This window comes from Oryctolagus cuniculus, chromosome 7, assembly GCF_051225735.1.
Source record: "Oryctolagus cuniculus isolate XC-2025 breed Fujian yellow rabbit chromosome 7, ASM5122573v1, whole genome shotgun sequence".
Lineage (NCBI taxonomy): Eukaryota > Metazoa > Chordata > Mammalia > Lagomorpha > Leporidae > Oryctolagus > Oryctolagus cuniculus.
The window spans coordinates 118,261,673-118,333,489 of NC_142873.1; the positions used below are offsets into that span (position 1 = coordinate 118,261,673).

Genomic DNA, 71,817 nt, shown 5'->3' on the forward strand with positions numbered 1-71,817 from the left:
CACCCAGAGACTTCTCACGTTAATGTACCCTCTGCTTTGAGCAGTTGATACATAAGACAAAGGCATTCATTTTCCAGAGGTGAAACCACACAGGGGAGCCTTTCCTTCCATATTAATTGGAATTCTCTCTGTTGGAAAGGGCAGGGATATTGTTGGACGTGAGATCATCTGTCTTGTGTACCTTCACAGGTGTTAAGCTAGAATGTGATGCAATTTTTTCCCATTTTAATTTATCAGGTTTAAAAGAAAAACCTCTCAAAACATAAACTGTATTTGAATTATAATAACTGAAATCTTTATTGAGGAAAGGTTAGGAAACCTCTAAACAGGTTTAGTGTCCACAGTAAAGTAATGATTTAGGGGAAGGTAATTAAAGTTCATAAAACTTGTCCCTGAACCCATTTAAAATGGTCAAAAGAATCTACAGAATATAGTCAGAAGAATCTAAGAACTTCAACTGAGTGCTAAGGCATAATAAAAATATAGATATATTTGATCTTTCCTCTCTCCCACTCTGGCACAGAGCTGTTAAAAGCCTTGGAATTTTCCAAGAAATGAGTGCCTTTTGACATGCATCACTTCATAAATGGCTCCTTTCTAACATATCTGAGTTATGCTAACAAGGTGACTTAGATAGTGTCAGGGTGGGGGATGCCACACATGATTGGAACTTTCAGCCCCACCCCCAACCTTCCAGAAGGAGAGGAGTGCTGGAGATTGAGTTCAATCACCAGTAGGCAGAGATTTAATCAGCCATGCTACATAATGAAGACTCACTAAGTACTACTCTGGAACAGCAGGGTTTGGGGAACTTCAAGGCTAGTGCACATACATACTGCTCAGTAGGTGATGTGCCTGGGAGGACATGGAAACCTTTTCACCCAATCCCTTACTTTGTTCTGTGCATTCCAATGGGCTGTTCTTCAGTTGTTTCCTAAAATGGTCATTGTTAAACACAGCACTTTTATAGGTTCATAGGTTCAGTGAATTATCAGACCTATATTGGGGGCAGGGCAAGGTAGTCCCTAAATTTGTATCCAATTTGGACAGACGTGCAAGCAGCTTGGGTACTCTGGACATGTGACTGACTTTAGAAGTAAGGGCAGTCTTGTGGGATAGAACCCTTAAACCTTCAGAGTCCGATGCTAGCACTGCGTAGGCAGTATCTGAGTATTATTGAGTTGTAGAGCACCCGATTCATGGGGTATTGAAACCAAAAAGACACAGTACATCATCCACAAATTGAGAAATAAAAGGCTCTGGCAGCCGTTTATCTGTATGCAGCCATTGATGCATCTCCTTTCTTCCTCTCTTTGTGTTTCCTGAGGAGGCTGCCTGCCTTCAGGTCAACATCCAGCCTACTTCTCCATGCGATATCCCATCCCCCCTACTGGAAGGAGTGCTTCATCTCCAGGCCGAGCAGCGACAGCCTCACTTTCATCTGTCCATGTTTCTAGACCAGGTAGAGGGAGGAGCCTTGAGCATTGGAACTAGAATGTGGAAGGACAATTCTTCTAGCCCTGGGCTGTGTAGGCATTTGCACATTTGGTGTATTTCCTTTGCCTATGTGCCATCCAAGGTCCTAGATCTTGGATGTGTATATGGCCTGAGGTCCACGTCCAGCCACACAATGCAATGCTCCCAGCAATGAGGCCAGAGCTTTTACCTTCATGCATCGGTCTCTTGTGTCTGTTTTTCAACTGGTTGAGGACTTGCAGGGTGAGTGAAAAATGATGACTCATCCTTCTTAAATCCAAAACTATGGCCACTGCTTTCAACTATGATCCTGACGCTTCTTTTCTTTCTTTTACTCCACATAGTCTCAGAAAAATAAGGCAGAAAAACTCAAGGAGAAAAGAATGAATAAAAATAATCATTCTGGCCCACGCCCCAGCTCATTAGGCTAATCCTCCGCCTGCGGCGCCGGTACCCAGGGTTCTAGTCCTGGTTGGGGCGCCGGATTCTGTCCCAGTTGCTTCTCTTCCAGTCCAGCTCTCTGCTGTGGCCCAGGAGAGCAGTGGAGGATGGCCCAAGTGCTTGGGCCCTGCACCCCATGGGAGACCAGGAGAGGCCATAGTGGCCATTTGGGGGGTGAACCAACATAAAGGAAGACCTTTCTCTCTGTCTCTCTCTCTCACTCTCTAACTCTGCCTGTCAAAAAAATCAAATAAAATAAATAATCATTCTTTTTTTTTTTCCTATGTGTAGCTCAGAACATTAAAATATTGTGTGAGAAAAGGAAGATGGTTCCCATCTCCTATCCAAACTACCTCACATGGCCTGGACATTTTGTAATACTTCCTGGAAATACTTTTTGTTGTGAGAGAACTCACCACTGGCGATGCCAGCATGTGTTTCCATTTGTTGCTTTATATATTTTATGTTTGCTTCGATTCTGGAACCAGCCCTTTTTAAGCCAGGAAGTATGTGTAAAAAATATGTGTTGAACAGTAATTTTTCCTCAGGTTTACTTCATTTAAAAATAAAGTAAAACCCACCATGGATCAAATGAAATGACCCGATTAAGGACAACCCTTCTCCTCCTGCAGGTCTTTTCATAGCTGCGGGCCTAAAATTTCCGAGGTATTATTTTTGACTGTCTTCCTAACTCAGCATATTGAAAACAGCTGTTAGCTAGGTGTAGGGAGCTCCAGGGAACTTGCCAAAGGCGTCCTTTTCTTTCCCAGCATGTTTACCCATTGACCAGCGGGTCATCTCTGTGCCTTCGTGTTGCCAGAAAGATGCACTGTGCTTGGAATACATTGTTCATAAATCGCCATTATTCCTGCCTCATTGGAGTTCGGATATGGGCGTCCTGGGCCCACGTGTATTTAATCAGACCTGTAAGATTTTCCCACCAAGACCACCAGTCAAATAAGGAGCAGAAGCACTCGCTTGCCACTTCTCTGCCCTGGGTTTCTCTTTGCCTGATCCTGAGGCCAGCCTCCCAAGGCTGCTATTTTCATCCAAATTTTAAAAATAAGGAGCTAAACCTCACAGCTGCCAAAAGACACAGGGCCTTTCTTTCTGTGGTCACTAAGCCTCAAGAACAACTGAAAGCGAACCAAAGCCTAGATCTGCTCGATTCCAGAGCTACGGCTATGAACCGCCTTGCGCTTTGAAAGACTCTAGACCGGGAAGGCCAGGGAGCATGCGCAGAGCCTGGGACCCGGGAAGCTGCCCTGTAGACTTAGCAGCAAATGCACAGGCGTGGAGTCTTGTTTTGTGTTACAGTGAAACCATCTGAAACAGCCTCATTTCCTCCTGTAAAGCAAGTGTTAGTGGGGGAAAAGATGAGAGAGACTGTAAGGCACTGATACGGCTGCTGGACTTCCATGTTCCCAGCCGTGGATTCCAAGAAAAGGGCACCTGCTGCTTGGGAACTGTGGCCCTGCCTTCAGAGAGCTCACACTGCAAGGTGTGAGAGCGAGGGAGGGGCGGAGCTCCGAACCCCCATCTGCCTCTGCTCCTAGGGCGTCTGGAGTTGCCATGGCAATGCATCAGAGTGCTCGATCTTCTGGAAGAAATGGAGGGAGAAAAATGGCCCCATCCTGCCCTGCACCCTCAGATGTGCTCCAGCGGTAGAGTAATTAGACCCAAGAGAGTCTGTCCCAGGAAGCTCTGCCCCCAGATCCATGTCCAGACTTGTTGCAAGACAGCTGCTCTGGTCGTTAAAATGAAACAGGACATGTAACCAGATTATGGGGAAATGATTGCCATTAACAGCCATAATTACCCTCTGTTCAAGGAGCTTCCTGAAATAAAAAACATCAAAGCAGAAACTTTCGATTACTGTACTTAGCACCCTGCGTGAACCCTCTGGGTCCGTGTGTTCGCTAGGCATCAGAGAGAGTCAGGGTGCAGGAGGCGGAAGGAGGAGGCACGAATAGGCTGCTCTTTACTGTAAGTGCACTGCGGGCTGTGTGAGCATCCATTCCATTCAAGCCAAACAGTGCAAGGCTTCCCTGTGCTGTGCCGCGCCTTGTCCGGGGTGCTGAGGACACAAACCCAGATCAGGCAGACCCTGCCCTCAAGAAGCTCCAGTCTGCAGCAGGAAGCAGAGACTCAAGGAGGCAACTTGACCACAGCGTAGTATGTGCTGTGGCGAAGGGGGCATGGTAGCTGTTGGAGCACAGAAGAGCAAGGCTCCTCCGCCTGGCTGGGGGGAGGCAGGCAGACTGCCTGGAGGAAGTGATGCTTGAGCTCCGTCTTGAAGGAAGTGTGGATGTGAGATGGGAAAAGGCAGCTGGGCAAGGCGTCTGAGTCCCGGTGCTTTTTAACACAGGGCTGTAATTAACTCGGCCGCTAAAATTGCGAGCAGGCAAAAAGCAGTCGGAAAATACAGAAATACAAGGAGAACTTTGTGCACAGCAGGGAGAACTCTGGCAGCTGAAAGGGGGGAGACTTAGAAGGCAACTTCAGCAAGGCATGCTGGGAAAGAGGGAACCCTAAATCTACAGACAAGACGGCATGGATATTAGAATTCTTTAGGAATGGAGCATAGATAGGATTTGATGAGTGGAATGCAGAATGGTGAGGGGGACCCTCAAAAGGTGTAACAGCCAGAGCAACACCAGCACTGACCAATCAGAGCGGTCCTCAGCCAGATACAGCCGGCAGGGCCGAATGTGCCCCTGGCTGCGGGCAGGCCCTCCCAGGTGGCGGGTTGTGAACACTGCCCGGTTCTGGTCAGCTTGCTGGTGTGTTGCCCAGCTCGCCTGCATGGCATGTCATTTTCACCGGCATTTCCTCTCTCCTCTGCCATGGTGGACAGTGCCCTCACAACCCCCCTGGGCCTCCTCCTGGCCATTTTGGCCTCAAGGGTTTCTCCCCTGAAGGTATAAAGGGAGAATGCATTCGTTCACCCGGGTACCTCGCTGGAGCCAATGTAGGGAGCTGGGAGTCATGAAGAGCTGGTTCTGAGCCTGGCCACAAGAGGCCTAACATGTTCTCTCTTGCTCACTTGCACCTCTGCCACTGGCCGAAGACCCTCTTCCACCTAGCTTGCTAAGGAGTGAGAAGCACACAGAGCAAGGCAGAGCCATCAGCCTCACTCAGCCAAGAGTGAACCCCCAGATACGTGAGCAAGCCAAGACGAGATCACCACAGCACAAGATCACCACAGCTGATCCCAACTAACCCAGGAAAGATGAATGAGAATTGCCACATGCGTTAAAGATCTGTCATTGCTGTCACACATTCTTACGGCGAATCTACTGGCTACACTCTCCTTTCTTTTTTTTTTTTTATTTTTTGACAGGCAGAGTTAGACAGTGAGAGAGAGAGAGACAGAGAGAAAGGTCTTCCTTTCTGTTGGTTCACCACCCAAATGGCCACCACGGCCAGTGCGCTGTGCTGATCCTAATCCAGGAGCCAGGTGCTTCCTCCTGGTCTCCCATGCGGGTGCAGGGCCCAAGCACTTGGGCCATCCTCCACTGCACTCCCAGGCCACAGCAGAGAGCTGTACATGAAGAGGAACAACCGGGACAGAATCCAGCATCCCAACCGGGACTAGAACCTGGGGTGCCGGCGCCGCAGACGGAGGATTAGCCAATGAGCCATGGCGCCGGCCTATACTCTCCTTTCTAACTTCTTCCTTAAAAACCTGTTTGACAAAAAAGTCATTCAGACATGCAACTATCCAGTCCCCAGAAGAGAAGTGAGGAGTGGCTAGCTCAGCCCAGCCAAGTAATCTTTTTGTAGACTCTGGGTACAGAAAGGTGAAAGCAGAAAAAAGTGACCACTGCCGTCCTGACAGTGGTTTCTTGCCCCAGATTCCAACAGACTTCCCAGGAGCACCGCTGCCTGGGATGTGGCGTCTTCCCTTCTCCCGGCGATCTCGGGATCCCAGCAGCAGGAGGTTTGCTTCAGTCCTATTGGCCATAGCGTACCTTCCTCATGTCATCTATACACATACACACACACACACACACACGTCAATTGTATACAAACACACACACATCCACACATGCACACCTATGTATATACACAGGCACACATGCATACATCCCCATACTCACACACATACACACATCCACAGGCACCCATGCACACACATACACACTCACACATACACTCACACACTCAGAAATACACTTCCACGGATACCCAGAGGGGCACACACAATGCAAAGCAGACAGAGTGGCCTCACTCTTGACAACCTCCAAAACTAAATGTGCATGGCCCAGACCTCCCTGTAAGAGGTACCCTGGCCAGCGCTGAGCACCTCCTGGAGAGATGGCCTGGGAGCCCTGTGCTGCCGAGTTTACACGTGAGCTGGGAGCACGAGGCTGAGTCCCCCTGTGTTACCTCTCAGTCATTTATCCTTAGGGAAATGAATCTCAGTGAACCTCTGTTTCCCCATCTATAAGATGGGTGTGTTGTGGTTTGAATGAAATCAGCCATGTGTCCAGCCATTGGTAGTTAACTCAGTAGTACTCATGGCATTGTATGTCATATCACAACATCTGACTCAGATGTGTCACTGCATCTTATTTAGGGGCACTGAAGGCTCTGGAAGTCCCAATTACTCCTTCCCCTAGCTTCCATGGCCCAGAGGGACCTACTCCCTCGCTTAGCCCTGCACATTCAACTCTTGTCAGCCCACAGTACCCTGTAGACATGTCTTGTTTCTGAAAGTCAGATTAAACCTCTGCCTGTGGTGCCAGCATCACATAGAACACAGGTTTGAGACCCAGCTGCTCCACTTCCGATCCAGCTCCCTGCTAATGTGCCTGAGGAACAGCAATTGATGGTCTAAGTGCTTGGGCCCCTGCACCCACGTGAGGGACCTTGAAGAAGCACCTTGGTCCTGGCTTTGGGTTGGCTGGGCTCCAGCCATTGCGGCCTCTTAGGGAGTGAACCAGCAGATGGAAGATCTCTCCCCACACCCTGCAACTCTACCTTTCAAATAAATAAATAGATCTTAAAAACAAAAGAATAATCCCATGCCTTCCAAATGTTGTTCCCTTTGCCTGTAGTCCTCTGGCCATCCACTCTCCCTCACACAGAGCCCTAGGCTCATTGAATCAGGTTTCACTTAAGCATGAATTGCAGGCATTCATGCAACAAATACTTGTTGAGTGTCTACTTAATAATTGTGCTAGTCTGCTCAGGCTGCCCTGACAAGGTACCAAACACCAGGTGAGCTAAATAGTCACGGTCGCCTTCCCCCAGCCCTGGAGGCTAGAAGCCAGAGATCAGGATGTGGCCCGGCTGTTTCTCCAGGTCTTTTTTGGGCTCTGACTCTGTCTTCTCCCTTGGACTGCGCATGCTCCTTCCTCTGTGCTCCCACACGCCTGTGTCCTCATCTCCTCCTACATGGACACCATTCATGTTGGATTAGGTCCACCCTAAGGTTCTCATCTTCTCTTAATGGCCTTTTTTTCTTTCTTTCTTTCTTTCTTTTTTTTTTTTTTTTTTTTTTGACAAGCAGAGTGGACAGTGAGAGAGAGAGAGAAAGGTCTTCCTTTGCCGTTGTTTCACCCTCCAATGGCCGCCGCGGCCAGCGTGCTGCGGCCGGCTCACCACGCTGATCTGATGGCAGGAGCCAGGTACTTATCCTGGTCTCCCATGGGGTGCAGGGCCCAAGCACTTGGGCCATCCTCCACTGCACTCCCTGGCCACAGCAGAGAACTGGCCTGGAAGAGGGGCAACCAGGACAGAATCCGGCACCCCGACCGGGACTAGAACCGGGTGTGCCAGCGCCGCAAGGCGGAGGATTAGCCTAGCAAGCCACGGCGCCAGCCTTAATGGCCTCTTTAAAGACCTGACCTCCAAATACAGTCACGTTCTCAGATATGGGGGTCAGGACTCCAAGTGTAAATCTGAGGATGACACAGTGCAGCCCATGTCGGCGTCAGAATGCAGAGCATTTCCTACTGCCCAGGTCCGGAAGGGAGGACGTGTCTCTGATCTCCTCTGCGTCTCCTGTTATGTTCAGATATTTCATTATTATGTTCTTCTCCATCACTGCGGAGTGGCCACAGTCAGACTTCAGCCCAGTACAAAAAGACATTGCACTGGTGTTAGTCACCATCTTAGCCTCTTCAGCTGCAATGATCAACAATAGATAATAGATGACAATGGATATTTCTTGAATGAATGGATGCACGTCTTGTCTGCCATCACGGCATGCCAAAACCACATCCTTCATAGAAACCGTGGCCTAGAAGGACACATGATAATAATTCCCCGCATTTAAGGGCCCTTTCCAAATCAAAGACCCTTTATATTCCTTCTTCCCTCTCCGAAGCAGCCCAGTAATGTCTGCGCAACTGTCTTGATTTGGCAGAGGAATAACTGAGGCCAGGGGAAGTCACGGCTCTCGGCCAAGTTCCCTCTGCAAGCAAGTGACTCCAGTGAGCCTCATGGATAACCATAGCTTTCAAAATTATAGTGAACTAAAATTAAATTTGTAGTAAAAAGTCCCATCTCTCTTGAGAAACTCAAAATGGTGACTGGCAGGGAAAAAAAAAATCCCTGGGGTCAAGAAAATGCATCTTGGCTCCCCTGTGTACTACAGTTTCTATCATTCCATCTCCCTAAAGCAAAGGGATTGTACACAACCTACCGAAATGCTAGCCACATCTTTGAAAGTTTTAATTTATGAAAAATAGCCTGGTCTTCAAACAAGCAATTTAAGAGCTTTGCCCTTTCAAGTTTAATATTTCTTTAAGAAGAAAAACCCAATGCTTGTTGCTCTTGGAATTCAGTTCTTATTACTCATGTTTTCTTCCTCCAAAAGAAAATCATTGCACATTTTGGTAATGCCTCTTGGCAGCACTTATTGCGAGCAGTCAACAGGCACCTCCAGGATCCAGCATGGCCTGGCTGCAGAAGGAGGAGCAGGCCATGGGAAACTATGTGTGTGTGTTTCTTTTCTTTTTTTTAAAGCAGTCATTTGAAAACAGGAGAGTCATCAGATAGGCCTAAAACAAAGTACACTGTGATCCCTGGGTACAGGAGGTGGCAGGAAGCCATGCTCAAAAGCATGGGCTTTGGTACGCTGAGACTCACTCCACCATTGCTGGGCAGTCTGGACCAGGTCACTTACCCTCCCAAAATTCCAGTTCCATCATCTATACAATGATGCAGACACACTTCAAAAGACCGTGAGGAGTAAATGAATGAATGAATGAATATGAAACTCTCATCCCAGTGCCTGGCAACATAAATGGTAACATTTATTGAGTATCAGAAATGATCCAAGCCCCAGCAGGGAAGTCCCATCCCAGTCCTTCCTCTATGATCAGGCCACTCCAGACAGTAGCTGTCATGGTCCAAAAGACCACAGTCACCCTTCTCTTCCTGACACCTGCCCTCGGCCCTCTGCCCTCTGCTCCCCCCAAAACTCGCCCTCTGCATCTTGAAAGTTCCTCAGACTTTACCTCTGATGTTCCAGACCCCTCCTTCTTCACTATCCCTGCCCCAAGTGATGGCCTCCCACTCCATTCCGTGCCATCATCCCAAGTCATGGAGTCAAGGCTCTATTGATTGTAAGTACAATAGGTCATATTCAAACTAGTTAAAAGAAAATGAAAACCAGAGTGGTAGCATGTATAGGGATAAGTGGGTATTCTCATATACATATATATGTATATATGACATATATATGACATATATATGGCAATATATATGATATATATATATATGACAGACAGTGACCAGTGCAGCTGTGGGAATCAACTTCTGTGTGATCCTGTTAGAATCTTCCAACCTTCTTCACCTCCATGCTTCTCTGCTTAGTCCCCATATGTAGCTAGCCTGAAATTCGACCACTTACCACTGTTTGACTATATCTTCTGAGTGCCTCTGAAAGACAATGTTGTTTCCCAACTCTCTTTCTATGCACAAATTGCCTTTGAGTGTGGTGTCCACCCAAACTCTACTACATGGGGACTGAAAAGCTGGAACACCTGTTGTAAGCATGGCCGATGCCATTCCTCTATCAAAGCTTCAAAAGAGATTTAACGTCCACAGAATAGGTGTAGGCTGTCGTGATGTTATCTACACTGATGTGCAGTCATCAATTGGTCTCTGGTTTTCACGTCCAGGAAAGAGAAAGAGGGAAAAGATAAAGTCCTAGGTGTGTGTGTGGGGGGGGGGGGGGGGGGGGCGGGTCATGGAAGGCTTCCAGGAGGAAGAAGCATGACATTTTAAACCATCAAACTGAGCTGACTGGCTGGAGAAGGATGAGGAGGGAGGGCAGTCAGGGAGAGAGCATTCCAGACACAGGAACACTGTGCTGAGAGCAGGGGGCTTGGAATGGAGCGTTATGCTTGAAGAAATGCATGATTTTCCAGCTGCATGGCATTTCTTCCCAGAAACCCATAGTCTGAGAGGTGATGTTGGAGAAAAGGGAAGGAACACGACGTTGAGAGGTAAGTGCCCAGGCTACAGCGCTTTGTGAGGCTACCTGTTGATTTTAAGTGGGACAGGGGATTCCGCGTAAGGCCAAGGTCTCGTCCTGTCCCCCTCTGAATGCCATGCTGTGAGACCACGCTTCCACCCACCCAGATCTGCCCTGCGGCTGCTGGAGAAAAACATCCATTCATAGCCCAAAGGAGGCGGAAGGGCTGGAGGACCCGACTGGACCTCGCGAAGCAGCAGCTCGACCCCTGACATGACTTTGCAATCTCCACTTTCCTAAGCACAGCAAAGAAAAATAAATCATCCCTCAAATGGCAGGGGCCGGGGCTTGTGCCTGATTGTCTAATTAGGTGTAAGATTACAGCACAGGTCTGGTTATAGGAGGTTGACAGGCGTCAAAGGCAACAGCATCAGAGCAGACAGCAGTAAGTGAGACCTCACTCAACGAAAACAGGGTGGGGCGTAAGAGCCTGCCACCACTTCCTCCTCTCCCCCAGCTGCCAGTCTGAATAGCCAAATAATGGGGGATTTAGAAAAAGGAAGATAAATGATCTGCTAAGATTTTACGCCCAGTTTCATTTCTGACAAGGAGCTCTGATTACCTACAGATAAGTTGGGAAAGAATCAAGGAAGTGGGAGGTGGCCATAAACAGCTTTTTTTTTTCTTTCTTCGTTTTTTACTTTCTTTTTTTTTTATTAAACAGTACTGAAAAATAATTCCTTGCTCTGCATAAGACACTGCACTATCTACAGGGAACACGGAAGTCATTAGGACAGACTGTGTTTCAGAGGCTCACGGCCTCACAAGGAAAAACAGCTCCAACACTCAGAATAGATGTTTCTGTGTGTGCATGGAGAGCAGTCAGAAAGCTGTCACAGAGATACTGGTTTGAACTGGATCTTAAAAATGTGCAGGTAGGGGCGGCACTATGCTATATTAGGTTAAGCTCCTGCCTGCGGTGCCAGCATCCCATATGGGTGCCAGTTTGGGTCCCGGCTGCTCCACTTCCAATCTAGCTCTCTGCTATGGCCTAGGAAAGCAGTAGAAGATGGCTCAAGTGTTGGGGTCTACAAACCCATGTGGGAGACCCCGAAGAAGTTCCTGGCTCCTGGCTTTGGATCTGTTCAGTTCCGGCCGTTGTGGCCATTTGGGGAGTGAACCAGCAGATGGAAGACCTCTCTCTCTGTCTCTCCCTCTCTCTGTAACTCAACCTCTTAAATAAATAAATAAATGTTTAAACAAATAAGCAGGTAGTGAACAAGAAGAGGATAGTCCTGATTCAGAAGCACAGACATGAGAAATAAGACATTTTAATGATTCAAAGAGTTCACTGATTAGTCAGTCATACCACTAATTACAATTTCTCAGGTGGGAATAAAAAAGAAAGACTTCTTACATTAAACAAACATTTTAAAATTGTCAGGGCCAGCATTCTGGTATAACAGGTAAAGCTACATCTGTATTTCCTTCCTCTAATGGAATTATGCAATGCTAGAGATTAGTTTTTCTCAGTTTCATTATGCTTCCTAGATTTTCATCCATTTTTTTGCATCAAAAAGAATACAAGGGTAGGCGTTTATCCTAGAGGTTGAGACCCCTGCATCCCACCTCGGAGTACCTGGATTCAAGTGCCAACTTGACTCCAACTTCCTGTTCATGCAGATTCTGGAGAGCAGCCAGTGAGGACTCAAGCAGGTGTATACCTGCCACCCACATGGGAGGTCTAGACTGAGTTCCTAGCTCCCAGCTTCACCATGGCCCAACCCAGGCTGTTGCAGGCATTTGGCAAATGAACCACTGAATGGGAATGCTCACTTGCTCATTCTCTCTCTCTCTTTCTCTCTCTGTCCCTCTGCCTTTCAAACAAACAAATAAAATTAAAATTAATAAGTAAATAAATAAGTGAACATAAACATGTTGTCTGACTCATGGCTGGCCCTGAATTTCTGTTAGCCCTTCCTGACTGCTGTTTCTCCAGCACCAGTAGATAAACACAGTCTATTAAATAATTTTCCCTAAGAAACCCACCAATTTCCTGGCAATGAATATCAAAGCCTAACTACTCAACTCAAAAATTAGAAAAAGAATTAAGACGAAACTGACCTTGCTTTACCCATGGATTTAAGGGTGATTTGTGTTGATATATGGATGCCTTGAAATCTTGCATCATCAAGATGTGACCCAGGAAGGTAACTCTTGGCCAAAGGAATTTGCCCTGTTCTGGTAAACACTTGAGACATGTTGTTATACTAAAGTCATGGCTCAATGAATAGTCGGCGTGGCCCCTGAGGGCAGAATTGAAAAAAGATCCTTGTTGTTGATGGAAGTTTTGAAAGCATGATGATTACATAACCCAAAAAATAACAGTCTGATATCTCTAAAACCTGGACATGGCTTAAAAATATATATCCTGAAAATCAAAAATACATGTTAAGGAACAGCAAAGAAGGAATGTTGTTGTTAAAATGAGCTTTGGAGTCAAACAGATCTCAAGCTCCAGCTATGGAGCTCAGTAATCATGCAAACTTGAACAAGTCCTGAAGCTCCATATCTCAGTTTTCTTATCTGAAAAACAGATATCCACAATATTTGGGAAACTCAGCACAGTGCTAGATGCATAATTTAGTAGCAGAGTGCAGTAAGTGGTGGCTATGGACCCACCCGGGGTTCTTCAGCTCACTTACAAATAGAAATTGACAAGAGGCCAATGTGCAGCCCAGACAAGGTGCATTGGGGATTTCCACTCAAACAAAAGGAAGGCATCATGGCGTCTTGGGTAGGAGTAGAACAGGTGCTTTTGTTAGGTTGAAGAGGCGTGGCACTGCCCTTGGGCTTTGCACTGGACTCAGTGTTCTATACAGGTGCTGTTGGAGTTTTTGCACACAACATGCTGAAAATGCCATCCTCAAAATGGGTTGCTCACCACCACCATCCCAGGGAGGGGTGATCCAGGAAGATCACAGGTTGGTCACTTTGGGCTGTTCTGGGCAGCCATGCAGGTTGGGGACATTCTGATCAGAGCAGTAGGATAGAATCCAGTTAGAATGAATGCAGATAGAATCCAGTTGTTCCTTGCTCCTGCTTGGTTTGGAGCTGGAGATGGCACATGTCAGTGAGTCCTGTGGCTATCCTGTCTCAGCTTCAAACTGAAGGGAAATATCAGAAGGAATTAAAGTGTTAGAAACACATTCTCCAAATATACTAATAAAGTGGATACTGTCTGACACCCAGAGGAAGGTCATCTCCCTTGGTGTCTGTGCTGAAAACGTAACCCTTTAAACCACGTTAATTGGAGTTTTGCACCTGCAGGCATCTATTTTTCAGAAAATATCTCAACTAGGATTGAATTCGGGTTCCAGAAAAGAAAGTTTGCAGTTTAACCTACTGCCTAAGCCCCCCATGATTAAGAACACTCAGACATTTTAAACAGAATCAAATAATTTTTCTCTTTTTTAAAAAATGTATTTATTTACTTGAAAGTCAAAGTTATACACAGAGAGAAAGAGAAGCAGAGAGAGAAAGAGGTCTTCCATCCACTGGTTCACTCCCTAAATGGCTCCAATGGCCGGAGCTGAGCTGATTCAAAACCAGGAGCCAGGAGCCTCCTCTGGGTCTTTCCATGGGGGTTCAGGAGCCCAAGGACTTGGGCCATGTTACACTGCTTTCCCAGGCCACAGCAGAGAGCTGGATCAGAAGTGGAGCAGTCGGGACCAAAACCAGTGGCCACATAGGATGCTGGCACTGTAGGCAGTGGCCTTACCCACTACGCCACAGTGTCTGCCCCCAAATAATTTTTCAAAACCTTAAGGACATCATCTTGGAGACCCTTGGAAGCAAAAACAGCTATGCTCCACTTACTAACATACACATTGCTTTTTCACTACATCCTATTTCCCACACTCCAAAGTATGAAGTCAAATAGTATAATTTAGGACTATGACATTTTTCTTCATTTCTTTCTGATTACAGGGAGTTAAAAAACCAGATAACACAAAGTATGTACTTTCATGTTTGTGTTTTCATTCAAGTTCTGACTTCAATCCGAGGGTTCTTCACTCTCTTCTTCCCCAAAGTAAATTTTCATTCATTCCTCAAGACTCAGCTCAAATATTAGCTCTTTTACCATACCTTTCCCAGCTTAGCCCTTACCCACCTGCTGCTGACAGAGTGAAACATTCCTTGCCTCTGCTACTAAAGCGCTTTTAGCCATGCGATTTACACTTGACAGTCATCCATATAAGTTAAAAAATGTTTTTGAGCTTTAAAGACATGTTTCATGAATTCAAGTTAAATTTGCGTGGCAAAAAAAGGTACATGATCACTAGAAAATACATAGGAGCTACTTTTCCTTTGTGTAATGGTCTGGAGTGGGTATTTGGGTCAGTGGGCAGCTCTCCCCCAGGTGGGCTTTCAAGGACTTGGGCTGACCACGGATCTGATATCTTCAATGCCTGCCGTCCGAGGTGGTCTGATCCTTGTCACCCATCACAGGAGGGTGGATGGAGGAAGAGGACATGACAGGGGCTCCACCACTTCAGCACTTCCCTGGGACAACCCACCTCACTTTTATCCACATCTATCAGGAGAACTTATTCTCAAGGCCATGTCTGATTCCACCATGGTGCTGGGAAATGCAGACCCTGGCTTGTGTGTCACATCTGTCCACAGAAGGAGAGAACGCATCTGGCTGGACAAGCCCTAGCTCCTGCCACGCCCCCTTGATGGCAGTGGCTTTGCCCTCTGCATCCACATGTTCAGCAAGGTCAACCTCTCACACCCCAAGTTCATCCCCAGTAACCACAGTGCAGACTCCAACAATTTATACACCCCTGCTACTTGACTGGTTTTCCTTAATTCTTACTACCCCCCAATACACTGTATGTTTATTTATTTGTTTTAATTGCTATCTCCCACATAAAGATATAAGTTCCATGGGGGCAAAAGGTTTCTTGTGTTTTTTTTTTCTCTATTTGTTTCCTATTCTACCTTTAGCACCCAGAAAAATGCCCAGCACATAATAATTGCCCCATAGGCATTTGTCATGTGAAAGACTAAACATAACAAATCTTTGTCTTTGAATCCTGACACAGCCAGTGCGCTGAACACCGTTCTTGTTGTACTAACCGCTCTCCTGGTAGTTGAAAACAAAACAGTAAAAGCCTATATTGCCACCAGTGCTCCAAATGATCTCAATTAATTCCTTACTCTAAATCTGGTGAATTTTCAAGATATTTTCTTACAGGACCAGATCTCTTAACACAGAATCATGTATTCAAATACTGGGTATTGATTTAGCAAACTTGGATAACAAATCTGCTTACAAAAGATGATTAACGATGGGAAAGGACTTTCAAACATATAAAGCTGCACACAAAGCTAGCAGTCGTGATTCTTTTTGCATAGAAATCATACTCAATTCTCAAAGCCTAAAGACAGACTGAGCTGTGAGCAGCAGACTCACAGCTTCAGCCAAGACTGCAACAGAGTGCGGTCTGTCTCAGCAGTCCCGAGATGGCCAGGGAAATGGTCAGGGTGACGTGTCCAGCTGAGCTCATGCAGGGCCTGCATCCATGAGACACTGCAGCTGCTAAGGCTCAAGACACTGGCAAGTAAGGAGCAAGCTCATAGGCACTCTCCCGGCTGCTTCAGGAAAGGCTGTTACTACGGCTGGCGGTTTCTGTCCGCCCAGATGCTTATGCTTCAGCCTGATGGCTGATGGCTCTTGAAGGTGATGAGCTCATGAGCATGAGCCCTCCTAAATGGTATCAGTGCCCATGCAGGAAAAGAGAGGAGCTAGCCCACCCCTTTTCTGTCATGCAAGGACATAGCCAGAAGTCAGCCATCTGCAAATCAGAAAATGGACCTCACCAGGCATTGATCTACTCAGTGTCCAGAACTGTGAGAAATAAGTACGTGTTGTTTATGCCTCCAGCCTATGGTAACTTGTTACTGCAGCTCAAATTAACCAAGACAGACATCCTGGGCACCAGAGAACTGAAGAGCTAAGAAAACACGCTTGTTTGTTGGACCACGAGTTAGAGGAGGGCTATTTAAGCTTTGCCTGTTATTGGCAGCAGCACAGACCCCTGGGAAAAGACAGTGTGTGACAGCAAAGGCCAGCAATTCCATCGTGAGTCTCACCCCAACATGCTGACCTCTGTGTCCCAGAAGGACACGGACACCTGCCAGCCTAGCGGGGACCACTCTGCAGCCATGAAGCTGAAGTGCTATCACAGGTCTCTCTGATGGTGTCCAGAAGACCCGCGGGAAGCCTCAGGGGCTAGCTCTGTGGCATACAGAAAGGAACGTTGCAACAGGAGCTTCTACCCTGTCTCCCTGTTGATTTCCAAATGGATAAAATCTCTTTCCCTCTGTCACCCGTGCAGATGAATCTCTGCTGCAGGATCTGCCCTGGAGGCCTGCCCAGCGCTGTCTGGAGTCCCTCATGTAAGTTACCCTGAGAAACTCCTTCTTCCTACGGAGCTCTCTTCCTCATTCTGCACCTTAGGGTTTCTTCTCAGGTGGAGGCAGGTGCATTACGCACTCTGCCAACAGCTGGGCAGAACAGCAGCCCAATGGGCAGGGAGGAAAGGTATAAACTAATGTTCATTTAGCACCTACTCCATACCAAACGCCATCCTAGGTGATTTACACACTTTGTCACTTTTATTCCTGACAACGCTATATAACAATAATAACAATAATATATAATAATATGCCTACTGTCATCTACTTCAAAACTCTCTATTGAAGACCCACTGAGAGCTCCACACTGTACCAGGGCAATAGAGCATTGTTTATGTTATTAATTCCCACTAGAGGATAGACACATTCTCTCTATTTTATAGATAATAACCCTCCTAAACCCAGAATGGCAAAAAAAAAAAAAATTCACCAAAGATGGGACCAGTATTGTGGTACAATTGATTCAGACAACATTTGCAATCTTAGCATCCCATATCACAGTGCCACTTTGAGTCCTGGATGCCCCATTACCAACCCAGCTTCCTGCTAATGTGCTTGGGAAGGAAGTGGATAATGGCTGCAGCAGTGGTACCCTGCCACCCACATGGGAGGCCTGGATGGAGTTCTTGGCTTCAGCCTGGCCCAACCCTGGCCTTGGCAGCCATTTGTAAAGTGAACCAGCAAAAGGAAGCTCGTTCTCTCTCTCTCTCTCATGCTCTACCTTTCAAATAAATAAATAAAATCTTAAAAAAAGAGAGAAAAAATTCACCAAAGATCTCCAAAGCCAGGAGACAAACATAAGTCTCAAAGCCTAAGCCATGTTTCTTCAACCATGCCAAGTTACTACAGAACATAAGTAGCAGCTTTAGCCCGCACTGCGGCATAGTGGGAAAAGCCACCAGCTGCGATGCCAGCATTCCTTATGGGCTTGCTCTCTCTCACCCTCTCTCTCTAACTCTGACTTTCTGTGGGAAGGCATCAGCACTCTCATGTGTTCAAGGCAGAAAGTAGGGGTGGAGCCCTGAATCTCTTGGAATGAGCTTTGATCCAGTATTTAAATGTCCCCCCCACACACACACACACACACTTTCATCCCCTGCGCATTCCTGAGATACACTCCATTAGGCACCTCTGAGCCTCCAATATAGCCTCTCAATCATGGTCATGCCCACAGCCAGCTAAATGCTCCTAATAAATAATAGCTCCTCTTGCTCTGGCATCTCTCCGTCCCATTTCACTCCTTATTCTCTCATTCCTGCTCCCTCAGGTCACTTCCAAGTTAATCGCCAAGACACAAGTCTTCGTCTCAGGTTCTGCTTAGATCATGAAGGACCCTAACAATAGGACACAAACCAAAGAACTCTGACAGCACTGTCAGACAGTTAGCTCTAGTGCCTCCTACCATGTAGTAAACTCACCTCAAATCTCTGAACCTCAGCCTCCTTATTCATAAAAATGGGTTTTACCAGAGATATGCTGTCTACACCCAACCCAAACAGCATTGTTGAGAAGATGAAAGTTTGCAAAAAAAAAAAAAAATTCTCAAATGTCCTGAAGTACTGAAAAAACACAAGTTATCATTTAATAATGCACCAACACTTAGGAATTTGACCCAAGTACTCCCTTGAACTTCACCTTGACCTTGGATTTTGACGTTCAATGCTGTGTGTGTATGCGTTAGTGTTTCTACGCACGCCTATGTTTGTGAGGCCAATAATTACACAACTGTGTGGGTCAATATCATATCTGATAGCTTTAGTAATTTAAACAATGCAGGTCTTTTGAATTGATTTTCAAAATCTGGTCATCTATTTTCAAAAACAGGTAGCCAATCATGCTTAACTTAGCCTAACATTAAAAAGAAAAAAAAAAAAGAAAACTCTCCTTTTGTGTTTCATGTGCTGCTAATCAATAATTTAACATAATGTATATTTATTATTGCAAGGGTAAATTCTGTAATATTCAACATTTATCATAAAAGTTATTAACATTTTGTCAAATTTTCAAATAGTTAAATAGAGTAGTAGGCTTATGTTTTATATGACTGTTAACAGAAAGCCATGTAGTTAACCTGAGGAGAAGACTTTAAACTTATTGAATCTAAAATTTTTCTAGAAGCTTACGTAACAAGAGGACAGTTAACAGTGATGAGAAAATTACTATTTCTACCCTTTATTATCAAAAATTTAAAGTTTCACTACTAGATATTTTAATAATAATGTGATACTGGCAGGCACCGCGGCTCACTTGGCTAATCCTCTGCCTGCGGCGCCGGCACTCCAGGTTGGGCGCCGGATTCTTGTCCCAGTTGCTCCTCTTCCAGTCCAGCTCTCTGCCTTGGCCCAGGAAGGCAGTGGAGGATGGCCCAAGTGCTTGGTCCCTGCACCCTCATGGGAGACCAGGAGGAAACACCTGGCTCCTGGCTTCGGATCGGTGCAGCGTGCCAGCCGTAGTGGCCATTTTGGGGATGAACCAATGGAAAGAAGACCTTTCTCTCTGTCTCTCTCTCTCTCACTGTCTAATTCTGCCTATCAAAAAAAAATAATGTGATACTAATAATTCACTTTTAGTAGAATTTGAAATTTATTATTGTTTCTCAGAAATTCCCAATTTTATGCAGATCTTTATTTTGACTTTGGGACATTTGGTCTGTGGTCAAAAATGTATTTGGTGAACCTTCACTGTGTTCTTTTCTTAATGTCTCATTCTGCAGCAATATATGGAGATGGTATGAGTCAAAGGGCTACTTATTCATCCATTCAACCTATAATTAATATTCAAATAAAAATATATTTTAAATACCTACTAGATGCTAGGAGGCACTGTTCATCTCTGTATGCCAACAAAATTCATTAGAGTTATTGTAAACATTTTTAGCAATGGAATTTTTTTCAAATAAAACCTTATTTAATGTATGGCAGATAAAGGAATAGATTCATTCATGCATACAAAACTTCGTGTCAAGTATCTACTAGGTGCCAGGTGCTGAGGACATAGCAATGAACATAATAACCGGCAAAGTCTCTGCCTTCGTGTATTCATGCTCTTGTCAGGGAGGAAGGGACAACAACAAAACATGAGTTGAGTTGATATTTATCAGATGATGATAAGTGTGACAGAGAAAAGCCAGACAGCACAGAGGGTCAAGAGTGCTGGAGCCAGAGGAGTGGCTAACCCTACACAGTGAGACCAGAAGATGCCTCACTGACAGAGTGCTCTCTGAGCAGAGGTGTGCCAGCCTGGGTCCAGCAGAGCCACTGTGACTATTCCAGGAAGAAGACATGTGTTATGGGAATAGACTTTGCATGAAGGTGGGAGGTGCTGGGGAAGGGGAAGGTGTGAATGGGTCCTTAGGGGAGAGTTCCTGAAACACCCACTTAGGTGGACAAAACAAAGCCTGCAGGGACCCTTGGGAGGTCCCACTGAAATAGAACCACGAAGAAAGATCATGGAAAGGACTATGGGACTATGGAATACTATTGCTTCTGTGAAGTTACCACCTCTACAGGGCCATAGCCAAGAACTTGGGCGTGAAGGCAAGAACACACACAGTTGGAACCCCCAACACGTGTCTCCATCTGTCCATCACCACATCTGCCCATAGCCACTTTCCTAGAGTAAGGACTGCTGTTCTACTTGAGCCTTCCAAATTTTATACATGTTTCCTTTTGCCCACTATAACCTGGAACAATATAGGAGCAGAGATTCTAAAAAATGCAGTTACCATCTTAACCAAGCCAACATAGCTAAATCCAGAAGAAAAGTGAAACAAGTGAAGAGCAGCCACATGCTGCCTGGGAGAAGAGACCTCCAAGCAAATGGACCAGCAGGTGCAAAGGCCTAGAGGTTGGATGATACTTGGCGTAATAAAAATAATGGTAGACTTTTCAGATAATTCAACTTTTTTTTCATTGTGTGGCAGAAAACAGTTATTGTTTGCAGAATGTTTTAACCTACCTCTAAGTTATACCACATTACCTATAGTCAAAAAACTATAGGTGGGACCGGCACCGTGGTGCAGTGGGTAAAGCTGCTGCCTGCAGTGTTGGTATCCCATATAGGTGCCAGTATGAGTCCCATCTGTTTCACTTCTGATCCAGCTCCCTACCGATGTACCTGTTAAAGCAGCATAGAATGTGGGGCCAGCACTGTGGCATAGTGGGTAAAGCTGCCGCCTGCAGTGCCAGCATCCCAAATGGGTGCTGGTTTGAGTCCCAGCTGCTCCACTTCCCATCCAGCTCTCTGCTCTGGACTGAGAAAGCAGTGGAAGATGGCTCAAGTGCTTGGGCCCCTCCACCCACATGGAAGACTGGAAGAAGCTCCTGTCTCCTGGCTTCAGATAGGCCCAGCTCCCGCTGTTATGGCCATTTGGAGAGTGAACCAGAAGATGGAAGACTTCTCTCTCTCTCTCTCTCTCTGCTTCTGTCTCTCTGTAATTCCACCTTTCAAATAAATAAATATCCTTCGGAAAAAAAAAGTAGCAGAGAATGGTCCAAGTACTTGGGGCCCTGCGCCCACATGAGAGACTCAGATGAAGCTCCTGGCTCCTGTCGTTGGCTGGGCCCAGCCCTGGCTGTTGCAGCCATTTGGGGAGTGAACCAGTGGATGAAAGATCTCCCTCTCTCTCTTCTTTCTGTAACTCTTTCAAATAGATATATAAATCTAAAACAAACAACAACAACAACAAAAACCCTTATAGCCAAGCATTGTGAGTAATCTAGATGAATGTTGTACTGAGATATGTTATAACAGCCCTATTTTTGGTTGGTTTTGTTTTATTCTCTGCCCGACATGCAACCCCTCTGCCTACTTGTGGGTGATTCTCTATTAGTATGGAGTATTAATGCATTCCAGTATCCTGCCTCTACAAAAGCTGAATAGAAATTCTTCCACCCCTCAGACAAGGGCGAATGAAATAGACCCAGTGTTCAGATGTTCATGCCTAACTTTGAATCTCAAACGAATAGCTCAAAAAATACTAGGAAGCTTTGGTAAATTGTTCTCAGTGGGGGTGGCAGGACTGAGTCTACAGCACCACGTGGGGATGGTGGGATGCGTCTGAGGTAACTTCCCAGTCTATGGCACAGCCTCTCCTGTCTGCATTTCCCGCTGCCCTTCTCCTCTTTGTTCTTACCACTCCTCTAGATCCGGTTCTCCAGAATTTCCCATTGATTCTGGGAGTTATCTAAGACTCTTCCAACATACTACTTTTCAGCAGAAGTTAACCAGAGTCACGTTTACTATTTGCTAATAAGGTGTCCAGGAAAGAGTTTCAGGCCAAGAAGCCTCTCTCTATTGTAGAAGAACTAAAGGCATGGAAATTCTTACTCATTTCCAGTGATGGGGATTAGAAATTCATGACCTGCAGTAACAAATAATAAAAATAATAACAGTGGTTCAACTACTACCTGGGGACACATTGAGGTGCTTGGCTTGAGGGAACACTTTTGTAGGACCCCAGTACTAATGCCATAAAACATTAGTGGAGTTCAAGGTCCCAACTGGCCTTAATGAAGCACTAAATCCTCAGACTCAGATCCTGCTAATCCAGCAGGTTGACTGACAGAGCCTGGAGAGGTCAAATAATAAATGGAACTTGTAAGATCAGTGGAAACTTCAAATTCATCCTACAGTTTCTGAGCATGGTGCTGGAAACATTCTCAGGAACTCAGACTCACACACTGGCTTCCTAATCCCCAAAGAAGGAGCCACGTAGGAAAGGCCACAGGGGAGGTCCTGCAGATCCACCTTCCTAGTACAATAGTCTACCAGAAGCACTTTCAGGTCCCTGGACGCAGGAATCACTGAGATGAACACCTTCACTGAAGAAATGAAAGAGGCAAACATAGTGACTCCCACCACAACCTCAGCACGTGCCAGCTTGCACAAACCTAGGGCATTTTATATATATATATATATATATATATATATATATATACACAGAATACAATAGTATTGGCTCTCCCAGAAGTACTCAGTGCAGTAAGCCCAGAGAGAGAGACAGAGAGAGAGAGAATATCTATTATGAAAATTTGCTTACACAGTTATGGAAGTCAAAAAGTCTGATGTTCTGCCATCTGAATTCTGGAGAACCAGAAAAGACAGGGGTACAATTCAGTCCAGGTTCAGAGACATGAAAGCCAGAGGAGCTGGTGGGGTAACTACTAGTATGAGGCCAAAGGCCTGAGAACCAAGAGGGAAGGGTAGGCATTGCTGGTATAACTCCTGGAGGCAGAAAAAAGAGGGCACTCAAAAAAGAAAACATCAAGTTCATTCCTCTTCCAGCCCTTTGTTCCGTGTGGGCTCTCAATGGATTGAATTATGCCAACCTACATCATGAGGTTGGACCTTCCTTACTAACACATGGATTCGGGTGCCGGTCTCTTCATGACATCCTCATTGACACACTCAGAGATCCTTTACCAGCTACAGCTCTCTGAATATCCTTTAGCCCAGTAAACTGACACATAAGAGTGTCCATCGCATCTAGTGACAGAAGATACAGAAGATTTGGAGCCATGCCACATGGCTAAAATTGCCAATGACCCCTAGACTCAGAGATAGTGCATTGTAGCAGATCAGCATCACTGGTCCTCTGGACAGAAGTGCAGTATTCTATCCATCATCATGCAGAGAATCCATGAATTTCTGCCTCCACTCTACACATGGGAAAAATCAAGGCAGAGAGGAAAGTGACCCATCTCAGTTCACATGGTCATCAAGAAGCAGAGCTACATGTAAAGCTATTGCCCTGCAGAGAAAGCAACTAGAGTTCAATGAGTTCATGGTGAGCTGGCAGATGTAGGTTTTGTGGCATTTGAGCATGGCTAGGAATGAATGTTTCCTAGGAAGGACCAAAAAAATCACAAATTGACTGCTGGCCATGACTGATGCTCAGGATGCAACTTCTTCCCAACTCTGACATCATTTGGGAGCTTATTTTCAATTGAATGTTGTGTTTGGAGTCAGTGGGGGCCAGTCCCAAGGGAACACAACCTACAGATGCTTTTTCCTCTTGAGTTTCCAAGAAAGCAGGTGGCTGCAGCCAACTCCCCAGGTGCCTTCGTTTTCAGTCTTACGTTCTCAGGGTCTGGGAATAGCCACAGTCCCATAGCCTCATCATCTGGGTAGGAAGATGATTCAATCCAATGACACTGGCCATAACCGCTAAAGAGTCCTTTATGATGTGGTCCAACTGTACATCAGGGACTTGGCCAAGATGTAAAGGGATTTTTTTTTAGTATTAGCTCTAGTTCCCCAGCCCCCCTCCCTGCCACTTCCAAATAAGCAGAACATTTGAAACATTCTCTAAACCACCCGGGGCCCTGGGATTGAATTTTATGATGTACTTTATAAAATACAAGTCTAAGAACCAACAAACCACATTAGCAAATAAGGATGTATTCAGATCCCAGGGAAAATGAAATCTGAGGGTAGAGAGAAGTGTTAATGAAAAGGGAGAGTTTGTAGAAGGCTCTCAGAAATTATACCTGAATAGAAAGAGAAACTTTGGCAGGGTTTCTACGAGCATGTTCTAATGCCAGTGGGCTCTAGCTGTTGCTTGCCATGGCTCTTGGTGCAAGGGGCAAGAGGGGGAACCAATATTAGCATCAACGGCCACAGTCATGCCAGAGAGATGATTGCTGACTCGGCAACAAGTTCCCTTTTTGGGGGAGCCTGCATTAGGTTGTGTGGAATCCCAGGGGAACAAAGAAAAGTCCCCCAATAGAAAGTGCTGTCATCTCCCCGGCCTCAACTGCTGCTTTATTTGCAACTTGTCTTCTGCCAAGCTCACATCCCACCTTCTGTTACAAAGCCGTGTGTCCCTGTGTAGCCCAGGTTAAGCCAGAAGACCTCATGCCCCTGGATCTATAAGACATGATATCAAAGAAATACTGATCCCTCTGAAAGCTTCAGATCATAATGGACAGTTTTGCTGTCGATTTTGTCAAAGCAGGTGATTTTGACAACACCCATCCAGAAATTCTTCTGAAACATCGTTTTTGGACATTTTCCCCATTCTTCAAAGTTTCCTCCTCACAGGAAATGTTGAAAGCCCATCTCCTCCTTCATTCTCCCTTTCCCCTTCACTCAAACCCTTCTATGGGTCACTGTGGCTCAGCCCTGTGCCACTCACACCCCCTTAGCTTGTCATCTTGCCACCACAAGAAGCCCCCATGGGACATGTGATCTGGATCCCTCCTCAGCTTTTTCTCCTCTGGGAACTGGCCTTTTGTATCCTCGCCTGTCCCTCTGTCTGCTCATAAGTGCCAGGAGGTGAGTGTTGTGTTAAACTGTTCTCTGGGTACTCTACCACAGCCTGCACAGCACTCCACATGTTACAGAAGCCCCGTGTTTGTTTTTCAGCAAATTCATGAGGGAACAGGGGACAGGGTTTTTCCTGTTTGCCTGTCTTGAAATTCTGTCAGCACCCGCCCGACTTACCCAAGGTTACCAGTCACTAGGTGTATCCACCTCCTAGGCGTGCCTCATCCAGCACCTCATGGCCCCAGGCATTCCGTGGCTTATGGATGGCTGCATACCTCCATCCTCATGTTCATGTACTTGCTGTTGATTGTACCGGTACAGGTTTGCGCCTTGTGAGTACCTGAATGTTCATAAATTCTATTTTGTGCAATTCACATCAGGGTACTTGTAATTGTGACTGCTGCTTTATTGAGTATTTCCTTATAGGAGAAAAATTCCATTTAGACAAAGTGCCTCAGAGAACTGACTCCACTACTCACAATTCTAGACATCTGCTCAGTGTGAGAATTTCCCAGATTGTCTTCTGGTCCCTTCTTGTTTCTCCTCCATTAGCTGAGACTTTACGCTGCTGCAAAGTAGCAGACATGTTCATTCCAGCCTTCTGCCTGTGGCCCTGCCAGAGCACAGTGGGCACTAGAAGTGGTGCTGGAAGACTTCTCTACCCCAGGATGCTATCACAACTTAACTACACATGGATCAGTGACTCACATCAGCAAATCTCCTAAACTCAGACTAAATGCAACCCCAACCCAGCTTCCCCTCACCAAATCTGAGCAAAGCCTATAGCCCTCCTATACTAGCCAACGTGAAGTGGGGTGGGGTGTGACACACTGGGAGTCTCAGCAAACAGCTAGTGTCCTGAACAGATTTAAGTAAAAATGCCTTATTTTGAACAAAATGCAGATTTGTATGTCCATGCAAGGGCATTGCTAAATGCCAAGTGAGGAATCCCAAAGTTGTGGAGTCATTAATCTCAGTGCAAATCTACCTCTGTTTGGCAGTCATAAAAATCCAGCTAAACTTGGATTCTAGGAAAAAATGGGGCCTTCTGGCCCACTTGTTTCCTAGGCTAACTTTTATCTACAAAATCCCCTAACAGGGTAATTCACTGGGCCTTACCAGGAGGCAGGAAAACTCCTCATCATTTGCCAGTAGAGAAATGTTCTGGTCTTGACCCTGTGGGGCAATGCAGTCAACACACAACCTCAGCCATCCTCTCCTCCAGGGACATGTGGTAAAATTCTCTGGAATGAAGTCCAGGCCCAGGGGTGTGAGTTAAGACTTTTAAAAAAATTCATTCAAGGCCAGCACCGTGGCTCAGTAGGCTAATCCTCCACCTAGCGGCGCCAGCACACCGGGTTCTAGTCCCGGTTGGGGCGCCGGATTCTTTCCTGGTTGCCCCTCTTCCAGGCCAGCTCTCTGCTGTGGCCCGGGAGTGCAATGGAGGATGGCCCAAGTCTTTGGGCCCTGCACCCCATGGAAGACCAGGAGAAGCACCTGGCTCCTGGCTTTGGATCAGCGCAGTGCACCGGCCGCAGCGCGCCGGCCGTGGCAGCCATTGGAGGGTGAACCAACGGCAAAAGGAAGACCTTTCTCTCTGTCTCTCTCTCTCACTGTCCACTCTGCCTGTCAAAATAAATAAATAAATAAATAAAAATAAAAAATTCATTCAAAACATGTATTGATTCTCTACTATGTGCCATGCATTTTCTCACAAGCTGTGAATGGAAAAACAGGCAAGAATGAGTCCCTAATCTCATGAAGCAGACACTTTATAGGCAGAGGAAGAGAAAACCAAGGGGAAGAGAAACATGGCCAAGTAAGCAAATAAACATCAAATAAGGATATTACTAGAACTAATTTTAGATGATAATAATAATGGTGGAAATAGAAGATAGAAATCAGAGTCAGGATTCCACATAGCCTAGTGTATCAGATAAAGTCTCTCTGAAGAGATGGAATTGGAAATGAGACTGGAACTAAAAAGGGAAGCCAGCTATAATCAAACACAGGGCATTCGTGACAGAGAAAAGCAGCAAGTACAAGGTCCCTGAGGCAGGATATGATTGGTGTACAGTCCAAGGACAGAAAGGGAAGTGCATGAGAGTGATAGCAATTCACCTTGGAGATGTAAGCAAAGGACAGGTGCTGGAGAGCCAAGTGGAGTTCATTCTGATTGTGACGAGGAGCCAGAGGATTGGAACAGGACAGCGACACAGTCTGAGCTTCTCCAGGGAGACTTGATCATAGAGGAGCCAGAACAGAAGCAAGGCTATCAGCAAGATGATTGTTTCAGTAGCCCCGTGGGAGACAGTGGTGAGGTGAACCTGGGGTGGTGATAAGGATGCAGGGAGGCAGGCATATTTAGGATGTGTTGGACATAGGGAGAATAAGCAATGGAGGGAAATCGAAGGTGACTGCTAAGCTTTTGCTGTGAGTTCCTGGGTAGATGATAGTGCTCATCTCCTGAAATGGACAGGGTTGGGGGCAAGTTGAGGGCAACAGAGTTCTAAACCAAAATGTTGTTGTGGCTGTGATGAATTTATTGTTTGCTAGACATATAATATGAGACATCACGTAGGCAGTCACATATTGTAATAAAGAATCTGACTCCTTTTTATGCACTTGACTGCTGACAGCATTCAGCTCCACCCTCCACATTCCCCTACATCTGAACAAGCTGATACAAAGCTCGGATCCTTGGGCTGGAAGGCCTAAAGGCCAGTCTCCTGCTCTGTCCTGTATTTCCCTCTGACCCCAGTTCCCTTTAGGGATAAAGTGGCCTTTTCTAGATTTAAGCTCAGCCAACCAACAAGCTCTGAGTTGAACTTTTACTATTCTTTGGCCCAAATTGTAGGTCTAGGAATCTGCCTGATCACTCCTCCTAGGTCATATCTGTGGTCCTGCCCAGTACCCCAGTACTGAGCCAGAACAGAGACCATCCCCCAAATCCTAGCCCAAAGTTGGGACCCTGGTGACCCAAGGTCTTTCCTACTCTAAATTATCTCCTCTCCTAGACCAGTTCTTGTCCCCAAACCCCTATTCAGTGGTCTGGTCTCATATGAAAACCAATCCTTATTCCCATGTATGACCCTAATTTCTTCTACCCCAAGTAGCAAGGTGTAAAACTTTTCTCCTGCTCTTGGGTTTGGCATTTTGTGTCCAAATTTTCAAGATGTCCATCTCTCCAACTAGGGGTGTTGTCTTAGCCATCTTAGTATTCCTAATGGGGATATGTGCACACATACCCCACAAGGATACAGCAGGCTGTCAGGAACTGTTTATTGAACAGATACAAAATCCTGGGAATGAGCACAGATTGATTGGAGGGCTTGATGGACTGGTCACAGAGGCACACACATTGTTTTGACAAAGAAAAAGGAGGTGTGGGTGAAGGGGACATGAGATCATTCCTTCCTTCAAAAGCGAAGACATTTTGAAAAGTTTCAGGGATGATAATTCATTAGTAGAGTCAGGCTTCTCTGTTAAAATAAGTTTGGTTTCTGTCCTTCGTAAAACAACAAAAATAATTAGGAGGTAAATAAAACATGCAAATGTGATAGGCAAGTTCTGAATGTGAAACTCTGTCCTATGGGGTCTGGATTTGAAAGCAAAGGTCTACAGAAACAATGCTCAGCTCAAACCATGGAGTATTTGGAATGATAGGAACATTGGGTTCCTCCACTTACCTTAAATGGAGAGAGAAGAGTAGAGGTCCCAAGAAAGTGAAGTGACCATCCAAGGTCCCTTGATTGGGCCCCTAATATTGATCACCCTCATGCTGTCTCCTAGGAAACCAAAAAGAGTGAAGTATAACTATTTGAGCAAGAGCTTTGGAATAAAGAGATGTGGGTTTGAATTCCAGCTTTGCTATTTGCTAACTGTGTGACCTGGAGCAACTCTCTCAATCTCCATTTCTCCTCCATGTCATAGTTCTGACAATGGCATGAAGGGCATGTTCACAGTGCCTGGTATCCGGTACTTCCTGTCCCGGTCCCTAGACCATCAATCTTTATCTTGGTTGTGCAGATCCAGCCAGAACCTGTTTGATCCAAAAATTTTTAGTTCCCAAGAAGATTCTCACTGAGACCACGCATGAACAATGCAAGTCTTTCCTTGTTCTTAGCCTTATGGGAATATGGTTTTCTAGGATTGAAGAAAATTAAGGGATTAGGAAAATAAAACTCCAAGAAACTACATTTCAGTCCAGAGTTGAAAATGCCACAGAACAGAATCTGTTCAAGTTTTGACAAGGAAACAAAAAAAAAAAAAAAAGCAAAATAAATGCCTGATACTGGGTCCCTTTTGAACAAGAAACCTCACCCTGTCAGTTGCATACAACCCCAATGTACAAGGTAGAACTCTGAGCAGACAACAGTAAGAGACGGATCTGGGACACGCTGTGTGTCTTTGATGGTCTGCATTTTGGTTTTTCAAAGGGAAGTGTGTGAAGGCATCTCTGTGCATTTAATTCATTTTCTTTTAAAAAGACAATGGATTCTCTACCTACAGGAAAGAGAAAGCTTGAACAATAAATGAGGACATTGTGGTTGAAAGTTCCCATTCCCGTTAGCACTGCAGACCTTAAGGTGACAGTTCTCATGAAAGGGAGTGACTTCCCCACTAAGGACCGAAGCTTTGGGGTGGGCTTTCTGAACCCAAACTGGATTAACATGACATTGTTGCTTTAAACTGTTGTCAGTACCTCTGTTTTCACTGTCAGCCTGTACTTTTTCTCATTCTCCCTCCTTCTCTTGAAGAATGGAAAAAAAAGAGACTATCGATGGTTTTTAAGCTAGGTTTTTAAAAAATATTTATTTGTTTACTTTCCTCTACTTGAAAGGCAGAGAGAGGAGACATCTTTCATCCATTGGTTCACTCCTCAAATGCCAACAACAGCCAGGGCAGAGCAACACAAAAGCCAGGAGCCTGAACCTCCATCCTGGTGTCCTGTGCGGGTGGCAGGGACTCAAGCACTTGAGCCATCATCTGCTGCCTCCCAGGATGCAATAGCTGGAAGCTGGACTGAACGAGGAGCTGACACTCTGATATAAGATCTGGGCATACCAAGCAGGAGCTCAAGCTGCTACACCACAACATCCACCTCCTCAATGGTTTCCAGACCGAAGTCAACAAGAAGCAGTCTGGTCCACTAGGAAGAACACAGATTTCATAGCCAGACAGATCTAGGTTGAATTCCTTTCTCTAACATAGTTGGGTGATATTATATGAATAATTTGGGAAAGCTAATTCTTACTGCTCATAATGTAAGTTGGGGCCAGCGTTGTGGCACAGTGGGTTAAGCAGCCACCTGCAACACCACTACTGATTTGAGTCCCAGATGTTTCGCTTCTAATCCAGATCCTTACTGATGTGCCTGGGAAGGAATGGAACATGGCACAGGCAATTGGGCTCCTGCCACCACCTACAAGGTAGATCCAGATGGAGTTCTAGCTCCTGTCTTCAGCAAGGCCCAGCCCAAGTCATTATGGCCATTTTGGAGAGTGAACCAGCAAATGGAAGATCTCTCTCTCTCTCTCTCTCTCTCTCTCTTTCTCTCCCTCTCTGTCTCTGTCTCTGTCTCTGTCTCTGTGTGAGTGTGTTTCTGTGTGTGTGTGTGTGTGTCTCCTTCTCTCTCCGTAAGTCTGCCTTTGGAATAAATAAATACATCTCTTTAAACAGGGAGATTTAAAGTTAATTAGCATGCATTAAGCACTTAGGACTTTGATATAGAATGCACTGCCTAAGGACAGAGATGCATTCCAAAATGTGGTGTTGGGTGATTTCATTGCTGTGAAAACAGATGTCTGTATACAAACTAAGGCAGCTGTGATGTCACTGGGAGGCAATATAATCTTACGGGACTACCATCATGTATGCCGTCCATCCCTGACTGCAATCCCATTATGCAGCATGTGACTATGCATAATACATGTAAACTGAGGAAACTTGTCCTCCCACAAATACCCCCCATTATTAACAGGAATATTTATTCTGGGCCCAACTCATTCCCTTACTACTCAGTCCCGACCCCTAATCCCTCCAGAGAAGAAATTGTGTCTGAAGGGAACTCAGGCTTCAGAGCTATCTCTAAAACTGATTAGCTGGGTGGCCTTGGGAGCCTTTGAGAGACTCAGTTTTCTTTTGGATTTGGATGAAATCACCTATGTTTACAAACTGCAAGCTCCCTGCAGGTAAAGCAACATCTGCGTGGCTGGCTTCTGCGTCTCCAGAACCTGACAGCACAGTGCTCCATCCCAGCAGCTGGGGTTCTGATACCTGCTGGCAAATCATTGTCCAGATGCTCATTGGTGTGTACCATCTGCTACCATACTGCCTTCCTATACATCCCATTGAATGCCCTATGTTGGACCACCTAGGGTTGTCCCTTTCCTGCATAAGTCACCGAGCAGAGAAGATGGTCAACGGCAGACAGGCAGGCTCCCCCACATCCCTTCCTCTTGGGTGCTGCCCCAGTGGCCCGACCTGACAGCAAGCCAGATCCTGAAGGAGGAGTTGGACTACATGGAAGTGTATTGTAGCAGGCAGAACAGCTCAAGCAAGGAGACTCTGAGGCATGAAAAGGAAGGGCAAGGGTAGGCATGTGCTACCTAATGAGAGCTCAGGCAGCTACAGACCACGCATCTGTGACCACAGACCCATAACATTATATTGCTGGGTGATGTCATACCATCTTCACTTGTGTCAGTGCAATCCATGAAGTTCGCACATCAGTGCATTTCTCAGGATTCCATCTGTTATGAGACGCGGGCCTCAGTTCAGGCCGAGCAAGGGCAGGAAGGAAGTGAAGTAAGGCTGGATAGGAGTTAGCACCCAGACCTCGTGCAGCTTCAATGCCAAGGAGCTTGGGCTTGACTTGTGGGGAGCCATCAAGGGTTCTGAACAAGGAGAGAGGATGATCAGAGGCTCTACCAGAGAGTACTGCAGAGCATACGGGTTCAACAGTGAGGGAGAGCCGAAGGCAAGGAGACAAACTAGAGAATGACGCGCCGTGTAGTCTCACATTCACGAGGGTTTCATGACCAGAGGTCGCACCAAACATTACTGTACATTTCCCGTAATTCTTTTCAAAGAAACCCTTGGATGACTTTGAGTCAGTGACCTGGACTGCAGTCCTGGCCATGATCTCCCATGTGACCTTAGCAAACCACTTCACTGCTCTGAGCCTCCCTTTCCTGGCTTGAATCAAAAGATCCCTTTTCAGTTCTGCATATCCACTTGATCTCTGCAAGTTCATTTCCATATTTCTAAGTGCCTGTGAAAGAACAATAAAACTCTCCGATTGAAACCAGAAAGCCAAGCATCCAGGGAGATCCCAACAGGCCTCTCTAGATATGGCCATTACATAAAAACATGTAGTATCAGGGACTGCAGGCAGCTAACAAAATACTCAGGGAAATTTCAAACCAGAGGCTCATTAGAGGAAAGCAGGAAGCCAGCAGCAAGAGAGACACCCCAACCCAGCAAAGTGTGTCCAAAGTGGGGAAGCAGAGGGAAAGTATTTAAAACCAGGCTCTGGGACAGAGAAGCATGGTTCGGAGAACTGGAAGGAGTGTAAAGCCAGAGCGGGGGCTGCTGGCCATGGCCATATCTGCCCTGGCGACCTGGACAAGCTCATCATCCCAGACAGAGCTTTGCAGCTCTCACCTTGTGGGCTCTGCCCTTCTCAGTGCTGGGCAGATGATTTCCAGGGGGTAAGGGATCCAGCGTTGAGATCTGTGTCCCAGCAGTTGCTGGATTTACAACTGTATGGTTTCAGGCAACTCGTTTTCCCCCTCGGACTCTCTTCTCACCTGGGATCATCAGGTGCAGTACCTACTGCATTTCATCACCTCTAGAATACCAAAGACACTACGAGTCCCCTTTGTTTGGCATACACACAGGAAAAACCCTGAGAAGGAAGTCCGCTTTGGAGGTAGGAAATGACTGTGATCTCAACATGGGAGCAGCCCAGGAGCAGGTATGAGCCAGGCTGCTGGTGCCCTTGTCTCCTGTTAGCCTTGCATTGCCAGGTTGTCCTACCTGGCTTCCTGGTAGATTTCCAGGGTGTCTCTTGGAGTGTGGCTTCTCCCACAGTCTCTTCTTGCATGGTGGTTGAAGAAATTGACTAGAGTTTTAACAGCAGGGTAAGCTGACTCTGTGCACCAATGCCCATGATGGGGAGATAGGGATTTGGCCTAGCAGCTAGATTGTCATTTGCCTATCAGAGTGCCTGGATTGAGGTCCTGGCTTCACTCCCCATTCCAGCTTCTTGCCGATGTGCACCCGGAGAGGCAGCAGCTGGGGGCTCAAGTAATTGGTTCCCTACTGCCCACCTCAGAGACCCAGACTGAGCTCCCAGTTCCTGGCTTCAGCCCGACCCAGCCCCAGCTCTTGCAGGCATGTGGGGAATGAACTGCGAGAATGGGAGACACGTCTCTCTCTACCTCTATTTCTCTGCCCCTCAAGTAAAAAAAGCACATTTTTTTCTTTAAAACCCCACACTGAATACACCACACCCAATGAAGTACTGGAACTCAAGGTGCCCCCCAGCTTGGGGTCCACTGGAGAAGACTGTGGGATCTAGGCAGGGGGTTAAGGTTTCCCTTCTCTGCTCCTTTTCCAGATTCCTCAAGGGGAACTATACGCTGCTCTGAGTACTTTAAGTTCTAAAGCAACCATGAAAATAACAAAACAAAAATATATAGCTAAGAAGCCAAAAAGGAGATAAACTGGAACCACAGAACACACACTCAATCCAAAAGAAGACAGAAAACAGGGGAACGGGAATGAGGAACAGATGGGACAAACAGAATATAAACATGACGACAGACTTAAGCCTCAGCATATTAATCATCACATTAAGTGTGAGTGGTCTGACATAGATTCAAAATTATAAACAAAATTTTAGCAAATTGAATTCAACACGATTGTAAAAAGTCAATGTACCATGACCATACCGAGTTTAATCCTAGGAATGCAAGGTAGCTTTGCCATTTGAAAACCAATCAGTGTAATTCACTGTATGAGCAAAAGACACTATCTCAACAGATGCAAAAGATAATTGACAAAATCCAACATCCATTTCTGATTTGAAATGCTTAGAAAGTTAGGAAAAGAATGATAAAGAGCATCTGAGAAAAACCTACAAGTAAAATCACACTTAACTGGAGCCGGCACTGTAGCGTAGCAGTGCCAGCATCCCATATGGGTGCTGGTTTGAGTCCTGGATGCTCCACTTCAATCCAGCTCCTTGCTAATGCCCTTGGAACAGCAGCGAGAAATGGTTCAAGTCCCTGGGCTCTAGCAACCACATGGGGGACCCAGAAGAAGCTTCTGGCCCCTGGCTATGGATTGGTCCAGCTCCAGCTGTTGCAACCATTTTGGGAGTGAACCAGTAGATGAAAGATCGATCTCTCTCTCTCTCTCTCTCTCTCTCTCTCTGCCTCTGTCTCTGTCTCTTTTTAACTCTGCCTTTCAAATAAGTAAATAAATCTTTTTTTAGAAGGAGCCTATTCTTTTTTTAAAGATTTATTTATTTATTTGAAAAGCAGAGTTAGAGATGCAGAGGCAGAGAGGGAGAGAGAGAAAGGTCCTCCATCCGCTGGTTCACTCCCCAAATGGACTCAACTGCCTGAGCTGGGCCAATCGGAGACAGGGACTCCCTCTGGGTCTCCCAGGTGGTGCAGGGGCCCAAGGACTTTGGCCATCTTCGACTGCTTTCCCAGGCACATTAGCAGGGAGCTAAATCAGAAGTTGAGTAGCCAGGACTCAAAGTGGTGCCAATATGGGATGCCAGTACTGCAGGTGGAAGATTTACCCGCTATGCCACAGCACTGGCCCCATAAATAAATCTTTAAAAAAAATTACACTTAATTGTAAATGACCAAATCTCCTCCCCATCTAGGAACAGGAAAAAACAATTCTGTTTGTTCTCACCACTTCTATTCAACATTGTACAGAAAGTTCTAGAAAGTGTAATCAAGTAAGAAAATTAAATAGAGGTCATCCAGATTAGAAAGGTGAAATAAAACTCTTTTTACTCAAACAAAGCAAAATAATCTACATAGAAAATTCAATGCACTCTACAAAAATGCTACTAGAATTAAATGAGTTCAGCAAAGTGGAAAGATACATTATCAATATCAAACTATCAGTTGTATCTATATATACTGGCAATGAACACTCAGAAATAGAAAAAATTTTACAGGTAGCATTTCAGTAGCATTAAAAATGTAAAATCCACAGAGATAACTCTGACAGAAGTGAAAGACCTACATGCCAAAAACACAAAATATTGTAGAGGGAAATTAAAGGATAATTAAGTGAATGGAGAGCTGCAGTTACCTCATCCAACAAGTGAGAACTGGACGTTTGGTTCATTTTCAAAGTAAGATGTTTAGCTGTGAGTATACAATTAGCTAGCATAACAGCTTACAGACAAGTAGCTAGCTAGCATAACAGCTAGGTCACATGCACCTGCCAGTTCTTGGGCACACAGGATGTTCGTAGCCAGAACAGCTGAAGCAAATGCCGGGAAGACTGTAACCCCATAGTACTCAGCCAATGAGGAACTGGGGGTTGGACTTGCATGCTAGGCAATAAATAGCTTGCTGTAAATGATCCCAGGTATGCTGGCCAACCAGGCACCCAGTCTTGCAAAAAAGTTAATAAACTGTCACTTTTGCTGCACTTTCTGAGTCCATCCTTTGCATGGACAGGTGAAACTGTTTCTCACACAATATTCAGCAGACTCCATGTTATCAAAATATCAATATCACCATTTGATCCAGGTTTCATTGTAAAGCTACAGTAATCCTAAGACATGCACTACTGTTAATTAGATAAATAAACAAATAAACAAATAGATCAATGGATCAATGGAGCCAAATAGGTAGCCCATATAGACACACACAAATAGCCAACTGGTTTTTTGACAAAGAAGCAATGGCAATTCAATGGAGAAGAAAGGGTAATCTTTTTAAAAACAATGGTGCTGAAACAATTAGATGCTTGCCAAAAACAATGAGCTTTTATCAATTGATATATCATTCCATATAGAAAAATGAACTGAAGTGGATCAGTGAAAATTTACTGTAAAATCCAAACTATAAAATTTTGAGAAACTAACATAAGGAAAAATCTGTAACCTTGATTTGGGCAAAGATGCCTTACTATGATAACACAACCGCAATCCATAAAAGAACAAACTGATAAAGACACCGTTAAGGAATGAAAACAAAAAGTGCAGAGTGAGAGGAGATAATTCACAAAGCATGAATGTGATAAAGATCTTGTATCTGGAACAAAGAACTCTCAAAAGTCAATAATAAGATAACTAAAGGCCCAATTTTTAAAATGGATAAAATGTGAACACACACAACACAAAGGAAAAAAATAAACATAGCAAATAAGCACATAAAAAGATGCTCAATGTGACAGTCATCAGGCAAAGGTGAATCAAACCTCAATAAGGAACCACTGAACATTGACTGGAATGGCTGCAGTTGAAAGATTGAGAGTACCAAAGGTTAATAAGGATATGGAAAAACTTGAATTCTCATACATTGAGGCAGGGAATATATAATGTTACAACCACTTTCTTTTTTTTTTTAAGATTTATTTATTTATTTGAAAGTCAGAGTTACACAGATAGAGGAGAGGCAGAGAAAGAGAGAGAGAGAGAGGTCTTCCATCCGATGTTTCACTCCCCAAATGGCCACAATGGCCGGAGCTGCACCAATCCAAAGCCAGGAGCCAGGAACTTCTTCTGGGTCTCTCACATGGGAGCAGGGGCCCAAGGACTTGGGCCATATTTTACTGCTTTCCTCGGCCACAGCAGAGAGCTGGATGGGAAATGGAGCAGCCAGGTCTCAAACTGGTGCCCATATGGGATACCAGCGCTCCAGGCCAGGGCGTTAACCCACTGTGCCACAGTGCCAGCCCCATACAACTACTTTATAAAACAACTCAGCAGCTTCTCTTTTTAAAAATGTTTGTTTTTAAAAGGCAAAAAAGAGGGAGAGGGTGACAGAAAGAGTTTTTCCATCAACTAGTTCACTCCTCGAATGGCCTCAATATCTGGGGTTGGGCCAGGCTGAGGCAAGGAACCGAGAACTCCCCCCAGATCTCCCATGTGGTAGCAGGGAATCACTTACTGGAGCCGTCACCTGCTGCCTCTCAGGCCGTGACTTGGCATGAGGTTGGATGAGAAGGGCAATAGCTGGGATTCACACTTGATCTTAGCCAAAAGGCCAAGAAGGGATCAGTAGCCAGGTTTCAAACTAGGCACTCTGCTATTGGATGTGGGCGTCCGTGTGGCAGCTGAACCCTCTACACCACACTGCCCGCCTCCAGGCCCTGTGAGATATAGAACTACCACATGATCCAGCCTGGGTATTTACTCAAAGGAAAATGAAACATAACCCATACAAAGACTTGACACACAAATGTTCCTAGCAGCTTTATTTGCAATAACCAAAAACTGGGGGAAAATGTTCAATAATAGGATCAATGCATAAACAAATTGTAGCACATTCATACAATGAAATATGATTCAACAATGAAACAGAACATACAACATGGGTGAATTTCAAAATAATTATGCTGATTGACACAAGCCATATTTTTAAGTTATTAATGTTTATTTACTTTTATCTACTTGAAAGAGAGAGAGAGAAAGAAAGGAAACGAAAGAGAAGGGCTGGTGTTGTGACAGACTGAGTAAGGCCACCAGCATCCTCTATGGGCGCCAATTCAAGTCTCTGCTGCCCCAATTCCTATCCTACTGTCTGCTAACGCACCTGGAAAAGCAGCAGAGGATGGCCCAAGTGCTTGGGCTCTTGCCCCCAAATGGGAGATGGGAAGAAGATCCTGGCTCCTGGCATCGTCGCTCTCTCTCTGTAACTCTGCCATTCAAATAAATAAAATCAATCTTAAAAAAAGAGATAACGTTGAGGTGCCAGTGTTGTGACTCCTCAGGTTAAGTTACCACTTGCAATACCAACATCCCTTATTGGCATGCCAGTTCAAGTCCTGGCCACTCTGCTTCCAACCCAGCTCCCTACTAAAGTGCCTAGGCGAAGCAGCAGAAGATGGCCCAAGTACTTGGGCCTCTGCTCCCCACATGGGAGACCCAGATGGAGTTTCAAACTCCTGGTTTCAGCCTGGTTTAGCCCTGGCCATTGCAGACATTTGGGGAAATGAAACAGTGAGTGGAAGATCTCTCAGTCTCCCTACCTCCCTTCATTCTGCCTTTCATATAAATAACAAGAAACAAATCCTTTTCATTACGGCTGGTGTTTGGCATAGCAGTTGAGAAATCATTTGGAACTGCCACATCTCCTATTGGAGTGCCTGGGTTCAAAGTCTCAGCTCCATTCCCTCTTCCAGCTTCCTATTAATGCAGCCCCTGGGAAGCAGCAGTAATGACTTAAGTAGTTGGGTCCCTGCTATTCATGGACTGAGTTCCTGGTTCCTGGCTTTGGCCAACCTCAGCTGTTGTTAGCATTTGGGGAGTGAATCAGGAAATGGGAAATCTCTCTCTCTTCCCCCCCCCAACCCCTTTCAAATGAATAAATATTCTAACAGAAAAAATAAGTGTATTTTGGTGCATTTTTAAAATCCATGCAGTCTTTTCATAATACACATTTCCCAGGAACTTCTTGAAGTTTATTGTATGTCAGTTACACCTTAATGTTTAAGAAACTAAAAGAAAATGTCCCCACTGTTTTTACATGCCCATGTTGCAATGTGAATTTTGTTCTAACCCTTTGCGGTGGCCAGGAGGCTCTGTGTGTTCTGGCCCAGGCCTCTCTCTCTTATCTTGTTCCACACATTCTCTCCTCTCCTTTTCCTCGAGTCACAGGGGCCTCCCTGCTTATCCCTCCAAGCCTTTTCCCACGCTAAAGACTTCCACTAGCTTTTCCCTCTCCCCATGACATTCCTTTGGCTGGTTCTCGACTCCAGCACTCAGCAAACCCACCAGGCCTGGGAAACGTCCTCCTGATGACCTGGACCACGCAGGGACCACATCCCTGCTCCTCTGGCACATCAAGGCCCACTTCCTTCAAAACTGTTTTCATCCCAAAGGCAGCCTCTTTGTCGCTCACCACCGTGTTTACTGCACGTCTCTCTGAAGAGTTAAGTCCTCTAAGGGCAGGCAGGGACCTTTCCTATCTTGTTCATCGCTTGGTCCTCAGTGCCTTGTACACTCCCTGGCACCTGGTGGGAACTTGGTGAATATTTTTGATTGAAGGGCTAAATGAAGTACATTGTGGAAGCCTTGGAAGTAAGAACTGCTGAAGTGTCCACTTTGCATTTAAGATTTACACTCTACACATGTAAGAGCTTGGTTTTAGAGCATTTGTCTTCCTATTTTCATACTCATATTCTATTCATCTTTCTGACTTTCAGGAATGCTCACTTTTCTCATTTTGCAAGCCAAGGTCAGCCTCTTTGACATATATAAACTCCAGGCTGCTTTCTGACGGGTCCCAATAATGTCCCATATGATACTGCAATTTATCAAAAACTCAAGTTTAAAATAAAGAATTCAGGAGATATTCCTTGTCTACAAATGCAGAGCATTTGGAGGCAAAAGCAAGTATTCTCATGTTGTTGAAGAGTTGGGGTGGAGAGAATAAGAAATAATCTTTTTACTTGACCTACCACAAGTCAAGCAAAACCACTGTGTACGACACATACTATTTTGTCTCCTTTCTCTAAAGGTGAAAAGCAAGTTAATGGCCTCTCTGGGCCTCAAAACACACACAGTTAATAAGTAGAACCTCCAAGACTCCAACCTAAGTTCTCTGGCGTCAACAACAGGAACCACAGAGAAAGGCTCTCCAGTTCTTCAACATTTGCACCCAGCAATAACTGACGTCATTTTTCCTGACATTGTACTTGGCTAAACCCAATCACACAGCCTTGTTTAACTTCAAGGCCACAGAAAGAGCACCCCGTGCTCCTAAAAGCAGAACAGAAATACTAGTGAGCACCAGAAATGTGTTCCTTGAGGAGGCCCCGAAGATGACTGAAGAGAATACCACCAGCCAACTTACATCCATGGAAGGCTTTAGAGCACTGAGTAGCAGTAGTAAGATTTGAGGTTCTATTAAGGTCTGAAACAGAGGGTCTGTGATCCTACACTGCCTGGTTTCAACCTACGAAATGCAAACGGGATGTGTGCCCATGAGCCACAGGCCTCTATTCAGCATTGAGGCATTGGTTTCATGAGAAGGGTGCTTAAGACTCTTCTCACCTTGATGTCAGCAAAGATTAGCACATGTCTGTTGGCTCAGCTCTGCAGGTGGGAACTCTCTAATCACATTCCCACTCCTGTCAGCTATTATTGCCCCACACCAGCCCTGCCAAAACATCTTCCAAGCAGCTGGAAGGTCTACTGCTGACTTTGCAAAAAGCCCCTCTTAAAATTCTTCCTTTCTTAGAAAGTGGCTCTGGCGGGTGCAGAGCAGTTCCCACCAGCTGGGAAGCATTTACACAGAACCAGCACCAAAGGACACCCCTCTCTCTGTGCATGGCCACAGCCCGGACAGAAAACATGGTCTGCAGCTTGCTTTTCCCACCTGTCAGATGTAAGAACTTTGTGTGTGCATGCCTTTGCTTACAGAGACTTCCCTGATTAAGCAAATATTTTCTCAGCAAATATACGGTTCGATTTTGTTTTCACTATATATGCCATTCCCTTCCCATAATCATGATATTGAATCAAAGCCAAAAAGATGCTCTCTAGTCATGTGTGTCTTTGAAAGCTGGAACTTGGATCTTCCCATTCTCTGTTTAATTTATGAGAGAAACATGTTCTGACTACAACCATATGCCAGTTAGAGTCATTTCTTTTTCCAAGGCTTTTCTCTAGGGAGTTGGGATGCTCATCTTCAAATCCAGGAAGATATTGCTCTGCAGGTCAGATTGCTTGGGAAGTAGCTCTGAGACAAAATTAGCAGGCAGGACACTTATGAAGACATCCTTCTTGAGAGCTGCACCTGTAGATGAAAGGCAACGATGCAAGATGAAGCAGAGGGAAAAACCAGGCAACAGCCAAAGCTTCTGCTACCGCACAAGGAACACAGAAGCTGGAAAGGCCTTCCGAGTTCCATGCTTTGCTCCCAAACATAGTGGCTTTCTGCTTTGAGCAAATAAGTCACCAGATGCAGGCTGTTCCAGAAAGGGGGCATGACCTTGGCTGATGGAACTGTCTCCAACCCAGGGCAGTTTCCAGAGAAGGTCTGAAACATGTCCAAACCACTGGGGTGCAAAGTATTGTATTCCTGAAGGAGGATCGAGGTGGCACATTACAGCGTCCACTGCGAGTCTTATATCCATAACCATAGCACAAGTTAGGGGGTATGACGTCACAAGTGGAGTACTACAACTCTATTACATACCATTCCTGTCCAATTTTCAGCCTGCACCAGGTAATCAGTGGGAGCTGGGATTAGACTTGTCTCCTCTCACACTTACCAGTGACTCCATTCCTGAGATGCTGATGTTGACCAACAAAGGGCACTCACTGTAGGCCATCCTGAGTCATTAAACCAGACTCACATAACCAACAGCAGGGAGGGTATCTACAAGTTCAACCCTTTTGATTTTGCTTGGGACCTTGCTGCATTTAGAGATACAAGCATTTGCCTAGCCTGAGGCTTTCCTTCAGCCTGCTGGCTTCGGGGAAAGAGTTCAAGGAATGTGACTTCCTCAGCTGGGCTCCACATCCTCTGTGCTTCCAGCTTGCCTTCCTCCTTTCACTTGTCAGCTCCGGGCTGCTTTGGATAACTTCTGATTTCAAGCTAGGAGATGGCTGCATTGTAGGTTGAACCAAGAGATGATAGGTTTCTGTTACATTAAGCTTATTTATGATATTGTATTGCAGTAGCACTAAGAAACCAGACACCTGAGAATATTGCCCACTCATGGCCTGCTCATCACCCTAAATTGAAAATAATTATACTGGATTTCACATGAAGGCCATCATAAGGCCATCAAATAAAATAGATGCATACAGCAGGTTTGAATCTAGATCATCTGCAAATCAAAACTACAATAGGGTGCTATCTCACACCCCCATGAGGATGACCACTATCAAAACAAAACAAAAACAGACAATTACAAAAGTGAGGATGTGGACAAATTAAAACTCTTATGCATTGCTAGCAGAACTGTAAAATGGTGCAGCCACTTTGAATAATTGGAACTTCTAAAAAATAGTATTCTTGTATGATCCAGCAATTCCACTTCTGGATATATGCCCAAGAGAATTGAAAGCAGAGTCTCAAAGAGACTCATGTTAGTTGTAGCATTATTCACCATAGCCAAGAGATATAAGCAGCATAAATGCCCACTGTCAGAGAAAAATGGATAAAGAAAAGATGGAACATATACACAATGGAATACTATTCAGCCTTGAAAATGAAGGAAATCTTGTCCAATGCTACAACATGAATGGACCTGGGGGACATGCTAAGTTAAATAAGCTGTACATAAGAGGAGAAACCCTGCATGGTTCCACCCATGAGATCTCACGAGCAGTCAAACTGATGGAAACACAAAACAGATTTATGGTTGCCAGGGGTGGGTGGAGGACAATGGGGAGTTGCTGTCAGATAGCTGCAGAATTTTAGTTTTGCAAAAAATGAAAGTTCTAGAGCTCAGATGCATAAGATGAATCTAGTTAGCACTGTTGCACTGGATACCTCAAAGTTGGAAAGGGTAAGCTTCATCCTGTGGGTTTTTAAAACTCTGGTGGAAGAGAGAGAGGAGGAGGAGGAAAAGGAAGAGGGGGAGGAGAAGCAGAAGGGGAGCAGGAGGTGAAGAAGGGGGAGACAGAGCAGAAGGAGGAGGAGGAGGAAGAGGAGCTATGTCATCTGGCTCTCGGAGAAGAGAAAGAGAACGGGAGGTGAAGAAGTAGGGATGGGGGAAGTGGGATGGGGAGGGCCAGAAGGAGGAGAAGGGGGAAGAACCACAGCACCTGGCTTGTGGAGGAAGAGGAAGAGGAAGAAGAGGAGAGAGAGGAAAAGAGGAAAAAGGGGTGGGTGAGAGAGGAGGGGGAGGGATCATGGCCCAGCACTCCAGTCCCTGCAGCACCCCACCTCTCAGCATCTGTGCCGGAACTTGGAAGGACATAGCACGGACTGGTCAATCAACAAGAGGACTCTGCACCCACTGAAGCCTGCAGCTCAGCAGAGGGAGGCCTTCGCTGAGTACCTACTCGGGGCTTCAAGTGTACATGAGTCCACATGCTCTTACCAGCAGCCCTGTGCCCAGACCTCCATTCTTCACCTTGGCCATGAAGAACAGCAGCTCAGAGAGGGGAAGGGATCTGACCCAGGTCACCTGGCTGCTGTGGGGCAGAGCTGGGGCCTCCTTCCTCCACCCTGTTGCCTGCTTGATGACTCCTTCACTTGATAAAATCACTAGGCATTACGGAACTTTTAGGAGCTTTTCAAAGAGGTAACTGCAATTTCTCCCCCCGCCCCCACATGCACTCATATGTGTGTTCATCTGGTTTTTTTTTTTTTTTCTTTTTATCTGGAAGGGAACACTGATCATCTAGTGAAAAATATTTTCCTTAGAGATCACTTGAGGTATTTGGCGATTTAGACCACCAAGTATCGCCAACAAGAAAGAAGTAGAATGCGGGACTGAGGGAGCAGAGGAGGCACTGAACACGTCTCGAAAGGCTGGAGAGAGGTTGGATGGAGGCCCATCTCCCCTGCCGCCACCAGGACGTTCGCACCACACTCGGAGCTGGCAGATCTTGGGAGGCTGAGTCAGGGTGGCCTGGGCCACCTCTTGCCAGTCTTGAAAGCCCTCTAGATTCCTGCCAATGGAAAACCAACCGGCTCCTCCCGCCATCCCGCAAGTCTTGCTGTGTTTGGATGTCTTTCCCTTGTGCCAAAACCTGATTTCCTGTTTCTAAGAAAACAACTTTTAAAATGCCCTTTAAAAAAAATGATTCCTTAGGCAGCTTAGACATCAAAGAGCTCTTATAAAGCAGGCTTTTGTTTGGTTAAGTGCACACGCATCAGAAAAGTTCCGATTAAATTTCCCCTTTTTAAGTGCTAGGGATTTTTACTGCACTTGGGCAAAAGATTTCATCACGTAGATTACTGGGGGCTGCAGGTAGCTTTCCACTGATGAAGTCTGCCCTAGCAGAGGTAAGGAAGCAGAGGCCTGGAGAAGACCTGACTTACCCAAGGGCTCACAGCGAGGGAGAATCAGCCGGGCTCTTCCGTCCTGCTCAGGGACTGCTTCCGTGCGTCTGTCAGTCTCTCCAACAGCTGGACGTGAAAGACTTTTCCAAGGCAGAGGCTAGGTAAAATGTGAAACAGTCAGGAGGAAGCTGGTAACTATGCCTATCTTTGAGAAAATGTACCAGAGTCTTGAAAGAGTAACCCCAATTATCCTGTACTGAGCATGTATCTGTGCTGGCATTGGTCACTCAATGGCCACTATGGTTTTATGAGGTATTTACTGTCTTCTCTCTATTTCACAAAAGAAAAGGCAGAAAGAAGGACCAGCATTCATATTCGGGTTTAAACTTTTGCTGTATTTTGAGGGTGGCCAGAATATTCTAGGCTCTTTCTATGTGATGTCAACTAACCTGAGAGCAAGCTAAGACGTTGGTTGATATTACCGTCTCCACTGCACAAATGAGAAGCTCAGGGCTTAAAGAAAGCGGCCGATCTGCCCACGTGTTCACCACTGGGAGGTGTCAGAGCTGGGTGTGAGCCTTAGCCTGGCCTTCAGAGCTCATTCTCTTTCTGTTTCCCACTACCTGGAATTGTTGTGAGGATCAAATCAAATCATGGAAGTGAGAGACTTCTGTAAAAACGGTAAACAATGTAATAGATAAGAGGGATTATCATGTTTAAATCTAAGTTACTGTATTTTCCTAAATTTCCATCCTGGCTTTTAAACAGCAGGCTTCAAGAGCCAGGCAATGATAAAGGGCCCTTGGTCTCTCTGTTGGAAAAAAACAATAATATTTTCCAAATAAGAGATTTGATTGAGCACATACTTGCTTTCCTTTGGTGGCCTCAACTACTCTATGTTTAATCAAGTCGGAAATTTTTGATCTTGACGGCTGTTGTTGGAGGCAAATGAGAAACGTGAAGCTTCTTTCTAACCCCACAGGAGAGAAGGCATCTGAGAACGACACCAGTGGCAACGTTCCTAAGACCCAAGGCTTCTTCCTTCATTGGTTTCTTCGTTCACTCGTTCATGGCTATCCGAGGAGCACCCTGCCTTAGGCTTGAGAAATGCAGAGAGGAGTGAGCCCCACGCTCCACAGTGCCGAGGGCCTCTGCAGGTATCTTTCGTGAGCACTCCCCTCCAGTTCTTCCTTCTTTTCTGTCCGCCAACACTTGATGACAGTGGATGGCCCAACCATGCCACTCCACAACTCATTTGTTCAAGCCCCGCCTCCCAAATCTCACAATGTCACTGCATTTGCAAGTAGGGTCTTGAAAGAAGCAATTAAGGTTCAAAGGAGGTCATTAGGGTGTTTTCATCTGATGTGTGGGTGCTACAAAAGTTCATGGAAAACTGCGTTTCCCAGGTTCATTAACAGGGAGCCAGATCGGAAGTGGAGCAGCCAGGACACAAACCAGCACCCACATGGAATGGTGGATTTGCAGGCGGAGGCTTTACCTGCTTTGCCACAGCAGCGGCCCCTCCATGTTTTCAGTGGTTTTTGTTTTGTTTTTGTATTTTGCCCAAGATAGATTTGTCATTCTATTTTATTTTCCACAAATGTTTGAAGCACTCTCATGGGTCTGGTATCTTTAAAAGCAAAGGAGATCAGGACATAGACAAGTTTATTGGGTGAAAGGAATCATGAATGAAATTCCCTCAAGGCATTTGCAATCTTAAAGGGAGATTCCACTTGTGTTTTTTTCTCCCTTTCTGCCCTGGGGCTGGAGGCCCGGAGTGGAAAATCCTTGGGCCTGCTTTGTGGAGTGCGGATTCTAGCAGCTCATGAGTGTCTCCTGGGCCATGAGTCTACTACACCACGACAGGGAAGAGCAATGCCTGCTGCACAGGGAAATCCCTAACCCAGCCAGGGAGGAGCGAGGCTGGCCGGCCCCCTGGGGAAGAAATCCTGCCAGCTGCCAGGACGTACAAATTCTTCCCCAGAAGGTGGTGGGGACGGATTGTTCCAGGTGTGTGCACAGGCTCAGTGGCCAGGCCAGCCACGGCAGGCCACGTGCTGCGGAGCAGGGAGAGGGGGCTCAGGCAGAGTTAGGAGCCAGGTCCCGGAGGGCCTGGGCTGAGCCACGGTTCCTGGGGTATAGTCTGAAGGTAAAGCACACTCTGAAGGGTTCCAGCATCACCTGCTGGTGCTTCATCATCAGATCCAGCCTTTCACAGATGAGGTATTTGTGGGTCTGAACTGAAGTGACTAGACCTGGAACTGAAGCGACTTACAAACCCACTGCTAAGGAGAAATCTCTGTGTTTCTCCTTCTCCTTTCTTCTACCTAAGCAGTAGACCCCACCCTTACCTTGCTTCCAGCTCCGCTTTTTTGGCAAAATCAAGCCCCATATCTGACTCACCATGCTGTCTCTCAGTTCTGTGATCACTTAATACTGGTCACACGCATGCTGGTCATGGAGAGGCCCTGACAGGTAACAAAAAGTCTTCATGTTGGGCAGGCCTGGGAGCCAGTGTTAACAGGGCCAGGGACCTTGGGGCAAGTCACTTCATGTCTATAAGACTCAGTTTCCTCATCTTTAAGATAATATAAGGGGGCAGCACTGTGGCATAAAAGGTAAAGCCACTGCCTGCATTGTCGGCATCCCATAGGGGTGCTAGTTTGAGCCCCAGTTGCTCTACTTCTGATCCAGCTCTCTGCTATGGCCTGGGATAGTAGTAGAAGATGGCTCAAGTCCTTGGGCCCCTGCACCTACATGGGAGACCTGGAAGAAGCTCCTGGCTCCTGGCTTCAGAACGGCGAAGCTCCAGCCAATGAGGCCATCTGGGGAGTGAACCAGTGACCAGCGGATGGAAGACCTCTTTCTCTCTCTCTCTCTCTCTCTCTCTCTCTCTCTCTCCCCCTCTGCCACTTTGTAACTCTGACTTTCAAATAAATAAATCTTTAAAAAAAGAAGAAGGTAATAGGGTGGGTTCTTGGGCTAGCAATTAAGACACTAGTTAGATACCTGCATCAGGGTGTGTGAGTTCAGGTCCAGATTCCAGCTTCCTCCTACGGCAGCTCCTAGGAGGCGGCCACTACTCAAGTAGTCAGATCCTGGCCACCCACAGGGGAGACCTGGATTGAGTTTCTGGCTCCCGGCTTCAGCCCTGGCCCATCTCAGCTGTTGCCGGCATTTGGGGCAATGAACGAGCAGATGGGAGAAATTGTTCTCTTTCTTTCTCTCTCTCAGCCTCTCTAATACTAATTTTTTTTAAATGAATGGTGACGATCCCCACAGTACTCAGACCCCTTTTCTTCCTTGTTAAAGTCACGCCTCCGGCACCTTTTTAGCACACATGGCTGCCAGCTGTAGGCTACAGTCTGCAGCTTTCTTTTTTTTTCAGCTGAAGGTGCTCATGTGACCACATTCAGACTGGTGACCAGGGACATGAGCTGAAGTGATGAGTGCACTGTCCAAGGCACTCCTTGAAGACATTTCAGCTGCATGCCATGAGCCCCTCTCATCCATTCTTTCTGCAGCTTGGACAATGGGAACAGAGGGAGCAGCCACAGGGCTCACGCCACAAACAACAGACCGACCTTCCAGCCTGGGCTCCTGCACATCCTAGTAGAAGTCCTGCCCACCTTGGAGCCACAACTACACAAGAGAGAGGTGAACACCTGCTTTACTTAAACCACAAAATATCCAGGTCTCTTTGTGCATCAGCTTCCTGGTACCCAGGCTGTAGGAGACAGAACCCACAATAGAACCTACGGGATCTGTGAGCAGTCCACATCAGTAGCTACAATCAGGATAACTTGATGGAATGGGGCAGCTCTGGGTAACAATGTCAAGGGGAAGCTTATCCGGCTCTGAGATTTCCAGCATGGGTGTCTGGGAGAGCAGCGGAGTGCTTGATGGAACATGGGTGACGGTGAGGAGGACTGTTTGGGGACAGAGAACCAAGGCAGGTTCTCACCATGTTGAATGTGAGTTGCAGGCAGGACTCCCAGCAAGAGATGCCAATAGCCAATTTGAAAATGGAGCTGAAGCTGAGGCCTGGAAACAAAGGGTCCCTGAAGTGGTGGTGGGAGGTGGGGTGATGAGGTTTCTAAGACAGAGAGCTGCAGACACAGATAGGCTGGAACGATGGCGAAGAGACCAGTGTGGCTGCAGCAGATGTCTTGGGGTGGGAGAGGGAGAAAGGACTGCAAGGGCAGGCGGCGCCAGCTGCCCTGGTGAGGGACACAGCTCTTGCTGGCAGACGTGGAAGACCAGGGGCTCTTCCCGAGTGAGGCGCTGAATGCTGAAGGATCTGCACCTGCCCCTGTGCCATCTCCATGGGTGGAGAGTCAGGATTCCCTTCCTCTGGAAATCAATTGGCCACCACTCACAATCATTTCATGTGATACTGAAATGTGTGTGGAGGGTACCTTAGCAGTTGACGTACCAGCTTAAATGCCCACTGCCCACATTGGAGTATCTGGGTTCAGTTCCCAGCTCCAGCTCCTAACAATGCACACCCTGAGAGGCAGCAGTGATGGCTAAAGTAGTGGGACCCCTGCCAGCCTCATGGGAGACCTGGATTGAAATCCTGGATCCTGGCTTCAGCCCCAGCCCAGCCCCAAGCACTGGGAGCACTTGGGGAGTAACCCAGTAGATGGAAGCATTCTCTAACTCTCTTCTTTCTCCATCCTTTTCTCTCTCTTCTTCTATCTACCTCTTTTTTAAAAAAGGATTTATTTATTTGACAGTCAAAGTTACAGAGAGGCAGAGGCACAGAGAGAGAGAGAGAGAGAGAGAGAGGTCTTCCATCCACTGGTTCACTCCCCTGATGGTCGCAATGGTCGGAGCTGAGCCAATTTGAAGGCAGGAGCCCTTCTCTCTACTTCTTACAAGTGAAAAATAATAAAATAAAATACAAGGCAACGACTTCAATGAACGTCCTGCCTCTTGGTGTTGTGTTTTAGGATCATAGCATTTTTAAAATACAGAGATGAAATGAGATGTTTTGAAAGAGATCTGAGTGTGTGATAGGAACTTGGTAAATCAGAGCACAGTAAGAGGGCAGGATTGCACTCCGTGGTTAAGGTGTAACTACCCAGATCACTGGCTTCCCATGAGCTATTTTTGTTCTTTCTACATTTCCAATCATGGCTTGCAGGTTTCAAGTTTTTGGAGACATTTGCATTTTGATACCCAAAATGATTTTGCACCCAGAGTCTGGGGCAAAAACTGTCATCGTCTCTACTTTACAAACAAGGAGACTGAGGCTTTCAGAGGGAAGAGGTGGGAGCAGCTTCCCAGGTAGGCATCAGGCCTGAGAAGCCAACAGAGAGGCCCTGTGAAGCGTGCCGTGAAGGATCCTGGGAACCAACAAGGAATGCCCTGGCCTGCCGCGGCCATGAGCCAGCTCTCACTTTCACATCTGGAAAATACCCTCTTGCCTGCCATTCACTCTCAGTTCTCTAGACATCAGGGATGTGGATGTCACCTGATCCCTTCACACCCACCCCCAACATCCTTGGTCCCTCCTTAGACCCTCAAGTCGGGCCCTGACTCCTTCCTCCCTCCACTGCCTCCCTAAACGGTCCATGGGCATCGGTTCCAGCAAGCAGAGCCCTGGGAGGGGCATCGTGCTGCTGCTGAGTAGCCAGACGTTAGGGCAGGTGTGGGCTTTGGAGCCCCTGCTAGTGCCTATCTTATGGAAAATCTCTGCAGAGGCTTAGCGAGGCCTCTGCCCCCACAGAGGGTTGAGGGATAGAGACAGATCCAGCACATCAGTGACTCTTTCCACTCTGGACTCACAGCGCCCCGCTCAGAGAGGCCATTGGGCCAAAGATTACCCACAGTTCAGAATGCCAGGATTCCGTAGACAGATTTACAGCAGGAACCAAAGAATGGAGGCTCTGGCGCCACCTCCAGGGATCATCTGAGAGTCCGGCTTTCACTGAAATGACCTGGGAGCCAGAGCTGGGCGAGGAAGGAGAATGGTGTCTTGGGCCCAGGTCTACACAGGCAGAGCAAAGCCAGGACGGAGGCCAGCACCAAGAGGAGGGGAGACCCCTGACAAGAACAAGCAGCCACAGGAGTTACTTTGCTAAGTCACTTTCTCTTCACTCCGGGTTTTAGGAACCAAGAATGTTTTCTCAGAACAGTGGAAAGAACAAGAGCAAAGATTCTAGTCCTGGGGCTGGCGCTGTGGTGCAGTAGGTTAATCCTCCGCCTGCAGCACTGGTATCCCATGTGGGCACCGGTTCTAGTCCCGGCTGTTCCTCTTCCAATCCAGCTCTCTGCTATGGCCTGGGAAAGCAGTAGAAGATGGACCAAGTCCTTGGGCCCCTGCACCCGCATGGGAGACTGGGAAGAAGTATCTGGCTCCTGGCTTTGGATTGGTGCAGCTCCAGCCATTGCGGCCATCTGGAGAGTGAACCAATGGAAGAAGACCTTTCTCTCTGTCTCTCCCTCTCACTATCTGTAGCTACCTGCCAAATAAATAAATACAATCTTTTAAAAAAAAAGATTCTAGTCCTCTGTCAGCCTACTGCATACGGATCTAACTGGGAAATGAGTGCAAGAATTAACCTCAAGAAGAACTGGGGCGGGGGGGGTTGCATTTGGCCAGCAGTTAAGACACCTGCATCCCATGTCGCAGTGCCCGGGTTCCACTCTCAAATCTTCTCCCGATTCCCGGGGGTTGCAGTGATGGTTCAAGTGATGGGGTTCCTGCCCCCATGTGGGAGACATGTATTGGGTCCTGGCTCCAGCTTTGTCCCCAGCCAGGGGCCATTTTGGGCGTTTGGGGAGTGAGCCAGCAGATGGGAGTGTGCCCTCTCTCTCTCTCCCTCTCTCCATGTCTCTTTGACTCTCAAATAGATATATTTTGTAAAGAGCTAAATAGTTTCAGAAGGGACTCCAATTTCACCTGAAAAAAATCTTCTTACCCTGAACTTTAAAACCTATTCTCATTTGCTACCCTTAACTGTGAATCAGCCCAACAGTCTTTCTTTTTTCTTTTTCTTTTTTTTATTTATTTGAAAGAGAGCGAGACAGAGAGGTCTTCCATCCTCTGGTTCACTCCCCAGATGGCCGCAATGGCCAGAACTGCCCAATCTGAAGCCAGGAGCCAGGAGCTTCTTCCGGGTCTCCCACATGGGTGCAGGAGCCCAAGCACTTGGTCCGTCTTCTACTGCTTTCCCAGGCCACAGCAGAGAGCTAGATCTGAAGTGGAGCAGCCAGGACTCGAACTGGCGCCCATATGGGATGTCGGCACTGCAGGTGGCAGCTTTACTCACTACTCCACAGCACTGGCCCCCAGCAGTCTTTCAAAGGCTGACTCACTGTTTCCACTTTGCAGATGGGAAAACAGAGGTTCCAACGAGCGCAATGATGGACCCAAGGTCACATAAGTGACATAGCCCGGAGTCCATCCTGGGTCTGTCTACACCTCGGAGGTCTAGCTTGCATACCATGTGCCTCAAAATAGCTCTATGAAGTAGGAAAGCATGATAGATTCAAAGACATTTCATATAAAAAGTAAGGTCAAAGGCCAGGAGTTGAGCCCAGGCTTCTTAGCACCAGATCAGGGCTCTTTCCCCCACACCACACTGCTCCACCTGTCTCTCCTACATACTCGCCTGACTCTCCAGGCTGCCAAGGCAGCATCTGGTATGTAGTAGGTGCTAAATAAATACTTGATGGATGAGCAAGCCCTTCTTTCAAGTGAAGTTCCACCAGCAAAGTGAACCACAGCCTTAACAGTAAAAGTTAGTCTACGATTCCTTTTGCTCAAGGCTTAAACCTAAGTTTGAAGAAAAGCACTTGCCTTAGCCATGAAATATGCCTCCAAGCTCTTCCCAGGATAGGACAGAACAGCTACAGAAAGAACCCACTGTTCCTCTCTGATATGAGCAGTAGAACCACGAAGAAGGTTTTTTAATGCCTGTTTTCTTCAGGACAGCCAGGGAATAAAGTTAGTTCTCAACAACATCCGAGAGAACAGGTGCCCAAGCTTGTTAAGGGAGAACCATTCACTAACAGAAAATAAAAAGAGGAAATTGCTGTGTTCATATCCATCTAGGGAAAGCTCACTCCCATGTCTCAGACAATCTCCCAGGTGCAGGGAAGAAGAGGAGCGAATGTGCCAGGTCCTCTCCCCAACAGGCCCCATTCCATCTTTAAGTAATCCTGTGATTCAAGGATCCCATGCTACATGGGCTGGAGTCAAAGAAGCTCTGGAATGAGCTTATTTCCCCCAGGTAGTAAATGGCTGGGACCAGCATGTTGGCATAGCAGGTAAGTCCACCACCTGCGATGCCAGCACTCCATATTGGCACCACCTTGAGTCCCAACTGCTCAACTTCTAATCCAGTTCCTTGCTAATGGCCTAGGACAAACAGTGGCGGATAGCCCAATGCTAGGGCCTCTGCCACGCCCCCCCCCGCGCCCCCCGGAGAACCAGATGATGCTCCTGGTTCCTTGCTTCAGCCTGGCCCAACCCCAGCCAATTGTGGTCGTCTGGGGAGTGAACCAGTGGCCACATGGTCTCTCTCTCTTCTCTCTCTCTCTCTCTCTTTCTCTCTGTAACTCTTTTAAATAAACAAATAAATCTTTTCTAAAAAATTAGTAAGTGGTAGAGCCAAGATTTAAACTCAAGACTCCCAGAACTTAGAGTCTGTGTCTCAAGGACCATGGTTAGCATGTACTAATGGCAGGTATTATTATAGAGAAGAGTGCTCTACAAAGAGGCTGTGCTTACTCTACTTCACTAAGTTGTGAGGGTCAGACGAGATGGGCAGAGCTCAGTTAATAACCTCAATTTACACTTGCACACACTGAAACTTAGGGTTTAAAGTGACACGTGCAACACAGAGGCAATTCAGATGCCTATGACCCATAGGTTTGATTTCAGTGTCTGGAACCTGGATTCTGGCTCCAACATCCCACCTACATAAACCCTAGGAGGCAGCAGCGATTGCTCAATTGAATGCATGACTACCACCCACATAGGAAACCTGGATTGCCTGCCCAGCTCCTGACCCTGGCCCTGACCTTTCAAACTCATGGCTGTTACAACCATTCAGGGAGTGCATTAACAGATGGGATCTCTCTTTCTCTCTTTGACCCTTGAATAAACAAGGAATTTTTTTAATAAAATTTTAAAGTGGTATGTGTATATCCTATGCGCTACATGTACCTCCTATAAAAGAGGAAGTTGAAGCTCGGAGGCTCTCGGGTTACATTATGCATTTACATATACGAATACTGTGTTCCTGCCACTGATACATGCAGGTTCTGTGTCAATACTTATCTTTCTCCAAGCCTCAGTTCTATGCTTCGTAAAATGATGTTGAGTGGCCTGGCCAAAGATGGTCAGGTAGAAAGAGTTGCATTTAGAATCTGAATCTAGGACTTCCTGATTTTAGAACTTATTAGTTTTTTCTTGCTACGATGGTCTATTTGCTTCTATCCTGCTTTCAAAAAATATGTAGCTCCCAAGCACATCTAAATACAGACCATTTTATCAAGTGCTAGACAGGGTAGCTTCTTAGACAAATGCTTTCTTGACTCTGCATAGAAAGTCTTCAACTTTAGTGTTTATGTGAATAACTCACTTGTGGAGTCAAAAATATTTATTCTACCAGTGTGGGAAGATTGCATCTGAACAAATCCTACCTGGCACATCACCCATGAAAGATGGGAGGGAAAGAACCTGTGATTCAGTTCTCCAGGACGATGGAGAGCCATTTATAGCAAGTGCTTTAGGAGGGTTTTACAGTGGAAATGGCCTTTGTCCTCCTGAGGGTTAAGGATGCTAGATTGGACAAAACCACCAACAGCATAGTCAGAAACCCTCTGCAATCTCTGCAGGAAAATCCTTTTCCAGCCAAACTTGCTAAGCACCAGTCCTGTGCTCAGTGAAGGTCAGCAGAGCTGCTGGAGGCATAGCTATGCCACCGTCAGGGAGCAGGGAAGCTGCTGCCGAGAGCACGGAGGCGTGGGCACGTGGGAGGCCAGGCTAACTCACTCGAGCTTGATGTTAATAGTTTCAGGGCAGCACAGGCTGGGTTTGCAAACTAAAATTGGAGGACAGGGCTACAATAGGAAGCTCATAAATGTCTAGATCAGAAATGTGTACTTAACCCATTAGACAATGCTGGAGGTTTGAAGAGCAAAAAAAAATCAGCATTAATTTTAAGAAAATGAACTTTTTGTTCCTCCATCAAATATCTCCTGATTGCATTACTACGCGTCGCATCTTTTCATTCTTGTATCCCAGTGACTGGCACATTCCCAGTGCAGGGCATGCCAAGAACATTCTGCTGTCCCTGCTGCAGATCTGAGCAACTGTGGCAGCCAGCTTACAAGATGGCCAGCAATGTTCTCCACGTTGACGCCCTGTGGACGGCACCAGGCCTGGTCATAGAATATGGCAGAAGTTGTGGTCTGTCATTATATGATTAAGTTGTAAAAGACAATGGGGCTGCCTGTCCAAAAAAAAAAAAAAAAAAAAAGACAATGGGGGCCGGCGCTGCAGCTCACTAGGCTAATCCTCTGCCTTGCGGTGCCGGCACACCGGGTTCTAGTCCCGGTCGGGGCGCCAGATTCTGTCCCGGTTGCCCCTCTTCCAGGCCAGCTCTCTGCTGTGGCCAGGGAGTGCAGTGGAGGATGGCCCAAGTACTTGGGCCCTGCACCCCATGGGAAACCAGGATAAGTACCTGGCTCCTGCCATTGGATCAGCGCGGTGCGCAGGCCGCAACGCGCTGGCCGCAGCGGCCATTGGAGGGTGAACCAACGGCAAAAGGAAGACCTTTCTCTCTGTCTCTCTCTCTCTCTGTCCACTCTGCCTGTCAAAAAAAAAAAAAAGACAATGGGGGTTGCTCCCTTTTGGGTGTCTCCCCCCCCCCCCTCGTCCTCCCTCTGGAAAGCCTGCAGCTATGCCATGAGCATCCCCGTGATAAAGTCCATATTGAAGGAATGAAACCCTCCCACCAACAGACCCACCTCAGCCCATCAGTGAACTTGTACTTGAAGGTGGACATCCAGTTGACTGCAGCCCCTAAAGACTGTGATTGCAGCCTCTTGAGAGACCCTGAACCCGAAGCACTCACTTAAGTACCTCCCAGCTGCTGTACCCCAAAAATTGATGATCCTGCATTGACACATCATTAGCAGCCCGTGCCCACAGCGAATGTATACCACATGCTTGTTCTTGCTCACTATACTTCATGCTTGAGCTAATTGGCTACATAGCAATAGGAGACTGACACGATGACCATCCTAGCACGGTTGATGAGAGGAGAAGATGAAATGCAGAGTGTCATCCAGGAAGGACGCAGGAGCCCCTGTCCTTACGACTCAGGAGGGAAGAAACAGAACCTCTAAGTCCTGAGCAGTACTGAGCACTCCCCAGGGGTCCCTAACCAGTACTTTCCTGGCACAGAGCATCTCCCAGGATCTTCCCACAGGATTGTTGTCACCTGGTCTTTCCCAGAAAGAAACCAAGGCTCACAGAGCTCAGTGCAGTCATGTGATGGCAGATGTGGAGCCAAAGGGACGCAGGAGGGACTATGGGGCTTTGTTCAGGGCAGGGAACAGGATGATGGAGCTTGAGGAGGGATGAGAAAGAGCTGGGAAAGGACTGCGAAACTGCTGGATAGACCAGACAGTCTCAAAAGATCTATTTAAAGTAGAAACTCAGGGATGCACCCCGGCCGTCTGTGTTTACCAGAAGGTACCGCTTAGCACCCTCCCGGCTTCAAGGACCGTAACCGACCACCCCCCCCCATGGCACCGAGCCCAGCCGGCTCCCTGCACCGCTGCTCAGGAGATGTTGAATGTGCTGGGGCACAGTAGGTTAATCCTCCGCCTGCAGTGCCGGCATCCCATACGGGGGCCAGTTCTAGTCTCGGCTGCTCCTCTTCTGATCCAGCTCTCTGTTATGGCCTGGGATAGCAATAGAAGATGGCCCAGGTCCTTGGGCCCCTGCACCCACGTGGGAGACCCGGAAGTAGCTCCTGGCTCCTGGTTTCAGGTTGACCCAGCTCGGGCTGTTGTGACCATTTAGGGAGTGAACCAGCAGATGAAAAACCGTTCTCTGTCTCTCCTTCTCGCTGTCTATAACTCTACCTCTCAAATAAATAAAATCTCAGATATATATATATATATATTTAGACAAATGCTAAATAATAATACTAAATATATATTTATATGTATAAATATATATATTTATGGCACACCTGGGCCTCCCACTGTGTTTCCCATGGTCCTGGAAACACCTGGACCCAGCAGGCACATTCAGTCCTTTTCCTAAGTGCAAACACTGCCTGACATATTGGGACTGGAACCTGGGGAACTCAGCCAACCACTGAAGAAATCCTTAATCAATAAATATATCCATAAAAGCTTTTAAAAATCAGCACTAAGTTACTGCCTCATTTCCAAATTGCTTTTGCTTTCTAAATGGTACGAGGAAACACATAGCTTAGGCATCTAGTAAAACAAAATAAACCTAAAGATTTATAAACATAAAGGTGGATTAATCTGCTAATACTGTTTTTCTACCTGGATTCATTGATGACTGTCACACTCATCAGCAACGTGTTTTGCAACTTGTGGAACAGCTCCTTACATAAGCTTCCCAGCAGGGGCCCCGGTGTGCTGGGTACAGGGTGGCTGTGTGCAGAGGCTGGATTTGGGTGAAAGCCCTGGGCTCTCAGGCTCAGTCTCTTCCTGTGCACTGCAGGGACCATGGCGGGACCTGCTCCAGCAAGGCGGCTGTAGTTCAAGTTCCTTTCCTCGCACTTACGATGTATTTCTCAGTGAGCCAATACCAACTATTGATGAGTTGCCATTCTTGGTGTTGTGTTATTTTCATCTACTCCAGGAGGTTGGAGCATCAGAAGCGGTGGTGGTGAACGTGCTCAGCACAGTGTCAGCACAGAAGGTGCTCATTCTGATGAGGCAATGCTAGAGCTGTCAGTCATGTGTTTCTAGTTCCTTAATAATTAATCTGCTAGGGCCAGCGCCGTGGCTCACTAGCCTAATCCTCCGCCTAGCGGCGCCAGCACACCAGGTTCTTGTCCCGGTCGGGGTGCCGGATTCTGTCCCGGTTGCCCCTCTTCCAGGCCAGCTCTCTGCTGTGGCCCGGGAGTGCAGTGGAGGATGGCCCAGGTGCTTGGGCCCTGCACCCCATGGGAGACCAGGAAAAGCACCTGGTTCCTACCTCCTGCCTTCAGATAGGCGCGGTGCGCTGGCCACGGCGGCCATTGGAGGGTGAACCAACGGCAAAAAGGAAGACCTTTCTCTCTCTCTCTCTCTCTCTCTCACTGTCCACTCTGCCTGTAAAAAAAAATTAATCTGCCCATTGGAGCTACACTGTGCACAGTAGGTTAAGCCACTGCCTGGGATGATGGCACCCCATGGAGGGGCTGGATCCAGTCCCGGCTGCTCCGCTTCCAATCCAGCTCCCTGCTAATGCGTCTGGGAAAGCAGCAGCAGATGTTCCAAGTGGCTGGGCTGCTGCCACTGATGTGAAATATCTAGATGGAGTTTCTGGTTCTTGGCTTCAGCCTGGCCCAGACCTGGCTGTTGCTGCCATTTGGGGAGTAACCAGCAGATGCCAAATTCTGTCTCTCTGTCTCTCCTGCTCTCTCTGTAACTCTGCCTCTCAGTAAATCTTAATAAGAAAGAAAGAAAGAAAGAAAGAAAGAAAGAAAGAAAGAAAGAAAGAGAGAGGAAGGAAGGAAGGAAGGAAGGAAGGAAGGAAGGAAGGAAGAAAGAAAGAAAAGAAAAGAAAAGAAAAGAAAAGAAAAGAAAAGAAAAGAAAAGAAAAGAAAAGAAAAGAAAAGAAAAGAAAAGAAAAGAAAAGAAAAGAAAAGAAAAGAAAAGAATCCTTCTGCCTCCCAGTTACCTGGGTATGGGATCCGTGAGCTGCGTGTCTCAGAGAGTTAAGGGAGGAGTAACACTACACTGATGTAGTGTTAATGACTCTGTGACCATTTGAAACTTTGAGTGAAGTTGAACATCTTTCACTTGATTATTGTTTATAGCTCCTGTTTTCCTCCTGGACTATAATCCTTTTGCTTTTTTTGTTGAACTCTTTACTTAGTAGAGCCATTAAGCCTTTGACTAAAACATAAATTAAAAATACTTTCAAAAAAGTATGAAAAAAATTTTAAAGGAAGGAAGGGAAGGAGAGCAAGAAAGGGAGAATTTTCCTGATTGCCCTAAAGGCCAGGTCGTGCCCACACTTTTGAAGCTCCAAGACACTTCCCTGCGTGAGCTCCGGGTGAGACCAGGACTGAGTCTGCGATAGTTCAGGGTCTGAACATCTCATAAAGGCTGAAGCCAACACCTCTTCTACAGTCAAGCCGTCCCCCCAGTGGCCTCTGCCCACCTTCCAGCTGTGTCCCTCTGGCTACGTGTCCCCTCCTACCACTGCCTCCTCACCTCTCCACACTCAGCTCCTCAGCTGCACCCCAGCACCCTTGCCCACGCTGCCATCACCACCTGGAAAGCCTTCCCTTGCTTGACCCAGTGAAAATCTCCCCACCACTCCGGTTCCCGTGGGGAGGCTCACCTTTCCCACCGCTTTGGAGCACAGGGAAGTGTCCCATCTCTGTTCCCTGAGCACCCAGCACAGGTCTGGGCAGAGCGTGGGTCAATGCATATTTGTGGAGCGCGTCCGCTTGGCTGAAACTGTCACCGCAGTTCAATGCTGGCAGAGTGGAACCCCACGCCCACCCCGGCTGCAGAGCTGGAGGGAACGCCATCCTGGGAGAAGGTGTTTGGAGATGCACGCAATGGCTGCTCCTCTGCTTCGCTCATCTCCCAGCTGCCGGGACCGTGGGGAAGTGTTTCTCAGCCTGTTGATCACAGATCCTGCGGGTGTTACTGCGACTTTTCTTTAAAAGGATTATTAAGAGGGAGGAAACCTCCAATCACGGCTCTGTGGAGAGCACCCTACATTCCAAGACTTCATTTTGGAGAGGAGGAAAGCACTCTTGTAACTGGCCTGGATTTGGCCCACAGCTGTCCCTCACCAGGCCCCAGACATGATGCGCAGTGGGGAGGAAGCGGGCGGCTGCTCTTCCACGGACAGACAAGTGACATGCAGGGACCTTGATGGCACTTAGACAGGAAGCACCACCATGGGGAGGTGGTGCCCCAGGCCACCTGCCCTGTACTTCCTGCAGACTTGCGTTCAAGTCCTGGATCCACACTGGTAAGCTTGCTGGTCTTCTGACCAAAGTCCTTGCTTCCTGTTTGGTAAAGTGTGGGTTAATAAAAGCAAACCCTGAAAGTCATGAGGAGGCATCAGTGTGACTGTAAGCTCCACAAGGACACACACTTGGCGACTGCCCAGAGGACTGCTGCTTCCCTGGTCCTTGATGAGTAAAGGCCGCAGGGTGAATCAGCAAAACGCATTAGCCCCAGGACCGCTGCAAACAACACGGATGTTCGTCTCTGCTTTCACTGCCAGGAAAAGCTTAATCCAATGAGTGTTTATGAAGCATTGGCCCTGTATGTGCGCAATGCTGTGGCGAAAACAAAAATGAAATGATGGGAACGTTCCTCCAGGCTTCAGGGTGAGCCGAACTCAAGTGAGGCTCAAGGGAGAGCAAGGCAGAGGCACTGAGCTAAGAGGTTGCGGGAGTTGGGCTGGAGGGACGGGCCTGGTGGGTTCAGCTGGGAAGGAAGGGAGCTGAACGAAGCCTCCTGCAGGAGGCTGAATGCCCTGGGCCAGGAAAATGGTCCTGGGGACTATGGTAGCTGGCCCGTGGATGTCACAAGACTGAGGATCCAGTCCCCCAGGCGCCGTTACACATGAAAAATCACAGGTTGTATTAATAGCTGGGCTTGTACCCAAAGCCTCCAAGAAGAGTTTTCAGATTTTTTTCCTAAGCTCTTAAGCCAAATTCAACATCACACTGCCAGCCAGGTAGTCACATGGGAAGAGAGAGGGACAGCCTGGGTCTCCTCTGACAGGTGGGGCCCTGGCTGCCCTCCTGCCCCTGCTACCAGAAAGACAGGGCACAGAACTCCACTCCAGGGAGTAACCTTTAACTCACAGTGCTCACCCTCCATAGAATTCACCAGGTCATCTCTGCTTTAGAATCTGAACCATCAGTGAGCAAACTCGCTGGCTGAGTGAGTGAGTTCAAGGCTGGCATGGAGAGAGGCTTCCTGCTGGGCCCTTCCACTTCCTTCCAGGCTAAGGGCAGGTGGGATGCAGCCTGCTGTGTTCTAGCTCCATGCCTTTGCATCCGTTGTGTCCTCTGCCTGGAATTTCCTACCCCGCCCTGTTTTGCTAGCACCCCAATGGGTGGCCCCCTTGAGTGCTCTGAGTGAGCTACCACCATGAGAAAAGCACAGGCTGCCACTAAAGGCAAGTGTAGCACTTCTCACAGGGCATTAACCTTGACAGCTAACATCAGCAAGTTCCTTAAGGGTGGGGGAATCTGCCTGCTTTATCCAGAGGCTGTCACTCAAAGGATGAATGTGGAAAGGAGAAAGGAGAATTTTCCAACAATGGAAAGTACTCATCTCTAGAATGGTGAGGTCCCTGGCACTTGTAGTGGTACATTTTGGGGAAGATAATCCCCAGGGAAGAGCTGGCTGCAGTGGTAAACCCAACCAAGGCTCAAGTCTAACAATTTCTAGACAGGGCAAGGTCTGGAGTTAAAAACCAACTCTCTCTCTCTCTCTCTCTGTCTCTCCCAACCCCCCTCTCAGGATCACAGGCTTCTACCTATATCCATACGCTTCCCACACCAAACAAATAAGAACTCCTTTCCTTTGCAGTGTTTTAACCCTTAGTATACACTCTCTCAGAAGTGACTTCTTCACAGCACTACAACAGCCTTGCCCTGCCCAGCACACCTCTCACTCTTGCCCCCTACAAGGACCAGTGGAAAGAAGTTTGCCTGAGACTCTGAAGACTGAGTTTACATCTGGAACCTATACAGCTACATGGTTGAGAAACTTGAAAACATTATCCAACCTTCAAGACCAAAACAAGAGCTTCTGGGAATGTCAGAACTTGCCTCTTGTTGATGCCTGTGTCTACCATAGCTCGTGAACCCCCCAGGGCCAGGGCTTGCCCTGTTCACCACTGTGTCTTCAGAATCCAGCCTTGTGCCTGATATATGACCAGTGCCCAACTTAACAAAGAAGTGAATGGAAATGGAGTGTCTCCTCCAGATTTCAAGTCACTCCATTTAATAGTGTGAAAGGTCTTATGGAGGAACCATGGTGGTGTTGTAAAGACCTCCCGGGCCTGAACCCCATGAGTCATCCTCACAGCTGACCTCTGTAGCAGGTTGTGGATCACAAAGGGCTATGATCCTTACAAGAGACCCACATGTGAGTGATTTAGTCCCCAAGAAAGCCAGGTTCATTGAGAGCAGGGTTGAACTATTTCTTTATGCCAGGCTCCAGCTCCCGGTGGGGTAAATAGCATATGTTTGTAAGTATCTGCTCACTTACTCATGCAGAACTCAACAAAGTAATGACCTGATGCTCAGAAAAAAGTGGCTTGTTCAGGTTCCATAGCATGTTAGTGATGAAGTCAGGGCTGTGCTCTGGTCTCAGCACTTCCTGTTGTGTGATCACAAGTGTTGTGCAATGCCACGCACGAAGCTGTGAGGGATTTGATAGGCAATGACCTGAACACTTGCCCTATGGACTACTGCACCCATCAAAGAGCACAAGGACAGGGCCCTGGCATGGACAGCCAGGGCTCTAGCTGGGACTGCAATGACTGACTGCAGGTGTCCTGGGGACTGTCACAGCTTGGAACACATCTGCCTCCAGGTGCAAAGAAGGTAAGCTTTGGTAACAATCACTTGTTAATCATGTCTCCAAAAAGTATGTGGTAGTCTGAACCCCTAGGGCCTGGGAACATGACCTTATTTGGAGTGAGGGTCTTTGTACATGTAATCAAGGTAAAATTATATCATACTGGATTAGGGGGTCCTTAAATTCAGTGGCTGATGTCTTTAAAAGAAGCCGTGTGATAACACAAAGGAGATGCATCCTGGGATCTCCATGTGGCAATGGCAGTTGAGATTGAAACGATGCATTTAAGCCCCGAGGAACACCAAGACTGTGGGAAGCACTGGAAGCTAGGAAGAGGCAAGGAAGGATTCATCCCCAGTTTTCAGAAGGAATGCTGCCCTGCTGGCACCTTGATTGTGGACTTCTAGCCTCGAGATAGGTGAGAGAAGCAAGTGCTGTTGTACCTTGTCACCATAGCCACTGGAAATCCACACAAAATTAAGAGATGGTTTCCCCATTACTAGCAAGAGGAAGGCCAGAGAGGGGTCAGCAAAGGAAACCAAAGGAGGTGGAGACGTAGCTCACAGTTAACACTTGAGTCCCAAATCCTCCCATTCGCTTCAGTTGTTGAGGGTTTACATTTTTATCAACACAATCAAATGATATTGGCAGAGAACTCCGTGTGTGTGTGTGTGTGTGTATGTATGTGTGTGTATGTATGTGTGTGTGTATGTATGTGTGTGTATGTATGTGTGTGTGCTTTATATTTACATGACTAGGGAGCTGTGTTGTCTTCAGAATAGGACAATCAGTTCATATGTTGAGTCTGTGGAGAAGCCATCAGTCAAGAAGCCTGGCTCCTGGTGTAGGCGTCCACAGACACAGGACATGTGAGGTCTCTGCCTGACAGGGGCCTCACAGCTTAGTTCAGAGATGTTCCACTGAGGTGGGAGTGCACACAACGTTTGACGGGTATCCTTGGGCCCTGAGGAGGCAGGGCAGGGAGTGTTCCTGTCCATGGCATCGAGAAGTTCATCAAAAAGTGTAGCAGGGGAGATGTTGATTCGAGCCAAACCAAGAAGGAGCAAAGTACCATGAGGTTGCTTCAGTACAATCAAGGTGACACAAGTGACGGTGTCCAGGTAGGAAGCATACATGCAGTCATCGAGCCTCGCCCTTGGATATTAGTGGTGTCTTATGGTGTGCTGGTCCCAGCAAGGAGGATGGAGGCAGGTACCAAATTGATTACCTAGTTAGCATGTGTGAATTTTTCACTATACCTATTCAAGTGCATAACAAATGCAACTTGTTTTACTATAAAGGATGCTATTTTCTATTCTGAGTATATGTTCTACCCCAAGTAGGAATCCTAAAGTAATCAAGCTCATATTTCTATTTTCCCCTTCAACCCCCTACCAGTCTAAACCTTCCACCTCACCCAACCCACTGCTATTTGGGGCTCAAAGAAGCTGAGCAAACAGCCCATTATTTATCCCTGCATAGGCATCTTCAATCCTCTCGTCCAGAATGAAGTGAGGTGGAATGCTAAAGCCACTCAATGCATCCCAGACCGAAGAACCAGGCCCTTTTCTTTTGAATTCACAGTGAAACCTCCACTCCTACGTCCCAGGCGAGCCCACTGACACTGGTACCTGACACTTCTCCTCCCCACCCTTTCCATCTTCTACCAGCCCCACAGGGTTTGTGTTCTGCTTGTGGAAAAAAAAAAAAAAAGTCATCATTGAATTCTTGGCTGCTAAGGGGATAAACTCCGTGCCTTCAGCCCATCCAGTTTTGCTTTCTGTTTGGAACTATTTGCAGCTAAGAGTTTCAAACACCTGTTTAGAAATCCCCAAAGTAACGCTTTTAAATCAGTCTTTCTGCCCTGACCACTGTGCCCCACGGGCAGCGAGTGCACAGCGTGTTTGCTGCGACCTGGAAGGAAGAGGGAATGGCAGCTGACACTTGACGGCATCCCCGCCAACACCTGTGACGTGCAGACAGCGTCACACAGGCATGGTTCATTTCCCCCATGACCCAGCCTTGAGGACGAATTTCCTCACTTGTGCAATGGACAGAATACAGCTCAGACAAATTAAGTGATTTCGCCCAAACTTAACACCAGCAGGAAGTGTCGGAGCAGAATCTGATCTGAAATTCATGCTTTTGCAGCTGTGCCCCTTTGCTGGGAGGGGCGCGGGGCTGGCAGATGTGAGAGGAAGCCTGAGCAGAGGCCAAGTGACAAATGACCCTGAAAGTCAGGCCAAGGAATGCGGACTTGGATTTCTCTTTTGATTTTTATTTTTGTTTTATTTCTTTGGTGTCATAGAATTTTGATGATTGCTTCTCTTCCATTTTTTTTTTCCTAAAAGGGATCTACCTTAAATTCAAGTCCAAAATGACCATCAATGTTTGATTTGTTATGTATTAAACAGAAATCTAGCCGGCACCATGGCTCACTAGGCTAATCCTCCGCCTTGCAGCACCAGCACACCAGGTTCTAGTCCCAGTCGGGGCGCTGGATTCTGTCCCAGTTGCCCCTCTTCCAGGCCAGCTCTCTGCTGTGGCCAGGGAGTGCAGTGGAGGATGGCACAAGTGCTTGGGCCCTGCACCCCATGGGAGACCAGAAGTTCCTGGCTCCTGCCATTGGATAGGCGCGGTGCACTGGCCACAGCGGCCATTGGAGGGTGAACCAATGGCAAAGGAAGACCTTTCTCTCTGTCTCTCTCTCTCACTGTCCACTCTGCCTGTCAAAAAAAGAAAAAAAAAAAACAGAAATCTAACCATGCAGTAACACAAATGTCAAAAACTGTATTTCTTTTCAGACTACTGAGAGATTAAAACAGAAGCATGGTGAGCTTTTTAAAAAATGAATTTTTTAAATATTCATTGGATTTCTAAACTAATAATTATTGTATCACACTCGTTGTTTTGATGAATTAACTTAATGGACTCTTTTCTGCTGCCTAACAAATGAACACTGAAAAGAAACCTTGCATCTGATTCCTCCAATTACATAGAAATGTTATGTAAAGGTTTTGAAAGATTTGTTGAACTGGAGTTCCACTCAGCTTCTCTAAACCTGCTAGAATGTCTTTCTCTTCTGCAGATGCATAGGACAGAGTAAGAGGTGTCCTGGATACACAGTGTGCTTGCTTCCTGTTGCTGCTGTAACAAGTTGCCACAGTTAGTGGCTTCACACACAAATGTCCTCCTCTACAGTAGAGGAAGTCAGACGCCAAGCTCTGTTTCACTGAGTGAAGTCAAGGCAGCTGCAAGGCTGGTTCCTCCCAGGGGCTCTGAGCAGGGGTCCGTGTCCCCCACCTTTCAGCTCCTGCAGGACACTCGTACTTCCTGGTTACCAGCCCTCTTCTCCATCTGCAAAGCACACACTCCCATTGCTGCTCCTGTCATGCTGTTGTGTCTCCTCAAACTCAAGTGCCTGTGTCTTTCATATAGGGACGGTTGAGCCGCCACCACCTCATCCAGCATCCCCAATCACACCTGCAAAGTCCTCCCAACCGTATCAGACAACACTTCCACAGGTCCTGAGAATCAGGACAGGATCACGTTGGGGGCTGTTATTCAGCCCACTAAGTGGGGAGACTGGCTGGGAAGCTGTGGCTAGGAGGACACGTGGAGAGGGAGAGTGGGTGCGGGAGAGAGGAAAGGCAGAGCTTCGGAGATCAGGGAGGCCAGGTCAGGACCTGCTATGTAATTATGGGGCCCAGTGCAAAGTGAAAATCCAGGGCCTCTTGTTCAAAGATGATTTCAGCAGAGCACTGGGCCCAGTACAGGCTCTTCTGCATCAGGACGTACAGCTGCCCAGGTTGTGTGTACAGGAAGCCCGCACTGGTGCTGGGTTCAGAGCCAATCTCCTAATTCCGTGACTTTGGGCAAAGTCATAAACCTTCTCTCAGCCTCAGTTTTCTTAGCTACAGAATAAAATACGTACATAACTTCCATACGCAAGGCGGCCATACCAAAGTACCTGAAACATGCTGGGTTAAAATAACAGAGGTCTATTGTCTCACATTTCTGGAGCCAAAAGTTCAAAATCAAGGTGCTATCAAGCTGAGTTCTCCTGGAAGCCCTGGGGGAGAAGCGGCTCCTTCGGCACCTCCCCTAGCTCCTGAAGACTGAGAGCTGTGCCCCTTGCTCTTCAGTGTGGACTCATCATTCCCGCTGCCACCTCCCTCTTCAGACCACACTCTTCTCCGGAGTAAGCCCCTCTCTCTTTTCTCTCTATCTAGGAACCATCAGTAACCTGGAAAGAGTTCATCTCTAAAGACCCTATGTCCAAATAAGGCCACACTTGCAGTTATCGGGGACTCAAATTTGGATATTTCTCTTGGGGGATCAGTCTTCAATCCATTTAAATAGGACTGTTCTTCACATTCAAGCTATTGTATGTGACTTTCTCAATAGATCACTGGGACACAGGAAGCCCTAACCATTAGTTCCATTACTGCTTTAGTCGTATTTTTATTATTCAATGTATTAGAAATAAAATGGAGGGGCCGGCGCTGTGACTCATTTGGTTAATCCTCGGCCTGCGGCGCTGGCATCCCATATGGGCGCCGGGTTCCAGTCCCGGCTGCTCCTCTTCCAGGCCAGCTCTCTGCTATGGCCCAGGAGTGCAGTGGAGGATGGCCCAAGTGCTTGGGCCCTGCACCCGCATGGGAGACCAGGAGGCACCTGGCTCCTGGCTTCGGATCGGTGCAGAGCACTGGCCGTAGCAGCCATTTGGGGGGTGAACCAACAGAGGGAGGACCTTTCTCTCTGTCTCTCTCTCTCTCACTGTCTAACTATCTGTCAAATAAAAATTTAAAAAAACAAGTTTAATAAAAAAGAAATAAAATGGAGAAGTATTTGACAATGACTTCCCACGGTAAAATGGAAATCCAGGGAGGATAAATGACTTCTCTGTGGGTTTCAGAGGGGGATCTGAGGGGCAGGCATTGTGGTGCGGCAGGTTGAGCTGCCCCTGGTGAGGCTGGCATCCCATATCAGAGCAAAGTACAAGTCCCAGCTGTTCTTCTTCTTCTGACTCAGCTTCCTGCTAATGCACATGGGAAGGCGGCAGACAATGGGCCAAGTACCTGGGTCCCTGCCACCCACATGGGAGACCAGGATGTAGCTCCTGGCTCCTGGCTCCTGGCTCCTGGCTCCTGACTTCTGCCTTGCCCAGCCCTGCTTGTTGTGGCCATTGGGGGAGTCAACCAGCAGATGGAAGATCTCTCTCTCAGTCTCAGTCTCTTCATCTGTCTCTTTTGCTTTGCATTTCAAACAACTCAATGCTGAAAAGAAGGAAGAGGAGGAGGGGGAGAAAGAGAAGAACTCATAGTAGCAGTGGAAGAGAAGGAACCAAGGCGCTAGTTTGCCGCAGCCAGGACAAGCACAGCAGGGGTAGGTCCTAGAGTGCAGACTTCCCATAAAACAGAGGAGTTTCTGCAGGAGCCACTCCAGGCCCAGCAACGGAGGGCCTAGCACTGAAGTGGAAATGGACACTGGCCTGGGTAGGCAGGTGTTGGGCAAGTCTCCTGGGCAGCGAGCTTGCCCTGGCAGGTTAACTGTGGCTTCAGCCCTTTGCACCCTCCATCAGCAACCATCTACTGCACACTCATTAGTGTCAGGCACAGCAGCAGGCCCTAGGGAGGATCTCAAGCATGGCAAGAATGGTAACTTTTTAGAAAGATTTCCTTTTTTTTTTTTTTTTTTTTGAGCACTCTTTTAAAATGTGTTTGCTTTTATCATGCAATGAATTCAAGATTACTGGAAAATAACAGAGCCAACCATTGTGGTGCAGAGAGGACAACAGACTTTGAAGCCAGGCCAACAAGTGTGGCTCTGCTCGCTAGCTGCCGAGTCTTGGGCCTGCCACGTCACCTTTCTGAGCCCATTGCCTCTTCTGCACAGTGGGAATACAAGACTTTTCACACACTAGGAGGGAGATCATACACAAGTCGACCCACACGCAGCCTTTCTACAAGAACTGGAACACGAACTATGCACAGTCAATACATGTTTTAAAGATAGGGCTCTAAGCACCTCGCACCCCACTGCATAATACAGCACGCCTGTTCCCTAAGTCGCCTTTCACCAGAGGCTAACGGGCTGTTTTCCTTCAGTTCAAGCAAGATATTTTCCTGGCTATGCTGTAGCTGGAAAGAAAAGCAAGAAGTATAGAATGCAGTGAACTTGGGAAGTCTTTCCTGTAAAAACCCCAGCAGATTTATCACAGATGTCTGGCCCACTCGTGGCCTTCTTCTGAATTCTATTAAGAATAATAACAAACAATCAGGAAACTGAACCCCAAAGCCCAGAAAACAGTGTTCCGGGTCTTTGGTAAAGTAGGGTCATGTACACACACAAGAGACCCGGGGCCCTCCAGGCGCTCCGTGGCTGCTGGGACGAGGAAGTCAGCAATTACGGAACACCCCTGCACGCGGCTCTGTGCGTGGCCCTTGCACAGGCATAAGTAAGTGCTTTCAAATCTTTGCAGAGAGCCTCGGGCCCCAGTGGCCTCCCTTTCTCATGTAGGAGAGCACGGAGGCTCAGAGAAGGTGAGCAGTTTGTGTGAAGGTTCTGGAGCCAGGGCCCCCTGGGAATCGCATAGGGAGCTTTGGGGAACGCAGAGGTTCTGATTTGGCAGGTGGGAGCAGGGGGCCCGCGGGGCAGGGGTGGGGGCTGGCATGAGTACTTTTTTAGTGTCAGAAGCGATTCCAATATACACATTGCACAGGCTAAGAATCACTGCAGCCAGGGATCACAAGTCAGTCAGATTTGGACACCAGTCCCAGCTCGGCCCAGATCTAATGAGGTAATTTAGGGGCAACTGACTTAATCCCTGTGGGTCTCAACTTCTACTTCTGTCAAATGGGAATAATAAAATCCAACACATGAGGTTGTTCCAACCAGGATGAAATACGACAATGGCTACAACACACTTACATGCTTGACTAACACGCCGAGTACTGAATGCGTTATAGCTGAAAGTACAGTGGCTGATGAGTCTGTGGCATGGAGCCGCTTTCTTCACTCTGACATTTAATGCCCTCTTCTGTACAGGAGGAAAGCTTCAGGAAACATTTTGCTCCCCTTGACCTTGAGTAGGCCTCTATTAATACATTCCTCCTCCAATGAGGAGGGACCTTGGAGCTGAACCAGTTCTGGGCCAACAGGGTAAGCACAGCAAGAAAGCAGTTCCTCCTCCAAGCCAGCGTGTTTTGATTCTGTCTTCTGCAGAGTTGGCCCAGCTCCCACAAGCTGTATCTGCAGCGGATCCTTGCTGACAGGTCTGCAGACGATCCCAACTGGCTCCTCCCAACACAGTCTCCCTGAGCTGCCTGCAGTTACATAACAGACCGTGTGCAGAGGGAGGGGCAGGGTAGAGGGAGAAATGCAATGTCGGCTCCATTGCCTGGCTTTGCTATTCCAGTTTGCAGCCACGTATGAAGAAGACATAGGATCCAGTTATCCACTCAGCCCTCTAATACACATTGGGTACATGTTGGATATTGTGCAGAGGGCTGCAATACAGGCACAGAGGGAGGCAGATCTTGGTGTTCACCATCAAGACAGGAGAGAGCAGGCATGCAGCAGTACAATCAGCATTGTGACCAAGGGAAGAACAGATGTCTAAAGGTGTCTGGGGGGACCTGTGGCACCCAGGCCCTGGTCTGCTGATTCTTTCATTACGAGCACCCATGGTACACCAGGCTCTGAGCTGCACACAGAGCCAGATGGGTCATCAGATCGAGTTTCCGGAGTTAAGCTGCTTTTTTTTTTTTTTTTTTTTTTTTGACAGGCAGAGTGGACAGTGAGAGAGAGAGACAGAGAGAAAGGTCTTCCTTTGCCATTGGCTCACCCTCCAATGGCCGCCGCAGCCGGCGTGCTGCAGCCGGCGCACCGTGCTGATCCGAAGGCAGGAGCCAGGTGCTTCTCCTGGTCTCCCATGGGGTGGAGGGCCCAAGGACTTGGGCCATCCTCCACTGCACTCCCTGGCCACAGCAGAGAGCTGGCCTGGAAGAGGGGCAACCAGGACAGAATCCGGTGCCCCGACCGTGACTAGAACCCGGTGTGCCGGCACCGCAAGGCGGAGGATTAGCCTGTTGAGCCACGACGCCGGCCTAAGCTGTTTACATTCGGTGACAGGGCTGTCGCCCATCCATGCTCAGGACACAGTTCTATGCCAGACACACAGCTCTTGGCCTCTGTAGCTCTATGTCTCAGTACCTCCAGATCTGCATGGCTCTAGGGCTCCGTAGTTCCAGACCTCTGGCTCTAGGCCTGTGCAGCTGGAGGCCTGTGCAGCTCTTGGCCCACGGAGCTCTAGGCTGTGTGGCTCCAGATCTGTGTCGCTCCAGATCTGTGTAGCTCTCCTTTCTAGTTAGAGGAGCTCAACTCCAAAAGCAGAGGTCACAGAGAGGAGGCAGTGATTGCTCAACAGACGCGTGACCCCTACTGAACTTTCACCAGGCGCAGACAAGGAAGGGAGATGTGCTTGGGCCTGCCCCACAGTCGATGAGAAAGACCGGGGAAGTGGGAGAGCTCGGGTGTCCCCCGAGACAGGAAGCAACCCCCTCCCCCGTCTCATCCAGGCAGGCTGGGGAGTAGATGCAGCCCCTCCCCAGGCTCAGTCTATGCTGGGCCAGTGGTGGTGACAGGACTGAAACCCTTGGCATGGGCCCCACCCAGAGCCCCCAGGACCCTCACCAGAAGCACCAGGTGGGCTCCAAAGGGAGTGATGGGTGTACAGTCCCAGACCTGTGCCATCAGGATTAGGAGAAGCGGATGGACATCGTTTGACCTTAAATAGACCCTATGTTATAAATATTGTTTGGACTTTGGGTTTTTCCAGTGTCTCATTACTCATAGAACCATCTCTGAGAACGACGACGACTGAGGCGTCTCCCACTCTCCTCAAAACTCCATCTGTGGGCAGCTCTCCACACCGCCCAAGCCCCTCCTGGTCTGCCAGCCCAGCCAAAATGCAGAGGGGATGGAAAAGGGGCAAGCAGGGCTCACGGGGGTGGCATGCCCGGCCCAGGGCCGCACCACTGCCAAGAACTAGACAGGGACTAAGTCACGAAGTCTGACGCAGCAGGCTGTGTGCGCAAGGCCCTGTCGCAGGGCAGGGACCGCGGTCCCCAGCAGTGAGGGGTGTGGCCTGCTTTGTCGAGGGGCCGGATGGCCATGGCATAACATTATCAATCTCACCATGCTTTCACCCAATGGGGAAAAGTGGGGGACAGTTCAAGGACCAGAGTGATTTCAGATGAGGACAGAGGACCCAGGGGTCAGCCTGGCCCAGGGAAAGCTTAGCGTTTGGAGCTAAATAGCCAGTGCCACTCCCTCACTCTGCGGGGGGAACCTGTTGTGCGAGTTTAATAAACAGATGCCCACAAAGCACCTGTCGCTTGGTAGGTGCGACCTGATAGCAATGCAGTACTGACATTTATTTAACTGGGGCTCACAGGGCACCATGCACTGTCCTGAGCACTTAATGTGCATTACCCCATAATCTTCACATGGACTTTTGTGAGGCAAGTCCTCGCAACATGCTCCCATTGTACAGATGAGAAAGCCAAGGTTCAACAAAGATCGAGTAACTTCTGGGAGTTACACAGTCACTGGGAGTGGGGAGAATGGGGCCAGGACTCAGACCCTGGCTCCAGACCCAGGGTCCCTAACCTGGGCACTACCTCATGCCCTTTTGCAAGCTTCCCCCACTGGGCCTGGCCCCACAGGCCTAGGCAGCAGCTT

The 71,817-nt window shown here is 47.3% G+C and overlaps 2 long non-coding RNA genes across 3 annotated transcripts; one reads left to right on the forward strand and one right to left on the reverse strand.

Moving 5' to 3' along the window:
- The first annotated feature begins 10,192 nt into the window (after window positions 1-10,192).
- On the forward strand, window positions 10,193-50,790 carry LOC149125703 (uncharacterized). Of its 2 annotated transcripts, XR_016237351.1 has the most exons (5): window positions 10,193-10,382; window positions 16,759-16,819; window positions 45,266-45,440; window positions 47,808-47,940; window positions 50,558-50,790. It is a non-coding gene; the product is annotated as an uncharacterized LOC149125703 (long non-coding RNA). The 2 variants fall into 2 exon arrangements; XR_016237352.1 differs by lacking the exons at window positions 47,808-47,940; window positions 50,558-50,790 and adding an exon at window positions 46,978-47,316.
- Window positions 37,556-59,640, reverse strand: LOC103350173 (uncharacterized). Its single transcript, XR_518256.5, has 3 exons — window positions 58,850-59,640; window positions 44,323-44,440; window positions 37,556-41,115 (listed from the first exon to the last, which is right to left on the reverse strand). It is a non-coding gene; the product is annotated as an uncharacterized LOC103350173 (long non-coding RNA).
- Between the last annotated feature and the right edge of the window lie 12,177 nt (window positions 59,641-71,817).